Source organism: Atractosteus spatula, chromosome 12 (assembly GCF_055471065.1).
Source record: "Atractosteus spatula isolate fAtrSpa1 chromosome 12, fAtrSpa1.hap1, whole genome shotgun sequence".
Classification (NCBI taxonomy): domain Eukaryota; kingdom Metazoa; phylum Chordata; class Actinopteri; order Semionotiformes; family Lepisosteidae; genus Atractosteus; species Atractosteus spatula.
The window spans coordinates 1,510,324-1,573,430 of NC_142717.1; the positions used below are offsets into that span (position 1 = coordinate 1,510,324).

The 63,107-nt window shown below is 39.9% G+C and overlaps 4 protein-coding genes and 1 long non-coding RNA gene across 6 annotated transcripts; 2 read left to right on the plus strand and 3 right to left on the minus strand.

Annotated features, from left to right (window-relative positions):
* Positions 1–5,429: 5,429 nt before the first annotated feature.
* cmtm8b (CKLF-like MARVEL transmembrane domain containing 8b) lies at positions 5,430–14,186 on the plus strand. Its single transcript, XM_088928443.1, has 4 exons — positions 5,430–5,976; positions 10,617–10,790; positions 12,875–12,994; positions 13,657–14,186. Exons 1-4 carry the CDS (start codon positions 5,842–5,844, stop codon positions 13,741–13,743), a joined length of 516 nt encoding a protein of 171 aa, XP_088784569.1. The 5' UTR covers positions 5,430–5,841; the 3' UTR covers positions 13,744–14,186.
* Positions 14,178–17,068, minus strand: LOC148822508 (uncharacterized). Its single transcript, XR_016093815.1, has 2 exons — positions 16,624–17,068; positions 14,178–16,381 (listed from the first exon to the last, which is right to left on the minus strand). It is a non-coding gene; the product is annotated as an uncharacterized LOC148822508 (long non-coding RNA).
* On the plus strand, positions 16,376–24,995 carry cmtm7 (CKLF like MARVEL transmembrane domain containing 7). Its single transcript, XM_088928444.1, has 5 exons — positions 16,376–17,411; positions 20,124–20,300; positions 21,602–21,700; positions 22,420–22,501; positions 23,006–24,995. The coding sequence occupies exons 1-5, from the start codon at positions 17,292–17,294 to the stop codon at positions 23,017–23,019; spliced, it is 492 nt and encodes a 163-aa protein (XP_088784570.1). The 5' UTR covers positions 16,376–17,291; the 3' UTR covers positions 23,020–24,995.
* Positions 24,996–26,408: 1,413 nt separating this feature from the next.
* Positions 26,409–39,367, minus strand: cmtm6 (CKLF like MARVEL transmembrane domain containing 6). Its single transcript, XM_088928609.1, has 5 exons — positions 39,185–39,367; positions 38,645–38,768; positions 31,924–32,100; positions 31,128–31,226; positions 26,409–30,229 (listed from the first exon to the last, which is right to left on the minus strand). Exons 2-5 carry the CDS (start codon positions 38,765–38,767, stop codon positions 30,047–30,049), a joined length of 582 nt encoding a protein of 193 aa, XP_088784735.1. The 5' UTR covers position 38,768; positions 39,185–39,367; the 3' UTR covers positions 26,409–30,046.
* A 1,113-nt stretch (positions 39,368–40,480) lies between these two features.
* Positions 40,481–52,233, minus strand: dync1li1 (dynein, cytoplasmic 1, light intermediate chain 1). 2 transcript variants are annotated; one of them, XR_016093832.1, is made up of 13 exons: positions 52,102–52,233; positions 51,860–51,933; positions 50,973–51,089; positions 50,076–50,306; positions 49,521–49,690; positions 48,908–49,001; positions 48,078–48,213; positions 47,664–47,775; positions 46,899–46,958; positions 45,574–45,640; positions 43,875–43,995; positions 43,591–43,725; positions 40,481–41,523 (listed from the first exon to the last, which is right to left on the minus strand). XR_016093832.1 is itself a non-coding variant. In XM_088928611.1 (13 exons), exons 1-13 carry the CDS (start codon positions 52,203–52,205, stop codon positions 41,405–41,407), a joined length of 1,518 nt encoding a protein of 505 aa, XP_088784737.1. In that variant the 5' UTR covers positions 52,206–52,233; the 3' UTR covers positions 40,481–41,404. The 2 variants fall into 2 exon arrangements, 1 of the variants encoding a protein (XP_088784737.1); XM_088928611.1 differs by having other exon boundaries at positions 45,596–45,640.
* Between the last annotated feature and the right edge of the window lie 10,874 nt (positions 52,234–63,107).

Here is a 63,107-nt window from a genome sequence, read left to right on the forward strand (position 1 = left end):
GGTGGGACTGCACACTGGTGGTGGTGGAGGGGATCCCCATTACCTGTAAAGCGCTTTGAGTGGAGTGTCAAGAAAAGTGCTATATAAGTGTAAGCAATTATTATTATTATTAAGTAATAATAATAATTCCTTACACTTACATAGCGCTTTACAGGTATTGGGGACTCCCCTCCACCACCACCAATGTGCAGCCCCACCTGGATGATGTGACGGCAGCCGTAGTGCACCAGTATGCTTCCCACACACCAGCTCTCAGTGGGGAGGAGAGTGATGGGAAAAATGGGTAACACCAACCTGAAACTCATACCTTTCCTAGTTCCTTTCCGATACTCGGTGTTTCCTAGTCCTAGAGTTCTTAAACAGTAGAACAAGACTACAAATCAGCAGGAAACCAGGTTCAGATTCTGGGTTTCAGCTCTCCTTTTTCTTAGTTGACAAGTTCCAATTGATCCATTAACGTTGTCATTAATATTAACGACAGATGAGAAGCAATGTTAAATCAATTTGCAGCAGAGTTCTTCTTAAGAATTTTTTGGAAATTCTATACTTTACATGAGGAATGTGTACAAAAAAAGCATTGGATGTAAGCACTGCACTCAACTGCAGTACAGAAAGGCTAAAGACTGAAAAAAGAAACCGTTGTCACTTTGAAAATGTTTACTGCATTAAGGGTCTTATACATGATCCTGCACAAGTTTAGAATATCCAGTTATTCAACGAAAGACCACACTTTAATGTTGCTCCTCTGCTCTATCTGTAAGATGTAATTCCCCACTATAGTACTGACAGATAATCAGATTTCCTCTTGTTGAACCAGAGAACACAAAGGAAGACCATAGGGGAATGCATTCACAACAGAGGTCAGAAGGAACGTCTTTGCACACAGGATTGTGGGTGTCTGGAACAAGCTACCCAGGCTGTGGAAGACGATACCATTGCTTATTTCAGAGAGTAACTGGGGATGGATGATCCGTGGATGAATGAGCTACAACCAAAATAACTAGAATGTCCCAACGGCTTTTTTTGCATGCAAATTAATTTATGTTATTACATTGTCCATCTTGTGTAATGTCTTCTGTATTTTCACCCTTTGGCTCCTTTGTTCACTATCACTAAGTATTTGTTCCCATGGGGAAGCACCAAGGTGACACGGTTACAGTAAATACTTCCCCTTGACATGTCTGCAAGTTCAGCCTGCAGACGTGCGTCTGGGAGCTGCCCTTGTTGGTGTTGTTTGTTAAGAATAAAACACAGGTCAAGGAAGAGAGGAGACCAGTCAGGCGATCTCGACGGCCCAGTTACCAGTTGACTCAGAAGTCTTCAAGACATTCTTTGATGGCTCCCAGTGAAAGGACAACATTGCTTGGCAGTGTTTTTCCACACATCCATGCCTCTGTCTACACAGAGAGGCCTTCTCTCGGTCCTGAATGTTTATTTGTATACCCCGGCAGTCCCTTACAGGATCCTGAACAACGTGCATCGCGGCTCCCCAGACTCCGCTTTGTTACAATAAATCATGTGTTTAAATCTCCTCACGTGTGACATTCCTGTCAGTCCTGAGATTATTACGGTCCCTCTGTTTAGGGCTTCATTGGTTAGCATTTCGGAGGTGGGTTTAAACAGAAACCACAGTAAATGAAGCAGGACAAGGACGCCAGAGGTTGAAGAAAAATTCAAAGGCCATGTGCTATTTTTATATCCCACCTTCATGCTTTACAAAGAACTTATAGAAGTACTTAGGAATGCTGACATTCCAGAACTGCTCCACCAGCTTATCAATAGTTACTTACAGGTCTAAAAGCCAGCAGGGCAGATATTGAGATAGCCTGCACCACAGATAAATTAGAGAGATAAGGCTTAGCTGAAAGCTGTGCTCCTTGAAAGGTAAACAGATAAAAATAAGCAGCATACATCCTAAAGAGCATTTAACACAAAGGAACTAAATCTAACTGAATCAAGGGTTTTAGGATCACTTTGGGTCAGGTTGTACTAATTCAGATATTAACTACAATGCAGTCTTATTTCAGGAATTCGGGGATGAGTGCAAAGGAAAAAGTGGGTTTTTAATTGTATTTACATAGCATAGTATAAACGATGAGCAGTAATAGCAGCAGAAATTGAAATAGTAGATGTGGCTAATGACTGCTTTCAAATTCAGTTTATTACAGCGCCTAGAGGGCATATCTGTATTGATCTAGTCTTGCCAAACAATCAGGTCAGAGTGAGGAAAACAGAGGTGGGAGAATCATAATATGGTTTATTGTATCCTTCAAAGTCCAATATGGAGGTTCACACTTTCTGTAAATCTGGCTATGAAGGAAACGGAGCTTCAGAGGAATGCAGTTAGAGAACAGGGATCTAATGAATTGCAAGATCAGATAAAAGAGGATATGAGAAAGGCTTAAACTGAGACAAAAAGGAATATTGCAATAAAAGCTCAAATAAATAGATCATTTTCACTATTCAATCGGCATAAGACCAGTAAAGGATGATTAATGTTTCCCTTTTTATCTCTGAGATGCTTTCAGATGATGAAAGGAAAGTAGCGATGTACTAAATGAACGTTGTCTTTCACCGAACCCTTTGCTGAGGCAGAAACAAACAATGTGCCTCAGGCTGAGCAAACAAAGTTCTGTGCCGATGGTGTTTAATATACCGTAGAAGAGGGAGAAGTGTTACAGGTGCTGGAAGCAATTGAGCTAAACAAGCAAATCTCTTCCAGCGGTCTCTGGAGAGAGGAGCACACCCCCCTCTGAGAGAAGAGTGACAGAACTGAACAAAGTAATTTTACGCCAATAAGTCTTACTTATATTGGGAACAATACGTATATAATGGGAACAATTATTAGAGCTACACTGGAGGGTTGTCTGTATGGCAAAAGAATTCTAGGGCACATCCAGCACAGATCTGGGATTTGCCCAGCAATGGTTCAACTCGTTAGAGTTCTCCTTCAGTGACGAAGGGGCTTCATCACTCTGGCCCCACCAGGGCCTCCTGGGACCCTCCTTGCACGACTCCAGCAGCAGTGCGTCTCCAGCGTTCCCTCATGAGGGCCCCAGACCAGCCCACCTCCTTCCCCGTTCTCCGGGTTCTCCAGCCTAAACACACCGGAGGACACGCATACCTGGGGAAGCTGCCCCTGGCTGCAGCCTCCAGCCGGAGCTCAGCCTGGTGCCTCCAGCCCCATGGTATGGACAGCGCCGCGTACTGAAAGGCACAGCTGGACGATCTGCACGCCCTTGCTGAAAAGGGATGCAGTCAGTCTTAAATATCTTTCAGGTGCCTGCCCACCAGGATGTCATCAAGGAAAGAAGTCTCTGCCATTTCAAGAGGAGGCCTGGAGACCTGACTACTTCTTATGTCCTAGCCTCTTTATCCAATTCAGGGTCGGGCCGGGACAGGAGCCTGTTCCAGCAAGGAGGGGTACACCCCAGACGGGACGCCAGACGGGACGCCAGTCCATCGCAGGGCATGCACACGCCCACACCAGGGCCAGTTTCCCCAGAAAGGCTGGGTCCCTGCAGGCTAATTTGGTATAAGGTCTCAGTAGTGCCCCAGTGTCAAGACACCATGCCCTCTGGTGTATTGGCGACGGAATTCCTTTTCAGCAAACCAAAATCATGAGCACAATCCGCAATTTTAGCAATGGTTTCAGTGGTTTGGCACCTGATGCCAGTGACTTCCTCTCTGCCTGCTTGTTTGTGCTCCAGCTGAGGCGTGCTTGGCTGCAGCATCTTCGTCGCAGCTCCAGCTCCATGTTTACTGGAAGCTGTTGCTGGACTGACCGTTGGATTTAGGCCGTGGTGATGCGTGTTGAAAAAATAAACTACAGCTGAAAAGAAAGCAGTGTCTGTGCAAGCCGACTAGCTTAGTAAATTTTCCCTGTCCAAATAGTAATATCAACCTGAAAGTAATAGCTGCTGAGACAGTTCATTATAACAAGGTAGGGGGTGTTTCCAGCCTTTCAAACATCCCTCTCTGAGACAGGACATCCGTCATTCCTCATCCGCCCTCTGATTTCTTCGGGGAAGAGATAAACAGAATATCTGTTCCACCCCCGTCTGAAAAAAACAACCTCGTGTTGTCTTCTGATAGTTCCCCTGATTTGTTCGCCTACAAAATAACTTTTTTGCATTAATCTGGTGCTTTATGTTTAAAATATGTTTAAAATGCACACAGAGGATCTCCAATATGCCACGGCCAGTGAAAAGGCACGTCCAGGTCGCGCGACATCCAATGTCGTGTGTTTTTACAAAAAGATTTCAATTAAATTCATGGGGTACCTATATCCCCCACGTGACCGCATGAGTTTTACTTTTGTTGATGTTGATGACTCTTTTTGAAAGATTACTTTGTTTCACACTACTCCGTTTAGGATGTCCTTTTCTTTTCTCTGGGAAAGGGACAATTCTCTGTCAAGACACTGCAAACAAACCGGGTGAAAAGGCGTCTCAGAAACTACCTTAATCAGAGTCGAGGTGTTTTCTCAGGCGTCGGTTATCCTGTTTGCATAGAAAAGAGACAATAACTTTACCATTCGAATAAACAACTAACAACCTACAAGTTTAGATTGAATTAAACTGATTTAATTTAGTCTGTTGTCTGGTGTGTGAATACACAAAAAGATGCAGAATACACAAAACGAACCGACTGGCTAAAGACACAACCAAGTCATTGCCAGAAACCAAACACGGAAAAACCACAGTTAGCTTTTAACTGGGATAATGCAATCATATAAAGTGTTTGTTTTAGAAGCCATAAAATTCCAATACGAACTATATTTTGTACCGAAATATGAAATGTATGTCAGTTTAGTCAAGAAAGACTGGACGTGCATCTCAATAAACTCAATAGTTTTAAGTTTTTTTGGGGGTAATTTTACTTCTATTTCCAAGATATTTTAATTAGCAACACTATGATCTATGCATTCGATACTTTTGTATCTTTATTAAGCATTTTCAAAAAGCAAGCGTCAGGAGCATCCACAGCAACAGCATTTAGTGCTACATATGCGTGAAGTGTTTTTAATGTAGATAGATAAGACTTTATGAATCCCGTAGGGAAATTGATGTGTTACAGCAGTTCAGCCCAAGACAAGCAAAAACAGACATCAGAATAGTTATAAAAACAAAAGACAACAAAATACATATAAAATAAATAAAAAACAAATGTGTGATTTATTTGTATATATGTGATTGTATGCATGTGATTCAATAGTAAATGTGAAGCCTGGAAGAAAAAGGGATCTGGAAATTATTTATCAATTATGGAGTTCTAGTTATGAGGTTTGCCTAGCATAAAAATGTAATAAAGCGTCTCATCATTACAAGGAGGAAAAGGACATGTTCAAAGACAGGAAAAGTAAAAGCCCACACGTCACCTGCGAGCATACCCGCCTGTTACCTGGGGGCGTCTACTCGGAAGCTCTTTACAGGAGACGAGACAAGAAACTTAATGTTTCTCTCGGTTTCCACTTCATATTCGCATTTTGGCCGACTGCTATTCTCCTCGCACACCTCTGGAAAACTGTGGATCCTAAACCCTGTAACAGTAACATGGGGCTTGTAAAGTTATCCGACACGTAGAGTTTCTACTGCTATTAATATACGATTAGAGATCTGCGCTCTCTCCGAATTCCTCATGGAATCGGCTGTAGCGTCGGGATGCGAGACTTGAAGCATTTCTGATTAGATGGAGGGTTAGATCAGTATTCCCCGCATCCAGCTGATCTGTTTCAACAAGACGGTCATTGCTCTGAGAGAACAAGGCTATAACCTGATTGCGGTCTTCGCCTGGATTTCGTTTTCGCTGCGAGGTAAAGAAGCGGTCGAGCCAGCGAAGATGGAAGACGGTTCGAGGTCTCACACGGTCATCACCACCAGCAGCTCGTACTCTGAAAACTTCTCCACCTCGACGCTGGCATATGACAAACAGTTCATTCAGACTGCTCCGGGGATCCTCGTGTTCGCCGAAATCGTGAGTATGGCTTTGCAAAATAACCTCCAAAAAAAAAAGTAGTATTCGACCTGAAAAGGGGATGGAGAGAGCTCAGGTGTCAACAGCTTGTTACAAAACCGAAGAATGCCTGAACGCTTATGATCACGTTTTATCGATAAAGCACTGCTGAAGAAAGAAAAAAAACACAAAATACAAATGAGAGATCAAATGTTAAAACACGAGGAAACTGATTTTACCTTCGTATTTCACTCGTGGTACTCTTTAGATACTCTATGGTTATTTTTTACGATTCTTTTACTGGCAACCTAATTGGAAATTCACCCGTTAACACCGCTGTTTTTATTCTGTCAGGCAGAGTGTTCCTAAAATGCTTCACAAAGGGTGATTGCCCCTTTCCAAGTTTAGGGGGTGCCCTGGTTTTGCATTCATGTGCACGATCCCTGGAATTCGACAGGAATAATGGACCATTGTTAGAACCGAGTCTGAAGCTCTCTTAAAGGCTGGGAAATTGCCAGCAATACGATCAATTATTTATATCTGAGAATCAAGCATTACTTTTTAAGCATAGAATGAAACAAGAAAAATGTTTTTTTTGTTGAAAAGGAGCTTTTTAAATGACGAAATGACATGGCTTTATCAACAACTACGAGGTTACTGAGTTGTGTTTGTATTTGATGTATTTTTGTACTAAGAATGTTTTTTTCTCCGTTTGCAAATATCTAATATCTTATGCTCTCTTATATCTTATAGTAGCCTGCATCAGCTAGTTGTACGTCCAAACATGGCTGATTGGTTTTAATTGCATGTGTGAACGGAGGGATGAAACAATCATTCTCTTAAGTCTGTCAAAGTGAAAGTCGAGAAGTTGCGATGGATGAACTCAATTTAATGCCACATTCGTGCGATGGAAAAGAGATCCCCAAACTATTTAAAACTCATGTCTGATGCAACTGGATTAGGATAGAATGTGTATCTGCTCCGTGGTGAAACAGGGATGCTTTTCAGTGTTACATTAAATATTGTAGTTTTTTTTTAGTTAATCATTATTCAAGGGAAGTCTAAACTATGGTTAACCTGAAAGGAACTGATTGTGCTACCCGTTTAGACTGAAATACCTCCAACATTATCTGCCTCTGTATCTGTACATTGTCTTCTCTACTTGACAGGTCTTTCTTGGTCCCGCTGGAAATGTATTAAGTTGCAATGCTTGAATTTATTTCAAAAATGTTTTTTTTCCAACTAGGGCCATTTTCAATGATAATCACAGTTTAGCAAACATGCCAAGAAGGCAACTTACTGTACCCATCCTCTTTCAAAACATGGTTGAATGAAATCCTTGAAATTCTTGGATCAGTTAGCTGCTAATACCCAAATGAGCTAGATGGGCCTAATTGACCTTTTCTCATTTGTAACATTGTCATCATTAATGTCTAAGTACACAAAACAGCAGGACTCATTCAAGTCTAATGCCACCAGCGATGTGAGTCAGAGGTGTCCCGATATGTGGAAACCGATAAGGAAATTGGTGGATTAAGAATAAACAGTAAGATGTATTGTTTCAGGTGACATCGTGGAACCAATTTGTTCTAGTTTTGGGATAGAAAAGGGTAAGAAAATGAACACTTGTGCTATAAGTATAGTGTCCCTTCAAGTAGATACTTTGTTAGCCATTATAATATGATAAAGGATAGTAAGTGTGGAGTTAAATTGCTTGTAATGTACAATAAAAGCAGTTCACTCTGTGCAAACTCCAAGATAAATGGCAAAACACTGAAACGCAACAGCACAGAAGGTTCTCGAAAACGCAGAAAGAGGAATGTGCCCTTAAAATTGTAACTATATCCCCCAAAAATAAAGTGGACACCACTGCTTTTTTATTGGGGAGTGCTTAGGAAAATATCAAACACAGGGCAAAAAAAGTAGTTGAATTGTTTTCTGAAAACAAGTCATATGAAGAGAAGATATAAGTGTTACACGAATCACCACAAAGGAAATCAGTTCACAAATGTGGGAGATTTAAAAAAAAGAAAACAGATAAAATTATTTCTGTGCCCAACTCCATATGCCAAACATATGGTATGCTTCCCCATGGGTTATTTTCTGATTATGCTACACACACCATACAGTGTACGTTGTGGTTAAAGTACAGTAGTCCACAAAGGTCTGCTGAAGACTCACATACATTCTACAAGCTTTCAGCATCCTGAAAGTCCATCCCTTAGACACAATAACATGAGCCATCATAGTCTGCTAACGGCTACCGTAATAAGATCATAAGGTTATAAACGATAGGTATTTCGGCCCAGCAAGCTCTCGGAAGTCAGCAGTTAATTGCTCTGAGAAGAGGCTGAATATGAATAGAAGGTAAGATTACAGAAAATCACACACCTGGTGATATCAGGTCAGAAATCAGGAAATAAAAAGGTGCATAAGCAATTGAGAACTGTTGAATAACATCTGATTTACTCGATACTAGAGAGTACACAATTATCTGTTTGGGCTCTCTTTTTATTAGGAGTGTTTTTTTTGGTTTTGTTTTCCCATTGATGTCTGAATCTGACATTGATTTCCACAGCTTATACATTTTCTTTAACACTTGTCCAAAAAAAGCAGGAAAATTTCCAACACTGTCTGAACTGCAGTGCAGTTAATGACCATATTTTAAAACGGACATTACCTAATAAGGCTTTCCTGGTATAATCTATATGCAATCAGAAAATAGGTTTTAAGCATCAGTTAGGAGAATTAGAGTCTCTGCTAGTTCACAATAGGATTTCCTTTTTCCTGTTAGAAATACAGTTATTTCAATTTACAAAACAATTAAAAGTACCCCAGAGATGGCAATGTGGATGATTATGCTAGTACTCGATCTGTAAAATGAAATGCACAATTTCCCTGCAACTAAATTGCACAAGCACTTACAAAACCAATGCTAATGACACAATTATTAGTTCTCTTACTGAATATTTTTTAGAGGAAATGAATGATTCCGCTTTTGTAGAACTCTTCTCCTTTTTGGTTCCACACTTTGTTCTTTCAGCTATTTGTTGTTAAATGACTCAGATTGCATGATAAGTGGATAAAACCTTGTGAAACTCCCTGAAAATTGTCCCCTTGTTTATTCTAGTTATACAAGAAAGAAATATAAGGAAAATAGCAGGAAAAGACTGCAAATTCTCAGTGGAACCTTAAAAGTTTTTCAATCATCCAAAGAGATCAGCTTTATATAAAAAGGAATTTGATCTCAAAGTATACTCCTCCCATCATACAAATATTCTGCGATGTGAAAAAGATCTTATATAGACATGTCCGTTTTTATGAATGAAGCCCGATGTCAAAATCATTAAAGAAAACATTCATTTAAAAGGCACAGATTGTCAAAGATACACAACTGACTGCAATCTGACAAGATGATACTAAACACCCCCTAAGGTGTTCAACTGAAAATCCAACACCTAATAGCAACCAGCTGAAGGAACTGGCAGCTGGCCTCAGAGCTCGTGAGACAATGTGTGAAAGTTCAATAGTTCAGTTTTGTCTGATGCATTTTCAAGTTTTAAAGCAGATCTAAAATATTCTGGGGGAACAATGAGACATTCAGTTTTGCTAAGATAAAATATCGCGTTTCCATGCATGCTGGTGCCCGTTTTCTGCAGGTTTAACAGTTAGGTTAGTTTTGATCTGAAGAGGTGGAAGTACAATATAAAACAAGTCGAGCCAACAGTCCCTTCCTGTGTACTTGCATTGTCTCCCTTCCTTCCACGTCTTTGGTGGGAACTGCACAGAATGCAGTCTCAGCCTGTCCTTAAAATAATCTCTCACTTGGACACTCAGCTCAGCTGCCCTCCACCTCTCCCCCCACACACACACACACACACACACCACCCCCTGGAAGAAAAATGTGAGTTTTCCTCTTGAGCTTAAATTGAAATCAGGAAGGCAACTGAGGACTTCCCTAACATAAGAAAAGCAAAAACATCACACTGCACAGCAAAAATGGCACAAATTCATGCAGTGTTTTAGTTGCAGGCAAACAGCACTTGATAGGTTGAAATTATTCAGCTCATCCAGGGTGAAAATGAACATGTGAATTCCAGTGGGAAAGAATCTGTTTTACAGTGACTCAAAGTGTAAAACTAATTTGTCTGTCATTCCCATTTTATTCAGTTCATCATTGTCAACTTTTTCAGAAGAACTAAATGGGCACTCTAACACTAACCCCTCTCTTTTTGGCCTTTTTCACAAATGTTGGTAATCCTCCAGACTTCAGATTTCACACTCCTTAATGTCAAAGGTCATGCATGCTTGTAGCGTGTGTTATGTGTGAGCGCGAGAGAAAATGGTGTTCTTACTCGGATCTTTTGTCCAAATGGAGGTGAAAATGATTCAGTCTGACAAAGAGAGGAGAATGCCTACTTCCAAACGAACAAGCTGAACAAAATGTACCACAATCGGTTGCTTCTAAAATCAGATCACTTTATTGGCCGCATACAATTTCTTGGGGTCACAAACGTGACAGAGATAGTTTCAGTTTAAAAAAAGATGGTAGCTAATGAGTGATTAGGGACTGAGAAATACATTTATGTTATGATTTTGTGCACATTTCCCATCCCCCTGGCATTCCTGCAAATAATGTGTGTTTCTCTGCTTCCCTGCAGGTCCTTGGCCTGCTAGTTTGGACCCTGATTGCGGGGACGGAGTATTTCCGGGTGCCAGCATTCGGCTGGGTGATGTTTGTGGCGGTGTTCTACTGGGTGCTGACCGTGTTCCTTCTCATCATTTACCTGACCAGGGCTCACAGCAGGATTCCTCAGGTCCCGTGGGCAACAGTGGTATGTCACACCCCATTAACGTTTCCAGATTTCACCTCGACCGCGAATATGTTCTGGTTGTGGAAGAGCAGCCACCCGAGGAGAAATCTCCCGACATAATTTTGAGAAGGAAACAACAGCGAGGTCATCATTCATCAGGACAGGCCAGGGAAACGGTTTAAAGATTAAAAAGAAGCTTCGAAGGAGAGGAAAAACGTGCTGACCTCAGGCTTCTCAGTGTTGCAGCCGTTTTAGAAGCAGCAAGTGTGCTCAGTAATCTGCTAGCAGAGACATACTCGGAGAAAAGGAAAATACACATCTTTAAAAGTTCTACAGATTCACAGCAAATGTGTTAAGGTTCTAGTAGTAGATCAGCAAAGAGAGGAAGGGAAATGAAGGGGATACGTGGGATCACAGATGATTAGAGTATAAACACAGATGTCATACACTTCACATGGGAAAGAGTAAGGGTTTCTGGAGTCTGCTGGCTGTCCTTTACCGATTTAAATACTTGGAATCACGTATACTTTCCCTTTTCACGCATGTTGTTGTGAAAAACGTAAGGACCTCAAAGCCCGGGTGTTCATTCTCTGACATTGTAATTCGAGTCCTTTCAATTCATGCTTGTGTGCAAACCTCAGTTTAGGGAGCTGTTTGGCTGAGTCTCGGGTGACCCAACAGCGAAGAGTATTGAAATGGTTTGTGAATGATACACCACGACTCCACCTTAGGACAGCAGCTCTCAGCCCTGGTCTTGGAGCAACCTGTGTCCCCTGGTGTCCATTTGGGCTCCTAGTCCCCCTTCCCACTCCTGACTAAAAGAGCTCTGAATCGGTGATCAATTATCAACAGGCAGACACTGTTGGGAATGACGCTGCTTAGACATTACACATTAACAAGCAGATTATTTGTCAGCAGCAAGTAGCGCTGTTGTTTAAGGGCCCAGCTGGAACAAGCCCAGCAGACACGGAGGTATCCCAAGTCACTGTGCACCGTTATTCTCTGGTAGAAATATGAAAAGTCCTTTTAAATAAAGATCATTTACAAAGAAGCTTAATCATTTTTTGATGATTTTTGTATGAAATAGTGTTAAGGATAATGGAGCATGTTAAATATATTCATTATTTGCACAAAGTGAACTTATATTCATATTTCCAGTATATATTAACACAGTGGAGTTCTTTGTCTTCAGCCTCAGAAGAGGTGTGGGCAGAAATACACTCACTCTCCAGTCTGGGTTTTCCTTATGGAAAATTTAAGGCAAGTTACCCCTCTAAGTGTGGAGTGGGTAGTTTTTTCCATTAGAGTGGTCTCCTTTAAAGCTTACTCTCAAGAAAATATAAACTTTAAATTTGCAAGTTTATTTTAAAGTATATTTGTTGAATGTTATGGTTCTTTGCTTTTTTGAAGACATGGGCACGTGAAATTGACCTGAGTCACTTCTGGAGCCAAGACTCTTGTGAGGAAGAGCTGTAATTTAGGTTTTGTGCACCGCCTTCATAGAAATTGTATTTATAGAGTTATATATGAAATATGAGCTAGTATGCTATTCTAGTCTTCTTGAACAGAGCCAGTCAACTTTCATATCTGCATTCCATGCTGTTGGAAGTGTGTTCTGTTCCAATGAATCCTTAATTAGCTAAGTGATCTGCAACACCTGGATTTATTGAGCAATTAAGGATCCATTCAGCACATAACAGGAGTGGGTCAAAGGATTATGCAGTGGCATAGACTCCAGGTGCTCACAATGACTTCTCCTAGAGCAGTTGTTCCCAGTCCTGGGGCTGGTGACCCTCACACCTGCTGGTTTTCATTCCAGCCCACCTTCAGTAGAGAACTGAAGCCTTTGATTGAATATTCACATTTAGTTCTAATCACAAGTTTGGGATTTTATTTCACCTACACCATACAAAGGGTAAAGCTCCAGCATGTTTGAACAGTTCACAGTAATCCGATTATTCTTAAAGCAGAGAACGGTTGGATTGTGGAACCGAGGGCTGCGCTGGAACAGAAGCCAGCAGGTGTGGGAGTCACCAGGACTGGGCTGGGGAGGGCGGTCTGGTTGCTGATCTTGTCCCCTTTCCCCTCTCTCCCCCCCCCCCCAGGGCCTGTGCTTTAATGGCAGTGCCTTCGTCCTGTACTTTATCGCCGCGGTGGTGGATGCGGCGTCGGTCAAAGCAGCTCCACCCAGTGGGTACAACTTCAACAGCTGGGCTGCCTCCTCGGTGAGTCCAGTCGCGAGGGGCGCGACTCTTCTTAAAAAGTGAAAGAATTAAGAATCGCCTCCCTCCTCCACCGCTTTGCATTGCTGAGGTTCAGTCAACACAACGTCGTGCAGGAGTGGCTTTTTGAAGAGGTGCAGTGTACTCCCGATTTACCCACACGCCCCGTGAAATAGGAACAGAGACCAGCACAGTCCGGATAGATTTACAAACTGGAGAATGGGTCCAGCTTTAAAAATTGTTTTTTGTTCCCGTTTCACTGGGGATTTGATTCCATGTGAGGGACACTGCACATTTAACACGCAGGAACATCCCTAGGTGAGCTGTTAAACTCCCTTTCTGGCCCAGCTAGTGGCTGAGCTCTGTTGGGTCGTCTAATGGATTCATTTCATTGACCATATCTCACTGTTTCATTACCTCTGAAAACCATTAAGAAAATATTCTTACTTTTATACAGAAACGATAACTAGTTTAATTGGCAGCTCAGGTTAGAAAGAACAGCAGAAGACATTAGGCTCTCCAGGAAGTAAGTTTGAAACGCTGTTGTGTTAAAAAAAAAAAGTAAAGAACAGATATTTTTCCGGATTGCTTGTATGTGCAGTGAGTAACCATGTTCTTCCACTGCGTGTAAAAGTGTATGAATTCACTCTTCTCTTTTGTTTCAGTTCTTTGCATTTTTAGTAGCCCTGTGCTATGGAGGAAACACATACTTCAGTTTTAGATCCTGGAGATCAGGGGATGATGACAACTGACATCTTCATTTACATAGCACTTTAATACCTGAGGAAGGCACTTGGACACCTATGACCTGTTGGACAAAGAATATTTAAACAACTTCTTTCGGCATCAGACAGCATATTAAAGCAGAAAAAAAAACCTCAAGTGCTTTAACAATGTCTTTCCTCTGGAAAGATAGACAGTATCCTTTCCAAGACCTGAGGTGACTGTTTTTATAGTTTTGGAATGGTGCATTTTAATTTAACTTAAATCCTAACCATGGTTTAATTCCTTCCCCCCCCATTGAATACAACATTTAACCATTATCTGATAATATGTTGATTTCTTAACATCATGCAGTTTATTAAAAACCGAGCATTTTTCAATGCTATTACAAAAAGGTGGCTTTCCCCACTATTTTTTTTCTGAGTGTAATGTGTTTGTCTTCCATTTCTTTAAATAAAAAGACTTTTTGTTTGATCTTATTTTTATTTTACAGTTCACTGAAATAAAATACCATACAGGATAACGGTAAACCCCCAAACCAGAGTTTTCGCCTTTTAATGATTTTAGCATCTGTCCCCTAAAGGGCAACTATCAAATCCGTTTCCATAGTATTGCAATATCTATTCGTAAGTCAGAAGTAAGTCTTTATAGCTTAGGATGGAAATTAAAAGTATGGCAATGCTATACCCCAGCCTCTTCTTTTAAAAGAAGTCTTTAAAAACCACAGACAAGATACCCAAGGGGGAAATAAAAGATACAACACTATTGTACAAATACAAAATCAGTGTCTTTTAAAGTCTAATAAAGTTTGATACTAAGCAAGTGCCCAGTCAGATGCATGTTTGTTGCAATACAACCTCACCGAGCTGAGCAAGCCTGCCTCTGGAGTTGGAGGAACTGCGAGACCTCCCAAGAGCAGGAGGCATTGGCCACTAGGTGGCACGATTTCTGTACAATCCAGGTTCCTTAGAATTCCCTTCATCCAATTGGTGAAGCAACCTCTCACTTTTCTACCTAAACTGCTGTGTAAGGGGGCGTATATTTGTCTTAGAGTTTATTATGAGCGCCATTACTGCATAATCGCATGTGCAAGGCCGTGCTACAGGGACCTGTTGAGTCTATACTGAAAGGAATGTCAATACAAAAAAAAAAATCAACCTTTATTCTGTTTAAGCAAATTGCAAGAACTATTTCATTTAACACTTTGCAGCAGGAAAAGCATTTACATAATCAGAGATAAGGACAAAACACCAAGGGTTAAAAACCCCTTTCTGAGCCCTGCACAGTAGAAAAGCTGGGAAGTCTTAAACTGCAGTGTCTGCTCTTCTGATGAAGACATCCCCCTCCCCCAACACAGCTGCTGCCATACAATGGACTGTACACAACACTCAGGTGGGTCTGCACCTTGTCAACAGAAATGAATCCCTCCCTTTATGCAAAGAGCACAGATTCTTAGGGATAAGAAATGCAAGGAATTATTGAAAATATTCCTATTGTTTTTATGAAAGACTTCATAGGAGAAAAGAATTATGAAATTCTCCCTACCTACTACACATTTCTTAGATTCAGACCACATAAACCACAAATCAAGATGGTAAAGGGTCTAGATCAAAGTCATTGGGGGAAATTATTCACTCATAAGAGGTTCAGAAGTGTTAATATGTACAATAACAAAATGCAAGGGAAAAAACAATATGGAAATGAGTGCGTTTCTAACTCACCAACCTTATTTTATGGTGCATTTTGCTTGCATTTTGAATGTAAATGCTCGTGCAGGCTTGCGACAGAATTAGAACGCGAGATGGTTTTACAAGCCACTATGTGGAAGTGGCCGAAAGGGAGACGTCACCCCCACTCTTCCGCTCTCACTTCCCTTTTTTGGGGCGACAGCTGAGCGGCTGGCTACAGTGCATGTGGACTGTGCGACTCTGCTGCCCGTCACCTCCGGTCACTCCTCTGGGTTTCTTCCCCTCACTAGGGAAGTGTTTCCTAACCCCCCCCCCCCCCCCATGTACATATACCCACCCCACCCCTTTACAATGCAGAGTATTTCTGTAAATAAACAGACCTGCAGCCTTTTGTGCCTGTCTGGATCTTATTTACATGGCTGGAGATCACCTGGTAAACTGCTAGAAGTCACGCAGCAAGTCGGTACTGACTCGAGAGTGTAACCTCTGTTTTTGGTTTGAAACACTTCAATCAGATACTGCACCTTACTGTATTTCTGCTGTACATCCTAACTTTCTTTTTGTTCTGGGATTCTAGTTGCAGTTGAGTTTGGGAGTTACGCTTAAACAAGACAAAAATCATAGCATAGATCCATTACTTCCACTAACTGACAAAGCTGCCGATTTTTGTGGGATTCAAAAGCATACCATGGGCATTAGGGTTAAAGGTCTCTTTGACAGAAACTGGAGGTTCACGTTTAAATAGTGATCGCCAACTGCAGATACGACATACCAATACAGCAAGTACTTAACAGGTTCAGTTAAGGATCAGGGTAAAGTTGCCATGACATTTCTAAATCAAGTGTGAACAAAACGTAAACTTGCTTCTGCTGTGAAGTCATCTCGGAGTATCCGATTAAATGCTCCAGTCTGCAGTAGCTACAGGGTCCTCCAAGAGTGTCGGAAAAGCGGTCAAATCTTTTTTTCCCCGCCTCTTTTGCTTTAAAGAGAAAGAATCTGCGTTTGCGATCATGAAATGTTAATCAGTGTCAAACAATTTACTTTAAAAAAAAAAACTAAGGGGATTGATTTCAATATCATTATATTCCTTTGAGGCAATAACTGCATGATGCCTGCAACCTAAGTCAGCCATGATATTTAAAGCCATTTATAAACAATTACACAGAGTATTTTGAAGTGCAAGTAGTACCTTGTCTGCAGTAACAAACACACACTCCTTACCCTCAGCGACGTTACTTGTGTTTGCTTCTGGGAAATGATTCTCAACCCCGAGAGGAAGAAAGCTTGCCCAGACAGTAGCACCCAGTTATTTGCAGCTTATTCCTTGTCAGGTATAAACTGAAACCAAAGTACCAACCGCCGCTACTCCAAGGAATATTTGCAGTGGTTTAAACGCCGGAAGACAACTTCGAAATGTTTTTTTCTGCCCCTTAAGTTTAGATGAACAAGCAAAGCAGCCGAAGGGCAAACTGCAGAATGCATCTAGCTCATTTCTCGATCTCTGGACAAAGTAACCGCTCATAACTGTGCGGAGTACACGTAAATGTTACAGATGTTAAAGAAAGACCAAGACCAGCTACGATCTTCTCCCAAGTCTCGTCCCGCAGAAAGACAAACAGCCACGGCTCAGACTTCACAGCTGTCCCAGCTGTGTAAATACTTGTACAGCAGTCTGTTATTTGCTAGTGTGACCTCATTTAAGTCCCCGCCTCCGTAGTATGATGGATTTCACCAAAAAAAAAAACGAGCTTAGTCCGCGACGTCCGTTTCTCCAAACTGCTACGCCCTTTCTCTCTGCTTCATGAAGGCCTTGGAAAAAAAAGGAAGGAGGAATATATAGTTTTTAAGAGGTTCTTAAAGCATTATTAGTACTTTTTCCCTTAAGTAAGATGTCCCATACGATAGTAACGACAACCACCACCTCCACAACCTCTGGCAGCTCAGACGGCGGTGCAGTATACTTCGGCTATGCAAGGTCTCTCCCGGGGATACTGAAGATTGCACAAGTGGTAAGAATCGTCTTTTATTACACACATTGCCTTTAATGCAGAGCATTAAAAAGTAACATTTCAGAAGGCGCTATCGACCGCAAACGCCCCTTCGTATGCGAGATCTTCCGCTTTATGAAGAAGACAGGGCGTGTGGTCAGGCGTTAGGCGTGACTGTATAGAACAGCGACAGTTCTGTACTGTTTGGGTCACTCGGCAGCACCTGACTGACATTTGTCGCATGTCGGTTGTACACACCAGTCCAGAGACTACAGATGGTCTTCTACAACTAATGCAAAACCTGCCTTCATGCACAGAAACCGTGGACAGCAATGACTAATCCGAAACATTCGGTTATTGTAAAAAAAAAACAATGGTTAGGAATTAGTGAAGTACTGGAAAATGGTCCGATTATTTTGACAATTATTAAAGTATAACATTTTAACAGATTTAAAAGTCCGTCTTCTTCAGGCTTTTATCACACTGGTATGCATCCCACAGTTAATTTTCAATCTATTAGTTGTGCGGATTGGCTTTTAATAATCCTTTCACTGGTACGAGCGTTTTAATTCTGTATCAAAATTTAACTACATAGAATAAGTGTATTGAACCAGGGACCCTCTTATGCTTTGTACAGTACGTCAAAATGCATTCAGTACGTGCAACAGAAGCAGTTTCTTTCTTATATTAAATACTACTTTGTACTTTATTTTTTAAAGAAAGAAGAAAAAAATCTGTTATCGCACCTACTGTCCAGTTAAACCCTTGAATTAGTTTCTCATTCTGGACCAAAAAGAACAATTTGCAATTGTAATCAGTAGTTGTTCTCGAAGATATATCTCCTGTGTTGGCTATGTCATTTTGTGTGGTCGCCAGTGGCGCAGAACACAAAAATAGCATTTATAGAAAAAAAAATCTTGGAACTTACCAATTGTTTTGTATATTCACAATTTGGAATTGCCAGGATTATTCGTTGTTAACTACAGGCTTAGAACAGGACTGTGAAGACAAGCCATTTTAAATTATTTAAATAGTTTTCTCCTGTGTGCTCGAATTTTGCCCCAGCTGAGTTCTAGATCACTTGCTGATTGATTTAATTGTTTCCTGTTTCAGGCTTATTTTTAAATTTATGTTGAATTCCCCTTAAAAAAAGCTGAACGTGATTTCTATCTGATATCAAGGCTGGTACTAATAAGTGAGTTATGGAAATAAACCTCATTCTAGCGTTTTAGCTGAAAAAAAGACCAATTGGACATCAGCAGAAGGAAAAACTCCCCCATTGGAAGTGCCAGACAGTGTGCTTCCCACCTGTTTCTGTTCATCATTAATTGGTGACAAATGCTTTGTAGTCAAGTAGGGGAGGGGTGCAATTTTGCAATGAGTATCAATCAAACTGCATTAAGTTCTGTATGCTGCCATTTTTAGAAATAATGTACTTTAGCTAAAAATGTATTATTTTGAAACCAAGGCCTCTGTGCAAAAAAGACCAAGGAAGCAGATCAGCTAGAGGCTCCTTTTACTTGATTTTGAGCTTTTTGTGCCATTTCCAGTGTCGCCCAGTGCTTGGTAAACTGTCACACTGACCTTCATTCGCAAGCTAACTGCCTGCATTGGTTGTCAAATTAGATGCCTTAACAATGTGCGAACCTGGTGTTTATATTATAACAGAGATTCATTCACTAAGGTGACAATTGAGCAACATAGTGCTCTAATCAATTCTACCACAAGTAGAAACTAACAATGTGTCTCGTGGTTAAATTCAGTGGAATTAAATTCAAGTCACAACCACATATCTGGCACATAAACTTCACAGGCTGACTGCTGGTGTCTTCTGAATGTGTGCCTTGCAGTGGATACTGCAGACCTCTGTGTTTTACTGAACACTTTTAAAGTAAACATATTATGATGAAATGAAGTAACAAAACTGTTTCATTGGCCGATGGTGCCTTTTGGCATTTGCTCATCTTGTCTTTACAGTGGGCAAGCTACAGCACCTGAGCTATCAACAGTTCCCGTATTGTCATCGCTTATGCTTTACTGTTGCTAAGAATGGGACATGCACACTGTCTCAAAATGAAAAAAAGGCAACAGGAAGTTACAGATGTTTGCACCTCTTGAAGTGGAGCTATCAGCCTTGGTTCCTGGAAGACTACAAGGTTTTCTGATCTGTGTTTCAGCTCAAGTCATACAGGAACTTACAGTATCTGTTCTAATTAGTCACTGAAATGTACATATTTAAGAATTCAGTAGATGCTACTGATAGCTGAATATTTTCGTGTACAGTTTTAGTAGCAAAGGTTGTGAAAGGTATATAAGATGTTTTGCACTTCAACACTGAACTCTTTTCTGTTATATATTTTAAAGGACATGTGTAAGAGGATATCAGATTTAATACCATTCTGGAATTAATAAATATAACACTCACTGTATAGAAAATGTCACTTTTCAAAGTACTGCAAAACAGCTGTGTGAAATGGAATAGAAATGCACCTTTCATTATCAATAGAAGTTATCTGAAACTAATGCTTTTTGTCAAAACATTGAATTCTGTACCTTATCCCCCGGAAGTTGGCATAGAAGACCCATCACTGCATGTTTTGCGTGGATTGTGGTTTTTAAAACCAAGGTATTAACTTGCAGGTTTCCCTCAGTTTCCTTATATTTGAACACATGTGTGTTGTATTTGTGTCTCAGCAGTGTTGCTCTAACAGGTGTCCTGTTATTCCTCCTTAGCTGGTGCTGCTGGTTGCCTTCCTGTGTGTGCACTTATGTAGTCATTGGACCTCTTACGATGCGTACCGCTACTTTGAGGTGGTAACGGTCTGGTTTCTCATTGTCTTCCTGATATTCTTCATCATGCACGTTTTCAGGCTTCAGAGCAAACTGCCCTGCATTAACTGGACTTTTACTGTAAGTAACTTTTGCAATGTCACATTTTAAGGTTCAGTTTCCAGGTTGTATGTATCAGGAGGAATAGCTCAAAACGATCTGGTACACTCTGTAAAGTTGTACTGCTTTCAAAATTTCAAAGAGGGTCTTTTCCTGATGTCAGTTTCAAAATGCTGCACAAAGTCTTTTTGCAGTGAGGCATTAAAAAATCTCAAAATGTGCTCAAGCACCAAAATAAATTTTAAGAAATGAATAAGAACACTCCTTTTCCAAGGCTATATTATTCTTGAAACTTAGAGCATTATTAATGCAAATTACCACAAAGCTACACATGTAAAAAAACCTCTTTGGGGTTCATAAAAATAAAAATATATACTGATGGAAAAAAGAAACGCAACACCTCCTCCTCCACACTCTGGCCCTCCTGTCTGTGTGGAACAGGCTGAAGAGTGACTCATCCGCGAAGAGGACCTGATGCCACTGCTGACGAGTCCATCGCAGCCTCTGTCTGGCCCAAGCCAGTCGGGTGTGAAGTCTAGGAGGTGTGAGCAGAGGTCCCCTTGCTCTAAGGCCAGCAGCATGGAGCCTTGCAGTGACCTTAGCTTTGAATTAAGGGCTTTTTAAAGGTGACCTCATCAGGCATTGTTCCATCTGGCCCTCGTTGGGTAAAAGTGCACCTAATGAGCTTTCGTGTGATCGTCAAATTGCAATACCTCACTGCACAAGCTGTATTGCTGGTCAGAGGGCTTAAAAGAAATTGACAACTTTTTGTGAAAGTACATAAGCTGTAACTATAGTATTCTCATTCCAGAAAATGTTGCTTTTCTTTTTTCCATCATTATATATAGTTATGTTTATTTTTAAGACCCGATTTATAAGAAAGGATCTAATGGTCTTACTGAATAAGTATTAGTTCCCAGTCTATTGAGTGAGAGGCCCAAAGTATTTGATTGTTTTGCTAAGTTGTTGAACAAGAGCTGTTATGAATTTATATTTATAATGCTATACTAAATCAAGAAACTGTTTATCGCTTTTACAGCTTTTTGTATTTTAGGGTCCACAATAAAAATTATAGTTCAAGCAGGTAGCTATGTCAGCATGTGTGGGCTGTAACGGCTGTAAACCTTTACTTGTTCCAATAAAAATTAAATTCCATTGCATTTGAGCCAAATCAGAAGTTAGTTCTTCATTTTTTTAAAGCCCTAATTAAATCAGAAATAAAAGTAATTTAGAAACCATTTTTAACATGAGTTTAATAATTGAAGAATTTGCATGTGAGTGTTTACATGCGCCGAGGTAAGCTCTGTTTTGTGGCATTTCAGGAGTTTTTGCATTACGCCATCGGAACTATCCTGATCTTCATCGCGTCCATCGTCGCTGCAGTGAAGAGTCATGGGGTTTCTTGCCTTGTAGCTGGATCAGTACGTTTTGCATCTTCTGTATGTGTAACTGAGCCAGATTGTGATTTTGTTGTCACTTCCAAGAAGGAGACTTTCAGATGCCTTTCAAAGCATGTTTTTCCTGTACTTCAGCACGTTATACAGCGTGTGCTGTATGTCACGCCCTCTGTAGCCAGAGGGCGCTCCTTCTCTGTCCTGTCCCTAGTTTCCGGTCTGCTGTCCTTCCGGTCCCTCTCTTTCCCTTGGGCTATATATTTCCGGGTCTTGGACTCTGCCCTGGCTCAGCATTGACGTTCGGATGTCCTGAGACCCACCTAGCACCAGGTCGCCCCACGTCCGCTACCTGAGGGCATAGGTTTCTGCACGGCATTCCTGAACTCTTTGCACTATGAGCCCGGGCCTTTTTCCCGTTACCCGCTACGCATATGGGTCTTTTTCCGCTCTCCTGCTGCCCTCGGGTAGTCCCTCTGGACGTCCGTGACACTGTAATGCAGGATGAGATGACACTGTTGGTATATGAGTTAGATTGAGTTTTGTTTTATTAAATTAACAAGGTTTAATCCTTATTTTATCCTTAAGTTAAGGATAGTTAAGATTGGCTTTCTAATATTTGTTCAGTGCTTTCTGGCACAGTCAAAAAGGGATTTCTGTCTGCCTGTTTAGAAAAACTCACTTTTTGACACCTCCGGAGGTGGGAATGCAGAAGTCTAGGTACTGAACTGCTCCTTTAAATCTTGCAGGTTTTTGGATTTATAGCAACTTTTCTGCTTGCTGTAACTTTATGGATGTCGTACAAGGTCACATGTGGATCCCAGCCAACAGGTGAGCATGAGAAATCATTTCCTGCACCTGTACTTACTCAAATGGCTGACCCTGCGCTCTGACCCCAAGCTTCTCTCCCTGTCAGTGTGTGCAAGAAATGCAAGAAATTAAATCTTAAATAATAGAATTGTCATATTCAGAGAGACATGAAGCCAGGACGCATAGTTGAGAACAGCATACTGGTGACTAGACTGTAGACTGGTTTCTGACCAGGGCAGGCCAAGACTATGTTGGTGTTGTGGTTGTAGCTGGTAACATTGGTAAGTAAGGCAGTTTGCCTACCAAACAAGAGATTAAAAAGTGGCCTTTTTTAATTAATTTCCAGCGATGACGTTACTATGGCAAAGATTGGCATACAGTTTTGTCATCGGAGGTCCCAAAGTCACTGCGGGTCAGTTTTCTGAGATTCTTGACTGTCATGAAAACGTTGAGTAATGTTCACACGCGTATGACATCCCTGGAAGAGAAACGTGTTGAGTAACTGTTTTGTTTTGTTTCCTTTAGGCGCGGCTGTATAGAAGGAAGGCCGGGTCTTGTGTTTTCACACAAGGAGTCTGTGTGGTGGTTTTGGTGCTGTTTCCCGAATGGCAGACTCTCCACAAGGGCCTTAAAAATCAGTGTTACTTTTCAACCAAGGCTTTGTTTGTTCTGGTTAATGTGAATTCTGCACGAATGTTTTGTAATTGTTGCATAGAATTAGTGGCGTTTACATTAATATATTAAAAAGACAGGCCATCATACAACTGATTAACAGTATAATATTTATGATAACTTACTGGCAATCTTTTGTTCCAAAATGTGTTTTATAAACAGTTAAAATAACTGCCAGTTCATAGGAGCAGTCAGGTACAAGACCATACAGTTTTTATTTTATACTTCCTTCTATGTGTATTTAAACTGTCCCCCTACTTGAGTCATGATTTTCAGAAAAACATATTTTTCACTTTCTTATATATAAAACATTTTCACTGATGTGGACGGACTCTTCAGCTGCTGCTTTTTTTAAAAATGTCCGTTTCTTATGTTTGGTGGCTCCGTGAAGAGAATACAAAGCATTTCAGGCATCCTGAGACTATGTTTGGTCCATTTAAAAAAACAAACAAGGATAGTCAGTGCTTCGCAATCACAAGACAGATTGAGTTAAGAATATGCGTGGTATTTTACACAATGCTGGAGGAAGTCTTCTTTGGTCACATACCAGATCCTGAAAGTTATTTGGGAGGCTGAAGCAGTTCACAATGGCTAAGGAATGCTAAACACATTTGTGAGCTATATCAATCAGGAATCCCCTATAATATACAGTACGTGGTGATAACATCTTTTGCTTGGTACTGTATGTGCAGTTCACCAGGAAATTGTTTTCAGGCAGAACATTACAGCTCAGTTTGTTAGTGCAAGTTGTTAATAACATTTTTTTTAAAAGGTTCCAAACATTAGGAGACTTAAGTAGAAGTTAGATCTTTGCATCATTTTCAGTACTTTATGAATCCTTCCTCTGGGATTAACGTACAGTAAGTCTTTAGACAACACCCACTCTCAAATCCTGAATCATTCATAATGAGCTCTATTCCTGGGTTACTAGGTCATCATTCCTATAAACCCCTAAATCACAGCTCCTCAGTACATTTACTGCTTTCTAGGACACCTTTTAGGACTGATGAAACACATTTAAGAAGCTGTAGCCTTAAGATTTAGAAATGAATTGCAAGTAATATGCCTTAATTGTTAATTATCCATATCCATGTCTGTGTCTAGTTAATTTGTTGATCAACTAGTCAGCTTTCTGCTTTCACAGTGTGTGCAACGTTCCGAATGTGGATCAAGTGGTCCAGGAGGGTTGCTTGAACTTCCAGTCAATCGTGTACAGATTCTAGATTCTAGGAGAATGGCATGTGTGACAATGCCTTAGACTCTGATGTAAGCGCTATGGAACACAAGACCCATACCACGTGTCCTGGCCGCTATTGAAACACAAGGCAAATGTGAATTATTCCTTAAGGAAATGTAAATGTAAAAAGCAAATTAGACAAGCTTGGTGCCCATTCAAATAAGATAGTAAAAGGAGAAGATATTTGCAGCTGAACTGAAGAATATACATCCATCAGTCTATGCAATGTCCTGTGTTAGAAAAAGGTAATTCGTGTCATTATTGAATGCGATATTAATTTACTGTTTCTTTTCCCCTGTATTGTAGCACAAAAGATAAATACAGTGGTCATTCTTTGAATGTTGTTTGCAAGTCTAATTAAAAAAACCCCGCAGGTGACATAAAGGATGAGGATGGAGGAAGGCTTGGAGGATGAGGTTTTTGGAATAAATGTCCAAAATGGTGTGGACTACTAGCTTTGTGGCAGAATGCACAAAATATGTACAGCTCTTATTTTGTATTTTCACACATAAACTTCAGAAATAATTAAGGATATTAAAATCAATCTAGAAATGGTGAACTTTAGTCAAATCTCAAATTCTTGCAAAATAAAATCTGATAAACCTGTTCTTGATTATCCTTCGTGCACATTACATTTCTTCTGTGAAATAGGGAAATTAAGATATTTCCGGCTCCCTAAAATTATGGATTAAAGAATTTCCAAGCTGTAGAATAAACAGGAAACAGGGTGTAACTCTTGATGGCTGCTGTAGATTGGACTGCAACCAGAATAGTACCAGTGACTCCAATATTTTCATATTTTTGCATGACTTAAATCTGAAGTAGCAATCTGTTGCTGGTTCCATTTGGTGGGGCTTTACTGAGAAGTTTCTTTACTTCTCTCTCTGGATGGAAGTTATTTTGCTATTAAAAGAACACAAAAAAACCCAGTAAGAGGCTCCAGTCTTGCTCAGCTGCAGTCACTCCAGAATAGGAATCATCACAAAGTTTGTCCTGATCTGGATCCTGGATTCGTCAGAGGCGATTTGCTGAGGGGCTACAAAATCTGTGAACAGAGGGCAGCACAGTCACATCGCGGCTCGCAGCGCTGGGGTTCAGGGCTCAGTTCCTGGGGTGCCCTCAGCATGGAGCTCGTATGCTCTCCCCCTTCTCATGTGGGCTCCCTCCCACAGTCTAAACACACGCTGGTAGGTCAATTGGTTTCCGGGAAAACTGGCCCTGGTGCGAGTGTGTGCGTGCGTGCCCTGTGGGGGACTGGTGTCTCGTACAGAGCATAGCCTGCCTTGCTCTCAATGCTCAACAGACTCCTTGAGTGAGTGCTGCAGGTTACATTTACCTTATTGCGTTTTGTTCCTCCCTCTTGCATTAACTGGACCAATGTGCACACTGCCAGCTGCACCAAACAAGCTGCTGCCTGACCCCCTGTCTCAGAGACTGTAGGACTAGTAAGGGTCTCATACCTGAGCACTGAAGCCTCTTACAGCCCTCTTCCGCCCACCAGGAGGTCACGACTCGGAGCAGTCCTGCTTCGCTTCTTCAGTGATTTGTGCATGTGACACATTGGCTACTTCTCAGTTTTCTGCTGCTTAAATCTGTATTACACTTCTGTAAAAGCCTTAACAATATCAACATGTTGTAAGAGATGTCCAGTGCATAGTCCTGTTCAGGTTTTTCCAAGACAGAAACATGTTAATCACTTGAGCAAATTTTTGCCAAGTTCTGTGAAGCCCTTGGTAGTATAGTCCACGTCTGCCATCTGGTGGCAGTCCCAACTAATGACAACTTGTTAAAGAAATGTTTTCTGCCTGTACTGTAAGCAGGTACAGGACATTCCTATGGTTCTTGAAGTAATGTGAACGTATTTGAATAAAATCAGAGGAAAATGTCGCTGCAAGACCAAGCTTAAATGGCTACAACAAAACACTGAAACTGAACTATATCGGGACACGGCCCTTTCATTCCACATTTTTATATCTGGCTCATTACTTACATGAATTAAAACATCACTGATGCACAGGGTCAAATCAATTCAGTTTACTGTGAAAAACAGAAAGTGAAAATACAGTGGTACTGGGGATTTGTTTAAATAATGCTTAGATGATTTTAGTTATGTTGAGTAGCCAAAAAAACACTTTAAAACCATCTCTAAAAACAATTAGTCTTTTTCCTTTCGTATAAAAAAGCAGAGATTAGTAAATTAGCAATATATGATCTTATATTACATGGACATTCAGTCTTTATCAAACACAGACAAGAACTATATCAATATGACAATATGCATTTATGTCTTCTGCACTATTTAAGAAAACAATGAATACATACATGTAGGTAATAATAGACTGCAATTCATTTCAGGATTTTAAATCCTTTATAATTTTTCTAAAAATGACAGTTGTACTGTTTATGTATCTTTTGCTTTTGCTCCGTATCCAGATCTGTTACCACTTTTACACCATCAGTTTTGTTTGGCGTTTATTCAATTTGTACAAATATTAAAGCAATCTAACCGCAACATCACTCACGAATTAAAGAGGTGCTTCACAGGGTGGTTGTCATTAAAAAAAACCTTGATAGTGTTGCAATCTGTGTGTGGCTCATGTGTCAAATTGCATTTAACCATGATGCACTGCTGAGCGTACACGTCTGACCCTGCCTGCTGTCCCTTTCAGTGCTCAGTTCAAATATAACCAGCTGTAAGCACTGTTCAGATAACTGCACACTTGACACAGCCACAAGGGGTCGCCATTGAGCACAGCAGAGTATTAACCCCCTAAAGAAGGCACTAGACACTTTTCCTTTCTTGTTCTGTGGTATTACACTTAACACGGGGTGTCATGTGGACAGCCAGCTTACCAGTCTTACACAAGGGCTGAAAGCCAGGAGCAAAGCAGTGCTGATAAAAGCACAACTGTGAAGTCTAAACACAGGGTCCTCTTTAAAGATGCGCTTCATGGCCTGCCCCAGCGAGAGATGGCACTAATGTGGAATGACAGCAGTGCTTGATATTGCATTTGTTTTGGGGTTTTTTGGGTTTCCCATGGAGACAGTGATCGTGATCTCTCAAAAACATTAACTATTTTGGCCTATTAGTCACCATCGCACACTAGGGCTGTTGAAGGTCACACACAGATCTTAACCTTTAAATGTAAGAGTTGCTGGTTCATTCTCTCCATAATAGTTCCGATATTCAGTTCTTCAAACATTTACAACTAACAAAATAAACACTCTTGCAATAGTATAAGGCAGAGACCTAGTACAGATTTACTACTCATTTTAAAGTGGTTTACACAAGGTACACATGATAATTAAAATTCATGATTCAGTGCCTTACTCTTGCCTTTATTTGTCTGGACAATGAAGTCTCCTGAGAGGCCAAACATAAAGCTAAGAAAATCACAATTCAGACTGACAGAAAAATAAACCCTGTAAATAAAATACAAACGACATTAAACTAACTAAAAGCAAAATAATTTTGATTAATCTGTCTGATGTTAATGAATTAAGCTAATACCAATGATTGACACTTTCACCCTCACATAAACCCTACAGTTATGAAGAATCATCCTTTTTTTTCCCCACAGGTGATTTGGAGATTTTAGTAGACTGCGACAGAATTTGTACAGTATATGTTATCACCCTAATCCCTTTGGCTTTAAATAGATTTTTCCTGTCTACTGGAGATTTAGTGGCTTGATGTTTGATCCTTAAATCCAAGGTCAGACATCTAAGCAATTTTAAAAGAGAAAAGATATCAAGATTATTCACACTACAGCGGTAGATCGATTTAAGTTTCAAAACAAAATGAGTCAAAGTACTGCTAGAACAAACTGCAAAGGTAAGAGAAACTAAGGTGAATAAAACCTAATATACACACACACATATCTACAGTCTCACTCCAAGAATGAATCCACATTAACTCCAAACTGAAATTGCTAAGACCTTTCAATCTCAATCACAATTTAAAGGTGCTAGCTATTAACCATTTCATCATAAGATAGCCATCTTGTATTCCTGCTATTATTGAAATTCATTAGGAACACACAACCAGCTACAATGCAACACCAAATTCATTTGTGATAAAACCATCCAGGCCAGAAGAATTTATCCCTAACCAAACAAATTTTAGAATGTAGTCAGAACTAAAATGACTGCTTCCAAAAATTAAAAAACGTTGCACAGATGTTACATGAAGACTAGAGCCGATGACTGAAAGTCCCACGGATTTTCTAAATTAGATTATTTCCAATTTCTAATTCCAATTACTGTGCTCAGTAATCTATACCAAATAAGCAAGTGGACTACACATTTAAATATTTGTTCCACAGTTCATTATGATTGTGTTACACAGGTGAAAATGTTACAAAATAAAAACAAGAACTTGCTGTTTTTGTAACTCACGGCAATACCAAACAAATAGTTCACACAAGTGAACATACAGGGCCCCTTGACAAGTTATTCTAAAATTTTCTCCAACTGCTGTAATTTTATCGACAAGGGAAATTGGGGGAAGAATAGATCTAAAGTAATAAACCAATCATAAAAACTGAAAGAAGATTGCCTTTCATGGCACAGGCACAAGTACTCAAGAGTTCACAGTCTGGAATACACCACCTGCATCTATTTAAAATTTGCTGCATCAGGGATTCAGCTGAAGGAAAGGAATGTACCCAGATATCAGTTTGCAATAGCTATACAAAGCATTTTTAAGAAAAGCTCGGGACCAATAACAGCGGCCAGGGTCTTCCTCACCTTTTTTACTTTTGACTCCTAATCCTCCCAAAATGCCTGGACATAAAAACTACAGCTGTTTTTACTGCACCTCTCCTGCAGCTACCCCCCAGTGACCTCCTCATCCTGTCCCACCCTATGGGGAACTGGCTGCCCTCTGTCAAGCAGGTCCAGTCTTATGCCAACTTCTCCATCAATATTCCTAAAAGCATCATCTTATGGGGCGTTATTTCTCAGGAACCATTTTTCTAAAATTAGTTCTGAAAGTTTAAAAAAGCAAATCCACATGATTAAAAAGTTATCAAAGCTGCTAACTAGAATTTCATAGAACTGCTCTAATAAGCCAGAAAATCTCACCTTTCTAAACATAGTAGTGTATTTTGATATATTAAAATGAGTTAAGGTAAAACACCAGGTTTTAAAAAATACTACACCAAAATTAATTATGCACTGGACCTGCTCATTACTTCGCTGGTCATCGGACTAGAAACGGCTTTGACTAAACTGGGAATAGCTGTCTCAAGGCATTATAAAGGGCATGAGGGATGTTACAGCTCATTTTATCTTTTTTTTCTTGTATTGCCTGGAGAATTAAATTCCTACGAAGGGTAAAAGCAAACTCTTGCCTTTAAACTAGCTAGCAATGAGGACTGGAAACCCTTGAGAACGATACACAGCCGACGCCTGTCGAGTTTACACAGACACAACAGGCACGTCTGTCTGCCTACAGCAACACTGTGCTGCAAGTGGCATTCTGATTTAGACAAAATCAACCCAATCATGTAAGAGGGACACCAATCGTGTAAGAGGGTGATATTTTTTCTTCCCCGTTTTTCACCAATGAACTCTCCAGTAGGTCTCAGACTAAATGTGATTGTTTCTGTGGGGGAGGACATTCCTTGCACAAATGCGAAGACAGTTCCTGAGGCTTAATTCCCGGCGTTAGTTCCATTAGCGGAGCTCGGGTTACTGGTGGTCAGCTTCTCGGCTTCCGGCTGCGTGGTCTGAGCGTCGCCCGCTCCTCGCTGGCCACTCTTCCACGGCAGGCCCTGGGTCTTGAAAAACACCCCAAGGTCGAAGACGAACGCTAGAGTTGCCAGGAACCCAAAGGCCTGGAAAGAAAAAGAAACATTTTCTTTTACGTCCGCATAAGGAAATTCTAAAGAATTCTGAAGAGGTCAAATTACAATGGTGGACAAAGAAAAACACACGAAACTTTTAATCTCAATACGATAAATGAAAATATATGTATATTTTACGTAATAAATACAAACACACTACATGTGAAAACTATATACTGCACAAAGAAAGTGCATGTCTGGGGGTGAAGACAGTGCTGGTTACCCTAACTAGTTACTCAGATCCCCGACTAAGTTTAAAATAACCGACACTGAGCGGATGAGTAGGACTTGTAGTAGAACTTGCCTCCCAGGCACAACCGGATGCCAGAGCAAGCTTAAATATCTGTTCATTAATAAAGAACAGCAAATGTTCATTCTGTGGTTGACCTCTTTCTTTGTCATCTGTATAATTCTGTTTCTACTTGGAAAGAAACAATTCCAGCTAAAACAGACACTAAGGGGACACTAAGCTGACTGCTAAGATATGAGCTGCATGGTTCTCCAGGGTTCAGCAGAAAAAAGCGTTAGAGCACCACTAACAATCCAAATGAGTTCATTTCGATGCAGATCCTCCTTAGTACCATAAAATACTACATTTTATTAAACACGTACAAAAAAACATCAATGAATTCAATTGAATTCAAGCAAAACAAATGAATTTTACAAAGAGGATCATGTGCACTATTGCTTTAAAGTGTGCTGCCCCATTAGTAGCTAACTTCCCATTTCCTGTACATTTCAGCTGTTAATACACTAAGAAGAGGTAAAAGGTTCTGCTAATAAAGCACACAATTCAATCTGGTATCTTTTCCTCTCAGCTGAAGGTCTTTAAATATAAAAATAATTATAAAGAAAAACATTTTGCTTAAAAAGGACATGATGGTCATACCACAGAGGCTTTCTCCAATCCTGTCCCCTCGTTTGCGGCAGCAAATATAAATGAGGCCAGCAGGAACAAGACTGCCATGACAGCGGTGTACACAAAGTCCTGGGGAGAGAAGATATTTCAAAACAGCAGAACTGAAAGAAAAGGAAATGTTAGCCTGGAGATAAACCGCAGTCATCTGCTTAAAGCGGCTCGCCTTTCGGGGTGAGTGGAGTGTGTTCTTTAGTCAAAGTTAAAAACATTGTTTTTGGTTTGAAGCAAGTTGCGCTACAGACAGGTGTAGGCTGAGCAGTCTACAAATTAACACCAACCACTCCACTTTCTTCTACACAACAAGATAAGATCACTTTATTAGCCATATACAATATTTCTTGCATTAGGAATTTGTATTTTCACATACCCCAGCTTGCTCTCCATGAGACACACAGACAGGGAGAGAAGCTGGGGGTCAGATTGCAGGGTCAGCCATTTATGGTTGCAGAGTGCACTCTGAAACAATGCAGAACACTTCCCAAAAAACTTACTCACAGTAAGAGCAAGAGTGTCTCATATTCGAACTGACAGTCCGCTGAAGTCTGGGAAGATGTTCAGAGTTCCAGAGCCAAAAAGATCATGGTTATTCGGGCACTGTTCTGATGTTCAAAATTTAAACTTGGATCGCAAAAGTGAACTCCAGATGCAAAACACTTCTATAAAAAAAAACTCGGAACAATTTTAGAACCGTTTGCCAGGTAAGAGTCTTCACGGTTCACTTGCATGACAAGGCAGTTACACACAAGAGCGCTGCCAATCTCCTTACCAGGAAGGACCACTTTTTAATCCCGACCTTCTGGTACAGTGGGGTGGCGAGAAGGATGAGCAGCAGGGCTGTGAACAGGAAGGCCGTGCAGCTGACGAACTCGAAGAAGTAAAGCGGACCACAGGAATTGCAGTTGGTGACAACCTCTTCGAGGATGAAGGCGACGAAGGACAGAATCTGAGAAGATGGACAAAAATGTAGAAAAGCGGTCGAACTTTTAAAAACATTTTGGTACACACTGGGAAAAAAACCTTGAGAACTTCTTTCCATTTATCACTTATGTCTCATCAGTCCTTAGCACTCTCAGTTATAGTAATTGATTAATCGCTTACACTTATACAGCGCTTTTCTGGACACTCCACTCAAAGCGCTTTACAGGTAATGGGGATCCCCTCCACCACCGCCAGTGTGCAGCCCCACCTGGTGGTAAGACTTTCACTTTCACTCCTCTGCGTGTCCCACTCCCCCATAAAGTGATTCTATGCAATTAGTTAGGTTTTTCTGCAGATGCAGCTGAGGAGAAAGATATCTTCCTCTAGAAGCTGTGTAGTTATAAAATGGTATTGGCACATGGGAGAAATGCCCAGTGAAGTTAATCTAATATTTAAGAGGTTTTACTCAAGATGAGTCTTCTTTACGACTGTCTTTATTGTTAAGAGTGCTGTGAAGAATAAAACTACACGCTAAGTAAGAATTGGCCGATATTCTGATCACTTTTTTTAATGTAGCTTTCTGCAGCCCACACACACACCAAAGATCTCCTCCACCTAGTTTTTACAAGGAAACCTTCCGATCATTTACAGAAAGGTTACTCATTAACTTAAATTAGGCTAGAAACCGTCATACTCGTGTTTGCTAACCAGAGACAGATAAGGGCAAATATCATCCTCGTATTAATTTCACCCTGTTGTTTCACTTCATACCCACTTTGATACTGCAAGATCTTGCCCCAGTTTGGACCCGCAGGCTCACCACAGGTAAATTCATGATTGTTCCGCTAGAAACATAACTCATCCATTGTCTGTTTAAAAATATTTTGTTCTTTTTTTCATTCAAAATGACTTCAGGCCATTGCATGAAGGCTGTGTAGGTGGCGCTCTGCAGAGGAGCCGAGACAGCAGTGGAAAACTTGGCTCCAGGCCTCTCAAAGCCCTGGAGGTGTGGCTGTATCCAGCAAAACCCCACTTCCTGTCTAGAAACACCAGACCTCGAGACTCACTTAGAACCCGGATGCTGAAGACTTGCTCAATGCACCGCTTTCATTAACGAAACAGCATAATCTGTTGTGTAGTTACTGATGACCTTGTTTATCGTTTCAAGCCTCTCTGCTAAAATGATGACAACAAAGAAAGAAGTGTGTGTCTCACCCCCTCCATTGCGAACTCACACGTCCCCCATCTGGGAGGCACCTCTGTGCCCCCAGGTGTAAAACCAACAGACTCTTTCATCCCCACTGCAATCACACTCTTAAACAATGCCAAGTCACTACCTTGTCTCTTGTTTCTTATCTCCTGTAACTACAGTATTCTCTTCCCTTTTGGTGATGTTTATTTGTCATTGTGTTATGTTTGACTGTGCCGTAAAAGAAAATTTCCCCTAGGGGACAAAAAAGCTTGAACTGAATTGAAATGGCAGAAACGCTGCAATGAGGTGCTCCTGTGATTTGTGTGACAGGCAAGAGGAACACAACGAGTTTTGGAGTTATTAGTCTACTGCAGATTACCAGCTGAGCAAAAATCACCCCTCAGGCGAATGCACAAGTGTCACAAACCGTGTAGACTGGGCTAAAGACTGCACCAGAACCTCATCATACCTCTTTCTTTACAGAGCAAGCATAACAAGCTACAGGCTTTTCGGCAAAACTATTAAGGTGGAAAATTATATTTTACTATTCATTAACTCTTATTAACTCTAACAGCAGAACATGGCGAACTTTTGCAGTTCCAATGCCGTGCGATCTTTTTGTTAAAAACTTATTTTATATTACTGTGTCCATCGTGTAATGTTATGGAGATGCCTTAAACATTTCCTATAAAAGAAATGCTTATTTTGAGATTTACATTGGCCAAAGGCAACTATAAAACTCTAGTGGACCAGCCACCCCAGAATGCCCTGATTCAGTCAGCAGCAGATCACTGCAGTTTCAAGATCAGACTGATACTTCACACTTCAGACAGCACCTGTCTTTGCACTGTATTAAACTTTCTAATCCCAAAGAGACGTTACAAGTCCAATAGTTACTGAGCCCCAGAGCGTTCTCACTCCTACTTTTCTGTATTGTCTGTATGCGTGATTTTCTTAAAACAATGAAGCAAGAACAGCAGACTGCCTATATAGTGTGTTAACGTCTTGGCCTCAGAATCACGGATGGGCTCTACCCACTTTTCACTGCAGGTTTTATTTCCAACTATGTGCAAATGAAAGGAATTATCTTCCACTTCAGCAGAGCACAATAAAGAGCTAAGACTCACAGTCATACTGTAAGTAATGAAAAAAGGAGACGGAATATCAGAAATAAACAGTTACTCACATTATAAAATTCATTTAACATTTTTCTATGATGATGAAAAATGCAGATACTGAATGTGGTGAAACATGCTTGGAACAGATTCAACTGATGAAACAAACTCGGTTATACAGTCATGTTGATGCTACTGTTGATGATGACTTCATCATATTCTGACAGTGGCCTGCAACTACTTTGCCACTGAATGATCGCACTGTGGACTGCGATCCACAGTGCGATCCAAATTTAAATTCCTAAATTAACTTAAGAATTTAAATTCTTAAATTAAAAAACATAGATAATGGGATGTTATTAAAAGTAAATCATGAAGGCCGTGCCAGCTGAACTTTGCCAAGGAAGTGGTTTATCAGGTCAATGCATTTAACTATTTATTTTTATACATTTAACACTAAATGGTCTACCCACCTTTCCTGTTAGTCCCTTTGCACTCAAAATTGCTAAAATGTTATGACAGAAAATAATAAAACTAATATAATATAACAAATAAAAGATGGCTGTAGATTAGTATATACTGTGGTTTGAGGAAACAGAAGACAACTGGGCCTAATTTCTTTACTTCTGTCCCCTTGAGTGTATCAGTGAAGTATATGGATGGCCTCACCCAGTTGACACACAAAAAATCCCTGTAGATAACAGAGATGCTGGTACTGTAGAGGGCAGGACCTTCCTCTTTCATGAACATGTATAACAACATCCAGCAAACCTCTGGAAGGAAGCCCAACGAACTTGGTTTCCTTAACACCTCAGTTTTAGAGGCTTACAATCATAAACATGGACTATAAACATGAGGCGACATTACCTGTATGGTGTAAAAGGTGTATCGTGCATATGGAGTAATTTGCACTTGGTGGGACAGAAAATTACACCTTGCAGGATACCACACATTTCAAGTGCCTCTCTAAACAGTACATGCGCACTGAATATTAGCCTGTGCAATAATGCTTGGACCACAGAAGAAAACGAAAAGGGCTTGTGGTCTTACATGTCTCACATGACATAAGACACACACCAGAACGTGGCAGAAGATCTCTTTACTCGCTTAGGAGCCTTCAAGGCTAACAGGACTGACTTCTGGGACTAGCTGTGTGGTATTAGGAAGATATGCTGCTGCACACGATTAACGTACAATCAAGCAACAGGTTCCAGCCTGCTGTCCATTGAGGTTTCCAAGCAGTGACTGGAAGCCTCCTTAAAATTCTTAGGTTGTTTCTTCCCTTTTCTGCAGGCTGGAGAGGCAAGCATGTCCCACAGACGTTCAAATGCATCATCGGCCAAAATGGCAGCCTGACCTTGCACCTTCCAAAACCTTACAAACCACCACACTGACCGAACTGAAATGTGGAGGACACCTGTCATCGACGGCTTGCATGTGAAGAGTGGCCCCTGGTCTTCCTGCACCTGCAGCGCCTCGGGGACAGCGTCCAGAAACACAGCCCCGCACGCTGACCGCTCCAGCTCAGACACCGCTTGGAGGATTGCTTTTTAGAGATGACAGCCGTAACTAAAGCCTGAACATGTGTGAAGGTAGGATTCCTGTGTAAAATAATAGGGTCACCACAGCAACACCAATTCCTGCTGTTCAGAAACCCCCCACACCTCACCCGGAGTTCTGCCACCTGCTGCTGGCTGAGACTCAGCGTTGCCTCTCACACAGCCTGCTCCTCTTCGAGGAAACAGAGTGCAGGGACTTGCCTGGAAGGCTGCCTGCAGTTTTTTTTCAATCTAGATTTACCCTTCAGCTTCAAGTTTACTGTCATACGCACCCAAGTACAATGAAATGCTTACTTGCTGATTTTCATCACATGACAAATGACGTACAAGATGACACAACGTTGATCTAAAAAATGACATCACAGTTCTTAGAGAATTACCCTTTTCTGCACAACCAATGTGAATTGTTGCTTTTACTTCAGCAATATTTCCAGAAAACTTGATAAAGTCCAGAGATGACCCATATTAGTAGCAAGTTGTAGAAGTGTCAAATTACATTGCCCGGTGACAAAATAAAATGCTATATGTGCACCTATTAACTATATATATATGAAATAATTACTCAGAATAAATGTGCCCGAATGCAATTAAAACCTCCAGCTTCTACACCCACAGAATGAGAAATGTTAATATTTTACAAATCATCTGATCATACAAATATTCTACCTCATTTGTTTACATGCAAACCAGAAAGGTGTAATTTTGACAGCTGTAATGTAAAAAGACAAAAAATAAAACTAACAGACACACTGTCTGCTATACAGAACACGCCTTGTAACCATGTCCTGAAGACACCATTCCTCTGTGGTTTAGTAATATAGTTTGCATTGAAGGCTCAGAATTATCACCTAATTTGAGTTTGCTCAAGTAGGCGTCAGGTGATCTTTATAATTATATTAAGCATACCGTCGGTTACACCATGTCTACATGTTTACTGCTGGAAGCACTAACAGAATGTCAAAACTTTTTCTGGCTCCGACACTAAATCAGATTATTTATAGCGTAAAGATGCTGGACTAACTTCTTTTTTTTTAATAAAAGTTTCACTACCTTATGACAATTTTATAAGATCAACTCGTGCTGTAATCTTTGGTTACTTCATTGCCGAGCAGTTTTTTTAATCTTTGCATTTTCCTGGACACTTTTGGCATCCAGTATGAAATACTATTTTTAACATTGTCAGTCCTTCCTGTTTCCCTGTGCACAAAGCACTGTGATACAGTCTCTCAGCATGTGCTTAATTAAAAAGACCACATAATATAAACATTTTATTAGTAATAAAAACTACTGTCCCTGATATCTGCACTGACTATACAAGTGCCTGTACTTGTATGTACAGCCTGATCCCATCTTGCATGGTTCCTTTACTGTTCTTGAAAACAATTTTCACTTACAGTACAGCATCGGTTAGGCATCGTTTACCAAATAAATAGTCTGCAAAAGGCCCTACTAATGATATACTGGCATTAGAAAACAACTGACTTCTTTATGGCATGGGGATGGACCACTGGAGCTTTCAAAAGCTGCCAAATGCCCTCAGGAGCCCCTGCTGTAAAGATCTGATTGCAGCAGAATTTAATCAAGTAGCCAAGCATTCAGCACAATTTCCAATGCGGCGCTTAAATGCTTGTTTACTGCAAAGGAACCAGTTATTTGATTTAAAAGTCTGAAACAGGTTCATGTTTTTTGGGGGAAAGGTTCTGTTGTCCTCTTCTCACAAGAGGTTTTTACAGCACTGGAAAATATCGGTAGCCAAGAAGCGTAATTCTTTCAAATGTTCAGGAATGTGATATTGACTCAAATGCTCTGACTGAAATATTTATCTATCCAGTTCTGTATCCAGGGATTGTGCTGCAGGACTGCAGGGGTACAAGTGTAGTACAATTTCACAAGCCTACTACGGCAGCGTTGCAAATTTAAACAAAGCGAAGAAATTTGTTGTACTTATTTTTCCTGCAAAAAGATCTGAATAATATTGCTTCCAGCAGTTGTGAATGTGGCAGTCTGCTCAACTCTAAACTTAACTTAAATATATATAAAACTAAAGATTTCAAAGATTTTCTCCAATTTATAAGGATTTCTGTATTGATAGTTCTCTGAGGCTTAATTACATATTGTTTGTTGTGGTGAACGGTTTGAGAAATATTCCATAAATATAAAATTACTGCCTTAATTAGTGCATGCCGACAGTTAACAACATCACTCCATTCGTGAAATCAGATATGTTAAGAGCACAAATGTCCTTGTTGGCAAATGCTCACCTTCCACTTAAAACTACCGCAACAGACATTTTAAAATACAGTGCTTGACTTTGCTGTGTATTTGATGTATATTTTTTTTTTGGGGGGGGGACAGTAAAAGATATATAACAAATATACACACAGCTTCTGAAGGAACAGTTCAAGCAGCAAAGGAACAAGTAATAAGTTTATTCCATGCTGAAAAAAAAGAAGAAAGAGAACACAACGTTTCAGCCGTGGAGCCTTCTTCAGGTGTCACACCTGAAGAAGGCTCCACGGCCGAAACGTTGTGTTTTCTTTCTTCTTTTTTTCAGCATGGAATAAACCTATCACTTGTTCCTTTACAGCCTACGCATGCTGACGCAGCTCCCCACCTGAACTACTACAGTTCAAGCAGACCACTTGTACATGAAGAATTACGGAAAGGAGATTTCAAAGTAAAAAGCTTGAGAAAAGGACTTACCACTTCAGCACATTTGATAAAAAACCGAAACTTGTCCAGGTGTTCCGTCGGCACCACGAACTTTTTGTTGGGTTTGTCTTCCCGCGCAGTCGTTGCGTTATATACTGGTTCCTCGCTAGCCATCCTGGTCAAATACCAAACACAAGGACATGTTTATAAAAAAAATAATTTAAGATTTTATTATAGGTTTATGTGTGTGATTTTTTACATGAGAATCACCTTAACTGAAATGCAACGCAATCGACACGAATGTGAAACCGAAAGTGTTCTATAAGACGCCTACCACCAAACAAAACGTGTTTTACGAAAAAAAAAATATTACGACCATTTATTTCCAATTAAGCACAACAGTCGGCAACGCCACTCTCTCGCCTAGAGTTAATCCATTCAGCGCACCACACAAAACAACAAGGGAAAACAACAAAAAAAAAACTGCTTCACGCCCATATCTAGTATTACTACGGATCGCAAAAACATGAAGATACCAAGAATCGCGTTCTCACTCCTCAATATCTAAGAAGAAAACATACAATTACGTACCTGAATCTCAATGGTGCAAAACAGTGAGACGTACTTTTTTTTTACAATAAAATGTATTTAGCGCTTGTTGCTCCCAGCAAAATTTCGAGAGACTTGTATCCTAAACGTAATTCCCCTGGCCCTTGATCGCTTCCGCAAAGAGAACTAAGTTTCGATTTCGCACTTCCGACTCGGAACCGTATTGGGGACGGAACACCGCCACGCTTCCGGCTGCTGTGGAGCAGCCTGGCTGACACTTGTTCGTTGACAAGCCCAGTGATTTCACTTTCAGGCTTTTGTAATGCTCCCTTTCCTCTGCCCGGTAGTCTTTGTGCCGTTGTGTGTTCTGGGGGTCGTTTAATCGTCCATTTTTAATTTTCTTCATGTTAGGCTCACTTTCTGACGGTGCTCCGGATGGCTCCCCCAGTCCAAAGACGTAATGGTAGATTAACCTGGGAAGGTTAACTTTCATTTTGGCAGCCCTGAGGAAAAGAAGCATACTAAGCAGTAACACTCTGAAAGGCATCCGTGTAAGACCAGTAACAGCATAAAATGAAAGAGATTTTCCACATTCAAACACCGTGAACGAGAAATGGCTGATGTATTAAAGTGATTTTTTAACCCAGGTGTTAATCGCCGAAGAAATCTCAACATGGTCCGGTCTAAGGAAGGATAAAGTTTTATATTAAACAGTATTGTTAGACAAGGCATCAGTGTTTCAGGTACTAGAAACACTATTTGTACTTCAGAGGAGATATTCATAGGCCATTAACAAAATTCTTCTATCGGTTTTCTTTTTTGGCAGAGGGTTAACACCCAAGGACTGGAAAATTGCCAGTGCTGTGCCCAGCCATAAAAAGGCTGACAAAACCAGAGTATACATCAAGAGGTCCTACATTAGATCTATTACATGGAAGGTTTGGGAAACAGAATCAATCATCTAGATGGAAACGAGTCTTGCTTGACTAACTTGACCAACACCAGTAATAGATACAAACATGCTATAAAACTGATATACAGTACCCTCAGGATTTATTCACATACCCAATGAAAGTATATAAAATGCTATCATTTTAATAGGACTGCAAAGTGATATTTGTCATGGATAATTGATGAACATGAGCACCATTTGTTCCCATTCCTGTAGTTAGTATTTTGTAAATCCTCCTCTGGCAGGGATTACACTGAAGTGCGCCATGAGGTTCTGACACGTTCTACAGGGGGATGATGGACCATTCCTGCAGGCAGAATTTCACCAGGTCCTCCAGACCCTTTGGTGTCAGGTTGTGGGAAAAAAAAGTGAATTAATCCAGTGCTGAGAATAAATACAACTTTATTACAGGATTACATACCTGATGAATAGAAACATCACTACATTATCTGAAATAACAGGACCAACCATTTTGCAGGTTGCGAAGTATACATTCTTCAGATGAGGCTGACCTCTGCCCCTTTCTTCCCGTTATACAGCAGCTAAGCAGTCTCGGACTGTACAAATGTATAGTATCTTTTTGTCAATTCAGTGCCAAAGAACAAGAGGTAATTAGTTCTAGCAAAAAAAACCCACAAATGTAGTGCATTACTTTGTTACTTCCCAAGTTCAAATAACTTTAACAAGGTACCTCAGAAGTGCAAGGGCAAAATAGCTGAATTTTCACTTATAGTGCTTAATACACTTTACAGTTTCCGGTTTCTGGAATTCATTTTTCTTCCAATCACCTTTTAAAACATTCCAAATTGTATTATCTACAATACAATGTGTCTACTCAACACTTAGTGTTCTTTGAGATTTTAAGTAACCTTTCCTGAAAAATATTTTCCCATTTCTGCCTTTGGCCAACTGGAGTATATCCAGTTAGGTCCACCTAAATCTATTTCTCTTGTCTGTTAAAGTACTATTCGAATTTGGACTCCTTGGTCTTCAATCAACAAGAGTAAGAAAAAAAAAATCCAGTGATTACCATCAGATTCATAGTAATAAATAACACTCTGTAAACCAGACACAGAAGGCATTAGTGGGCCAGTGTTCACATTTCCATATGCAATCCTTCATCTTTAACCTTGCTGCTAGTTATTCAGAATTCCCTTACAGACAGGACATTAATGAGTCAAGCACACAATGGTACACCTGTCCTTTAAAGATAGTCTGTGTAATTGGTTGTACTCAGTGGCCCGCAGTAACGCGTCGAGGAAAAAGGAAGACAGACTCGGATAGTAAGTGAGGAGGCTCTGCTGCTGTCTTCAGGATTCATCGTCTTCTGCTGGAGATGTTGGAGTTGCTGGAGAAGACGCTTCAATTTCCGGTTTACTTGAAATTCGATCAAGCTCTGCCTGCACATCTGTCAAGCCAAGCTTTTGCACTGGAATAGAACAAGTCACAGTTAGTATACAATCATGCACCTAATGCCCCAGAATGTAGTCAGAAACAGTCTACAGGGAGGTAGGCTATTCCATGCATTCCTTCATTCACAAAAGCATCCCAGAGTTAAAACCTTCCTAAACCAAGAATAAAAACAGGAAAATCTCATTGTGCTACACCAAAAAAAAATAAGATGTAATTAAAAATTTCCTCATATTGTTTTAGTTCTGATGAGGCAAGTTCAGATTAAGTTCTGTACTTCTGTTCATGTTCCAGGAAAACCCTCTTCTATAAAGGAAAAGTTCATCTTTCTTTTTAAAAGCTTGGCACTTTCAATGTTTAATATGAAGCACTCAGAAACAAAACTACTACAAAAACTAATCTGTTTGTATTCAAAGAAAGACAAAAATCAAACATTGTATGCTTGGGTGTTAAAAACAACAGCATTATCTAGCCATAATAGGAAGTAGAGCAAAGCGTTTTCACCAGTAAATCCTAACAGGATAGGGAAGACCCGATGGTTAATCCCGGCTGTGAAATGCACACAACAACAAGCACCGATGCCAAACTACTCAGTTAAATGTGCATGAAACAGCTACAGATGCAACAGAAGAAGCAAAGGCAAATGCAGCTCAAAAGAACAAAAATGATCATCAAAGACAAGAAAATGGAGACACAGATGTACAGAACACAAGGAGTCAAGATGCAATAAGCCCTGGAACAGTTTAAGATAACAGAAAATACTTTTGCAAAGGAAGACAAACGTGATGCTTATGAAGGCAGGGAAGTCACACATGCCTGCAGTAACACTAAGGAGTCAAAGATGTGTATGACAAGGATATGATAAGGAACATGCAGATGTATTGCCAAGCAGCAGTATGAACAAATTATATGATGAGGGGAACAAATGAAGGATTCTGCTTGCATGATAATGGTCAGTGGCTCTTTAAATGTATTTAGTGCAAGCAAGAACGTTACTCAAACACTGACCTTAACGGGGCCAGCATCCTGTAACTGTGACAGAGGGTGAGGCTACATTAACACAATGAATTTTAACATGACAGGCTGTAACACACTGCACATAAACCCAGCGTACTCATGGCTGAATGGCAGAATAGACAGGAAATGTTTATCTAAACTCATGCTATTAAAATCTAAATTAAAAATGAATGCTTAATCCAACACAATTTTTAAAGTGCATTAAGCACATGCATTGTAGACACTGTGCCTAAAATGAGCTAATCTGGAGTAAAAGAGTTCTGAGTTGGAAGAAATAAAAGAAATTAAAACAAATCAGACTTTGACTAAAAATATAAAAGTATGATAGTTACAACAAAATGTAACAGGAAAAAAAGGTTTCATTCAATTTCATGAACTACCCTTTAAATATCTTGCTGAAAGGGTGTTGCAATGAGCTAAATTGCTGCATATGAGAAATGTTTTTTCCCTCTACAATAGGGCAATTTGCTTTTTGCCTGAAAAATGTTCATTTTTTCTGAAAAAAAAAAGTAAACCTAGTTTACATTGCTTTTAAAATTACAGTGAAAGTTTAAAGGTTCTAATATAGCAGAACAACATGGCCTTGAAGAAAGGAAAAGATTCAGCTGGAGATGATGGAAGTGGAGCCGAGTCCTGCAGTCCAACAAAAGGCTCCAAAGCCTTCCTTACAGAACGCCCCGACATTGGCTCTAATCGTGCAGTCCTCAGTGTATGTACTAAGGGAGCAGGGGACTCTAATTATAACTTCAAGACAAATTAAACCAAAAAAAGGTGAAAGAAAGTTAACTAAAAGCCACAGACTAATCACAACACAGACCCCTGCCCTGTTACTTCCCTATGAACAGAAGCTTATAAATGTCCATTATGGTATTGTCGGCAAGTATTCCTATGTTGGCCACTGAAGAGGAGGTGGGTTCCTGTTTTGAGGTCAGTCAACCTTTAGGAAGCAAACCTTATAAACAAGAAAGTTTAAACATTTTTTCACTCCTATTCTTCTACATCATTTGTCCCGTCTAGCTTGATTTTTAGCCTACGTGCAAAAAACACGCCGAGCCGTCACGTGCAGTACCTGATTTCTTGGCTGATCCAGGGACACAGCTACCACCCCCTGCTGGACTGCCGCCTCCAGCCCCCGGAGAGCCGGTCTTTTTACTCAACAGGCTGTTGAAGAAGTTTGCCAAGACGCCCTCGCTTGTGGTTCCAGCTATAATCCATCAAAAAAAAAACAAACATTTCAAATCATACAGACGTTCATGTGTAAACTGGCATTTAAAATGAATTTCTACATGTTTCAACAGATCTGAAAGGATGTCACTTGTTCTCATGCATCCACCACATATTTCATTTCCACACCTTTCATGTTGGGGTCGATCTTCTTGGCGTTAGCTGGAACTGGCATGACGCTGGCCACGTTACTGGATCCAGAACGAACTGGTGTTCGTGGAGAACCTCCAGGGCCTCTGTTGGTGGCATCCTAAACAAAAATTTTAAAGAAGAGTTCCATTCTTAAAAAAAACCCACAAGAACGCTGTTGAGATCTGCCTAATATGGATATAGTTGGTCACACATCTCTCTTGATATGAAACCCATTACAAACGTTTTCCATACAGGTGGCTTTAATTTAGTCATGCCCTCAACAGAGATCAACTGGTCTTTGATAAAAAGTCAAGTGTACTTTCAGTTACAGAACAGCTGAAACTTTAATTAATCTCTGAAATGCAGAAAGAAAAAATGCAAACTTTACTTATTTCTTTGCAGCCAAGGTACATTGGCGCAGCTCTTCATTCCAAATACTTCCAGTAACGGCAAAAATACATAAAAGCACGAAAAACTGTACGACTATCTGCACTGGACACCACAAGTTTTATCTGTGTTTAACAACTCTCTGTTTTCAAATGTATCCACATTTGTTGGAAAATGCCTCCTTAGTTGTCTGGGGGAGTTTCACAAAAAAAAAGAAACCAAGAATGTTTGTAGAAACTTTTGGAAGGTCCCAAGATTGCCACTGGGTATTCAAGAAAGATGACCACAGAAGCAAAACACTCAAAACTACTTCGTCACAGAGCAGGTCAGAGACTTGAACAAATATCTAAGGAGCTCTAGACTACAAGTGATCACAGCAAACCCAGTGACAGCTATAAAAAAAACAGTGTATGAGATCTCAGTTTTGACTGAGGTGCCGATCACCTAAATCTCGATGTTAGCACACTTGTTGTTACCCCACCATCAAAACCCAAGAAGGTGGTCTGTGAAGATAATTCACCCCCAAGGACATCTTAACAAGTCTTCAAATAAAAAAAAAAAAACTCTGGCATCTCAGAAATCTGTTTTTTGTAGCATAGCTCCACAGAAGAATAAAGCCAGAAGAAATCTGCACAACAGAAACCAGAGGACTCCCAAATCCTACAGGACCAAAAGACACAGTAGTAGATGAAAGCTTTTGGGCAATTTCATTTACAGAATGATTTCTAGAGGAAGGTAAAGATCATGCTGCAGAATGACATGCCTCATATGAAGTATAGGCACGGATCCATCTAACTCTGGGGCTTTTTTCCCCTCTAAGGTATTTCAAGTGTAACACCTGATTACTGCTGCAATGAAGCTCCCTTCGGGCTTCAAACAGACTCCCGAGCAGGATAACAGCTCAAAACACACTAACATCACTACTTCCAAATGGCTAATGGGGCATATAATCAATGTTCATGATTGGCCAACACTCTACACCTCTGGCCAACTGGATATTCGTGGTAAGAATTCAGAAAAACAGTCCCAAGTGCAAACCAGGTAAACTGAAGGAGCAAGAAGCTACTGGGTGGAATGGTTGAAAGTCCAGACCTTGAGATGTTCTCAGACCTTTCAAGAGACCACAGGAAGCACCTTCTCCGTCACCAAAGACAAAGGGGATCAGTAAAATACTGCACGCTGATGTGTGAATAGTTTTAAAACTAAAAACATACAATTATTTTGAAAAGATCTGAGATAGACAATACTGTTCGACTTACACCGTTTAATGTTTGCATTAATTTAAAAAGGGAAAGATGCGCTCGATTACCCTTAAAGGAAAACATACTGACCACTGGTCTTCCAGAAGCGACAGGAGGTTGCTTTGCAAGTAGGGACTGAAAAGAAAGATACCACATTAATGCAAGTACATTTCACGCATTCAGAATCTGTCAATACAGGAGGCAATCCAAAATCAATACGCAATGTAGCACTTCCATTCTTTTTGGCAGACAAGGTGGCAGGATACGAAATCACTGGAAGGTCTTGAATTACGATACAACAGGCTACCTAACCTGCATCTCCTGTAATCCTCAGTATTACAGAAATTTTGCCACTAGATCCTAAATTTCGTTAATTGGTCATTAGCATATCATTTTCGAGATCAAGGAGCTGGTTATATCCCAGTATTGTAAAGTAGTGGATGGTACGGGCCAGAGGTTGCACAGCTCTTCCTACAGTGACGATGTATAGCAGAGAACTGGAGCAACTCATTGGAAATAAGAAGATAAAGCCATTGTCATGTTACTTCTAAGCATGCCATGATAAATGATGCTAACCTTGTTCTATCCATGAAAGGCAAAAAAGGGCTTTCATACAACATTTTCATTTCATATTACTGGATATAAAATGATATTGCACTGTTTTGGAATGCTCTCTTCTTTTTCTTCCCAGATTTTTTCAGAGACATACAAGTGAACTGGTGAGTCACCATTTACCATGGCCACTCAATATTACCACTTCTTTAAATTGTTCGTGCTCCCCACACATTAGACCTTAAACTACACATCAAGCTTAATTAAAAAATAAACAAGTAACCTTAAAAAACGTAGGTCTACACTAGAGAAATATCAGACTGTCCTTCTTATAAAATAAATTTCAGAGTTGAGCGCTATTCATTTCAGAGTTCATGAACACGATGCGGTTTTCTATAGATACAGACGTCAAGGTGTGTATTGCCTTAAAGACCACTTTTACCATAATAATAATAATACAACGCTTAAGACAGTACTTCCCAAACTGTTATGCTGTGGAAGGGTCTCAGTAGAGCCGCCGAGTCGGAAAAGACTGGGCTTAGGATTGAGATCACTGCGTGGACCGTTAGATTCGCGCAGTCCCAATGAACCGAAGTTCCATTCACAAAAACAAGCTCACGCTTCACACTGCAGTTCTACTCCAAAAGGTGAAGTTGAATATTTCACATCAAAATCATAATCCTTTTCAGTTCAAAATAAAATTTGCTTCCTGCAATATTAATGCTAATTATTTTAAAATCATTTAGGGTTCTGTGAAAGGTTTGGCATTTACATACAGTACTGGTAGCCTCAATGTGAAACAGAAATCTGAAGAAGGTCATGCACACTACACTTTTCTTACCTGCAGCTTTATGAGAAACACTTGATCATCTTCTGCTGCGATTTCTTTTTCATGAACAAACTGGAAAATAAAAACAAATCACAGCGACAAGATTGCCTAAATCATCTGTTTTAAAGATTATCAAGTCCCACCTCCAATAACACTTGGAAGTTATCAACTAAGTATTTCATGTATTCAGTTCAAGTTAATTGCTCAATTAAGAGCAATCTGATGGGTATTATGATTTTAGAAATGACCTCTAAATTAATTTGACAAATCAGCAGTTTGACTGATCATAAAGTGTTCCATGTTTCTAGGAATTGATGGTATAATGGTCACCTATAAAAAAAAGTGCCAGACTCAGGATCTCCAGGCTCAGGCTTGGAGACCCCTGGAGTAGAAGAGAATGTTCTGCGGATGGGATGTTAAATGGCCATGTTAACAGTAGGGGTGTTAACCCCCCATGCACCATGGGCTTGCACAAGCTGGCCTCCAGAATAGTTGGCCCTTACCTCAGTGAATGACTTTCACTCACTTTCACTACCTGCTGTGTAATGGGGACACTGGCACAATGGCTGCTGTGAGTCACCCAGGTGGGGTCTACTGTGGTAGACCAAGTGGGTCACTGTCTATATGTAAAGTGCTTTAATATCCTCCAGAATGAAAAGTACTATTTAAGTGCAATGTATTATTATCATCATCATCATCTAATGCAGACATATTCTGAAGCATTTAGAAAAGCCTGATGCATAACTAACGTATTGTAGATCTGAAATTGTATTTTACCTTTCTAACAGGTGGCTTAACTATTATATCTTCATAGTTGTCTTCTGCTTTTAAAGACTGAAAGTTCTCATGGAGGATGGCAATCTTTTTTTCATTGTCCCACCCTGCTGGACTAAAAAAACAAAACAAGTAAACATCTGACCAATACAGCAAATGTTTTATATAGCAAAGCTTTTTTAAAATCTCTCTTCAACCTGAGCACTATGGGTACAAATAAGTCCCACTTTGAATGCACATTCAACAATCTAACTTTGAACATGCTCACAATTTAAATTATCTCAAATGTTAAGATGTATTTTAATTAAGCAGTGATTTTCTTTTTAGTAACCTTCGTTAAATTCCATCCTTTTTAGTGTCCCCGATAAAACAAAATGTAACAGAGAAAATCTTGACATTTTTTTAGATGACACTTACATAAACACCGCATCCTTTTCCACAATTTGAGCGGGTAAGTTGAAAGGAAACCCATACAATCTATGGACAATATATTTATATAATAAATCTAGATTTTTATTTTCCTTCATTGAAGTGTATATTAGCGCTGCGCCATCTGGTGAGCCGGTGTGAAGGAAAACATTTTCATAACGAACCCCTCCTGAACCCCTGCTATCCCCCGCAGAAGGGTTCCTAAAACAATGATGCCATTTCACACCAGCTGTATGACCGATCCCAGGTCATGTCTTGAAAGAAGCCAGGGTCCCAACTTCTTTCACACTCCCCACCCTGGCTTCCACAGCAAACTGATCATGTGCGACAGGTTATTAAACTACACCTATGCGACACAATATTAAAGCTCAATAACCTGAGCAAGTGGTAATGTGTCAATACTTTAACAATATAATACAATTAACAACACCATAAATAACTTCACTGGAGACTGAGGGTGCTTGTACGGGTTGGCCACTGTCGTGTGCCGTCATAAGATCCTGCACAGACACTGGCCGTTGCAATCACTCAGGTGTTATAAAAGCAAAAATTATTGAAATGTGAAACTTATAAAACTGGGAACTACACCTTTTAAACTCACCAGGCTTCTCTTTACTTCTCTTGTATAAAAACTAAAATGCTTTTCTGTTCAGGAAGTGTTCCCTCACGTGTTCAATCAGCATATTAAAATCCATTCTAAAAGTGTAACATCCTTACATTTTCAACAGACTGGGAACCGGTATTCTTGATATAATAAGTAGCTTCCTGCTACATACATGTCATTGGAATCTATGAAAGCCAGATTTCTGAAAGGATACATTGCAAGCAAAACCGACGAATATGCGACTGAATGAAGTCGAAATGTTCATCTTTGTAGTCGTGTTCCTTTTCCAAGCTACTAATGGCATCGCACTGCAAGGGAGAGAAAATCCAAATTCCAGTTAGTCGCAAGTAAGCGGTGAAAACCATCACTAACGAATAGCTCTAAGACTGAGTGCACTCAACCATAATGCGGCTGTTTCTCAATATGTCAGACTCCATTTTGATTCTTCAAAGTGATGCTGCAGTTTATAAATAAAATGTTTTAATACAAAATGTAAACCACTGAACTCCTTGACTTTGCTTTGTGCATATCTGTGTTACTTATAACGCTGAAAACTAGACACACAGGATTTTGTGTATACTGAATTAAAAATTTCATTCACCTGACAAAGATTAATATACAGTATGATGTAGAAAATAACGATACTTAAAGATATCTATCGTAAAACTTTGTAAAATATTAATTACAGCTTTAAATAATAAATAGGTTATGGTAAGAACATAAAATATGTTTTTCTGCTTTTTCAGTCACCCCAAAAGCAAATAAGTTGTCACATAAAACATTGTCTACTATGATAAAGCTCTTTAAGAGCTGTTATGTGGTCTCACCTTTGTGCAAACTACTATAACTGGTACACCGAGATTATGTGTAAGTGTATTTTCACCAAGAGGCAAGACAATGCTTTCATCATCTCCATCGGGCATAGATGGGTTTCTTCTCTGGGGAGAAACAGTGAGGTCAGCTCCTGGATCTGCATATTCTTGAAACTGTTTCACCACTGCATCAACAGGAAATCAGATTGAGTTAGCACATGACGGACACACCTGCTTCAGACAGACGAGTAACTACAGTGACTACGGGCAATGGGACCAGAATAATATTTTTAGAAAAAAATAAAATACTTCCAAGAATATTCAAAGAAAATTAAAAGTTATTTACTATGACCACAAAATAAAAAGTCTCAGGTGGAACAGTCAATAGTTGATTGATTTCCTGCAGTAATTAAATGTGCATGGAGATGTTGTGGTGAGCGTTTTGCTGACTTTGGATTTAAAAAGGCGACGTTAACAAGTACGCAGACTAACAGACTATTACCAAGCAGCAGATCTGAAGGAAATACTACACTACAAACTGTCAGCAGAAGGAATATTTTGCAGACTTACATTTTTGCTCCATTTCCTTCATCACTTCAGGTGGGATCTTCAGTTTGTCAATGTACTCTCTAATTACACTGGCCCATTTCTGCAAAGAGTCCAGGGATGTCCAAGGTCTCGACATGTCTACAACAAACAGTACTAGAGTATCTGATAAATTGTCAGCAGACACTGCAAATTTCTGGAGGCCTTTATGATACAGGTCACCATCCAAGATCCACGCATTACATCTGGTAAGATCTGAAAACGAAAATCAGGGGGGGAAAAAAGTAACTTTTGTAGATCAAAAAACTTTTTGTCTGCAATCAGTTTAGTTACAATTATTTGTGCAAATGTTTTGACTCACCTGTCAGATATATCAAAGACCAAGATAAAATACATGACCGAGGCACAGTCAAAAAGGAAAGTGTTGCCTTTCAAAGTAATAATAGAAAAGGTAGGATGACTGCAGGGCCGTGGTATGTGTAAGAACGGGGAATGTAAGTATTGTTTAAAGGGTTCAATAATTTAAAGTGGACATTGGGAAACTTATTTTTCCACAGAGAGCGGTTACTGCACAGTCTCTACTCTGCACTAAGCTGAGCTGTTGTAAGTGACAATGCGACAAAAGGCTCATTTATTTTTAAGTAACACAGAAGACATGCCTGTCTATGCATCTGTTATTCTGTCAAGGATATTTTTCACCTGAAACAGAAATAATGTAGTTTTACAGGGCCAAGGGCTAATGAAGAATTTCAGTTACTGTACTCGTAGCCTTGAACACAAAGTCTATAAATGGATTATTCTGAACACCCAAGCTCAGCATTTACCCAACTCTATGCTAAGAAATACTTTCATCCCATGAACCAACCACATAGTACTCTGAGCACTGACATGCCAAGTGAAACACAGGTAATTCATACTTACCATCGATGTCATCATCATGCACACTGAAGTATAAGTACTCCAGACCTCTTCCCTTCATGTACTCTTCTATACCCTGAAGTTTCGCAATCAAAGTGGTTTTACCAGCCCCATCTTCACCTGAAGAAATGTACAACCAAGAAACATGCTGAGCAGTCACTGCCTTTACTCCGAATAGACAAGCATGACTTTACAGCTGTGCTTCACAAAACAGCCTTACTTTTCACTGCATAAGATTAATGAAACTAATTAGCATTTATAATACAATTAAACCTGACTCAACTGGCTTATAAAATTCTACAGGCAGGGACAATTAATTATTTTAAGCGATTTCATTAAATTACCATTACTAATTTAATTGTGGCTGCATTGCAATATCGTCCAAAACAAAAAAAAACAAGTCATATAACTCTTATGTACCGCAAAACATAAGATACATCGATGTATACTTCATAGAGTAATGAATGAGAGGCTTAGATGAAGCGATGCCCACTATTAATACACTGGCAGATGATCATACATCCTCTAAAAACAGCAGAGGGGTGAACGTGCTACCTTGGAAGGGATATTTAACGAGCTGACTCTTCAGTATTACAGACAAAAATAGAGGACGTTTCTATTTAACGGTCATAAAAAACACAAGTCACATATCAGTCTTGCAGGTAGAAAGTAAAAGGTTTTTGATCCGTGCACAAACTGTCCACGAACATGCCAAGTCTCTTTTTATGTTATCACAAAGAAAAAAGAGCACAAGAACCGTACAGTAGCGGATGCATCATCCTTAAGAGGGGATGAGACAACAGACTCAAGCCACGCCAGCGAAAAGATAACAGACACCAGACACTCGTATTTGAAACAGCATCCCCTTAGCAGGTAAAAACGACACCTACCCATAACAAGGACGTTTTTCCCCGATGGCAATTTGGACCGGGAGTGCGTTGAAACCTCGCTCAGGATAGACGACCTGCACACAAACGGACAGCGATGAGGGCGAACTGCCATCCAAACTGATGGGGCTCATCACTGCAACTGACCCACTCGCCTTCAGACTTTCCTGCCCCGCAAAAGAAAAACAAGAAGGAGGAGGAGGAGGAGAGGCTGCCCCGGCGCCCCGAGTATGTGCACTACTCACCACAGGTTCTGCCCGTCCTCTTGCTCGCCGTTGTGGGTCTCCGACCCGGCGTTGTTGACGGCCGGGTTGCTGGACGTGGAAGCCGATCTCGCCACGGCGGCCATGTTCACAGGCGGTCTGCGGCGCTGCAGCCTCCCACCGCGGTGCCCGGATGTGAGGCCTAGTCAAATAGGGGCGGTACGCGGGGCCTGTGAGCGCTAAGGGTGTGAAAGCAACCCTAAAACTATTCGACATTTATTTTGGTTGTGTCCTATGGTAGAAACCTTCTGGATTGATTGGCAAATGTATATTAAAAAGGAGGCCAATGTTGATGTTAGTTTTAAAGGAATAGATGTTATGTTAAATTTCAATCCCATAGGAAATACAGTAATACAAGAATATCGTTTGTAATGGACTTAATTATTATACGGGCACGTTATTATACACGCAGAGTGAAATGGTCTGGGAAGAGTCCGACGTCTGAACGTTTTAAAATAGGTGTAAAGGCGTATTTGCAGACTGTTTCGAAATGTAAAAACATGAAAGCGGTGCGCACTTCATCTTTGTTTACTCTGTTTAATCCTTCTTCATAATGTGTATTTATATTGTGTAGCGCTTTCAGGTTCATTCGGTATGCACCCTCACCGCTTGACCCTCAGGTCAGCCCTCCAACCCTTGGGGCTCAAACCCGGGCTTCCAGTGTCACTCAACAGGGAACCAGCCGGCTGAGCTAAAGGGAAATCTCCCCTCGACCCGCCGGCTGAGGTCCCTGCTATTCACAGGGAAGGGCAGTGATGTCACCGCGCTGGCAAGCTGGCTCGCACAACCTGTAATGGCGGCCGTATGCGTTACACTCTCCCCCGCTTAATTCGCCGTCCTCAGCGAAGGGCTATCCCATCCCACTACTGACACCAATCACAGATTCCCATCACAGATTGTTTCATAAACCAGCTCTAAATACAGCATATGGCAGCACTCGTGGTGGTCCTCTTCCTAATTTCCATGATGCTACGGTATATGCACAGCAACTACACAATTTCTGCTACAATTGTGGTCTCTGTGACCTCTTTGCTTAATATAGTCCACTTTAAATGAGCAAAAAAGGGCCGGATGGTGTTGTCTCTTTTGTACCCTGATGTTTTTGCAATACATTACAACTGCCATTTTAATGTATTTTTTACCACTGGGCTGTTAGTTGTCTAGTCTAAATACTGTATATATAGGGTATACAGTATAACTGGGGCTATCCATGAGCAAATCAGTCGTTTATTCAAATGTAGTGCCTGTAATTTGGTATGATTAACAATTGAGATAGGTGGAAATAAGAATAAATATTTTCCTTCAGTGAATAAAAGTCTTGCACTATGTAGTTAGATACAGGGTTCCAACTGTTGCTTCTTATGGATCAACTGTCCACAGCAGTTGCTCTGCATGACTGAACCGGTATCGATTTGTTGGATCCGAGTGCTATCCTAAATCATTGCAAACAATTCCGTTATTGACAAATTGGAAAAAAAAACTTTGAAAACTATTTGTGAGAACCCAAACCAGTCTTCAAAAAACCCAAGAGAGGAAGTTTAACAGAATCAGTTTTTATTCAGTCTGCAGATAGCGAGACTGCACGGCGACAGCACCCTCCATCACAGGAGCAATTCTCACAAAGCAAAAGCAGACAAACAGCTAATGGCTTACGTACAACCCATTTGCTTCACAGAGCTTGATCATTTTAGAAAAGGCCATTCATCCTAACAGTTGTTTTTACTATTACTATTACTGTCAGCGTCAGTGGTAAAATTATTTTTAGACATACAGTATATAGTAAAATAACCTTGGTCTCAATTTAAAAAAAAACCCAAACAATTGAATCACAATATTGAGCAGGGGGCACATGATAAGACGCATGTGTTGTGATATGTGCCCTGTGCACATTTTTAAATTCAGTTCTAAAAGCGGCTCGGTTCTCAAGGGGAGTTTGTAACAAACCCACAAGCCTGGGCGGAGGTACCCACTGCAGTGCTGGTAATGAACACAATGAACCTTCCCAAATGGGTCAGGCACTTTCTAAAACACATTCTAGTGCTTTTCTGATTAATTCAGGTTAATCATTGCTTCTCACTATCCCAGGCCACTGGGAGGTATACACTTCATTTCCTCCACACTAGACTTACCACAGCATGGACAGCTCATTTAGGTACCCAATTTCTGGCCCCTAATGGACCTAATGCTACTGACTTAGACCATAAATTAACTACATGTGTAATTAACTGGTTTCACTTACCATCTGTGTGTTGTTTTTAATGCTTTTGATTTATAAAACTTGTGAGGACTATAAACATACAGTCTGCTGCATGACATCAAGCATTTACTGTTATTATCCCAATTCACAGTTATGATGTCCACACAATATAACATCCAGAAATCCATTTTTTTATTGAATAAAGTTATTACACTTGAATTATCCGAAACTTCAAAAATAAGTTTATCCTTTGCAAACAATTTTGAAGAAAGGCCCGAGTCAAATACAGGAACAGTAATAATATTGCAGCAGCGCTTTCTAGTGGTGAAATCAGCACATGGCACCTGGCTGTTCGCTCTTTTTAAGGCCGTGAGCCGTATCAAGCACCCCGGGCACAATAGCACAATGATAAGTGATCGTTTTTCTTTCACATTACTTGTACATTTGCATCTTTATTTTTGTTTTTTGCTTTGGATGTGTGGAACAGGTTGTGTATATAACGAATATTGTTGAATGTTTAACCTGCACAAGTGCTTGAATACCTTTGCTAGACACTGTGTTCTTTCAAATATTATTATTTAATTTGGATTGAAATATCACGGTAGAATCCTAAGTAGTGAGTGCATAAAGATCCCTGAACATGTTTACATTTGTAAAATATATTTTGTAAATACATTAGCAGTAATCATTGAGTATGGCTGTGAAAAAGAACTCAGAAGCCGTTCTTCTCCCTTTTGGAAGTCTAACCAGCTATTAACTTTAGTCCACACCATAGTAAATTAATTAGACATGTTTACTCTCAGGAAAAGCTATATCCGAATGTTGTGATGAAACACAAAATGACAAAATACATCCAGGAGATGTAGTGAAAAATGTGTAGATTTGTATGTGAGCAGAAGGATTTTCCATCCCAACCTTTTCTTTGCGAGAAAAATGACTATTTCACACAAGTTTCTCGAAAGAGGAAGACTCCTGTTTTTTCTTTGTATTATTATTTTGTATATGTGACAGTCTTAGTATCGCCAATAAAGAAACAGAGCACATTTTCTTGAATTCTGACACAAGGACAAAGGGATTCCTCGCACTCCCAAGGTCTTTTTACTTAATATACAGTATCTCTCCAGGGAATGTCACTGATGTTCAGAGGGAGTGTGCTTTCAAGATCCCTTTACCATCTGTATCTCATATTCTGAGAAATGGGCCCAGAGAGTACCTCTTTAAATTTCTGTGAAACATGCTGGCACATCTACAGAAATATGAAATGCTTAGAGACTGAATGTATAAAAGTCAAGTAACTGACTCTAAACTGTTGCTATCAAGCATTCCAAATGAAATACATTCCTCCCTTGTTGTAGAAAATAAACTGGATCTTTATCACTCAAGTGTTTATTTAATTGTCCAGCTATCTCATTGGAAAGGTGGTGGGTTCAAATCCCGTGTGGAGCTGTTACTCTTGAGCTGGTCCAGTACTTCATCCAGAATGCTCCGCTAAAGTTCCCAAGAACCTACGCTTACAAAACGCCAAGATTTCTGTGAGTTGTTTTCCCTAAAAGCATCAGCCACATCAATTAATAACAGCCATTTAGAATGTGTCAAAGAGCTGTTGTACACGTGAGGTGAAGGGAAGTGTGGAATTAAACTCTGAATTATGACACTTGACTGTTTTCTCAGCAAAACGCGCGCCTCATAACATCGTTATCTTTAAACAAGCAGGGCAAAAGTCGCACATTATCTGTCTTTCTTTCACATCCTGGAGAGGTGAATTATTTTCTTGAATCCAGTCATGAGGCTAGAGTTGCTCACCCTCTTAAAAAAAATCTGGCATGCTTTTTGAAAAATATCTTTAATCATCTATAAAACATTAATGCTCGTTTTCCTTTCAATTTCACTTCAGCATACTACTACAGCTGCCAATATACATTATATCATTGTAAATAAAATTGATTCTATTTCAATGACATACGATAATGTCATATTTCTGCAGACTTAAAAGTTTACATTTTATTGAACTTAAATGAGCCTGTACAATAACTAACCTTGGTAAAGTCCTGACGTTTTAGAACATTTAGGATCCTGTCTGCTTGCAGGATGGTCAGCCCTGTGAAAGGGGAAAAGGAAATGTTGTTTATACTGGCATTCAGGGCAGCTGAACCTGCTGCTGTGTCTCAGATTGTAACAATTTCAATCTGCTAATTACTTGCTCGTATGAACCAATATAAGAGCTTCTCCCAGCTGCTGGTGTTTGTGCTTTAAAGAGAGACACCAGCCTCTGAGGCCCGGGACGTGCCTGAAACCAGCCTTGTTCATGTTCCTGATTCTGCTCAGCTGTATTCATCTAGTAAGAGAAGGAGGCAAGTTGTTTAATAATAACTAATGACATGCTGTCATAATTCTGTGAAATAAAACATGATTAAGTCAAACGCAAGTTGAAATTAGCAACTCTGTAACATCCATGTTGAAAGATGTGTGTGTGCAGAACGTAATTAGCATCTTTTTTTTTCCACTTGGATCCAGAAATGTGTAAAATAATCTCTTCCGAATTGGCTGCATTTTCTTCCAGAGGAACTGAAGCTACAACCACTGAATTTCATTATTTATATGCATCAATGCTATTTTAGGCTAAATAAAACTGTTACCATGCTTAAGTGATTTTTTTTCCATTAAATTGAAGGACAGGCTCACACAACTGAAAATAATGCTAATCTTGTTAGCCCATTTCATTCAAAACCCTAGTAATACTTACAGTTCATCTGGCAGAAACAATTTTCTTATAAGGTAATATGCATATAGATAAACTATTTAGTTCAATAGCTTTGGGGAAAAAAAGACCTCAAATAACTATGCTTCTAGAAATAATTCTTAAATTGATTATCTTCTTACTAATACAAATAATTTACTCTGACAAAATGAAAGATATTCACAAAACATAAAAGTGTTTTATTTTATTTAACATTTAATTATAAACTAGCACACATATTTTTCAATGTCTTAACCCATCCATCCATCAACTATTTTTTCCAATTCAGCGTTGCTGGGGAGCAAGAGTCCATCCCAGCAAGCAACAGGCACCAGGCAGGATTCACCCAGGACAGGACGCCAGCCCAGTGCAGGGCAGGCACACAGTAATGCACACACTCACCACAGGGCCAGTTTTCCCAGGAGCCAATTAACATACCAGTATGTTTCTGGACTGTGGGAGGAAACCCACACAAACAAGGGGAGAACATACAGACAGCACCCCAGGAATTCAACCCAGGGCCCCAGCCCTGCGAGGGAGCAATGCTGACCGCTGTGCCATCATGCCACCCTGAATGTCTTCATACATTAAATCATTACTAGTAAGTAGACATAATGGAAACACCAAGAGTACTCATACAAAATGCCAAAACAATTGAAACTGTTCTTAGTAATAAAGGCACTTCCAGTTTTTAAAGATATTACATGGAAATGAGGCCCAGTAGATACAATAAAAAAATACATTACAAATAATATTCCATTTGTGGGAATTCAATTTCATATTAAGGTCTAGGTTACATAGATCTAATAATGGGTAATTCTGAAAACATACAGTAAGTGGCTTGGAACTTCTTCCAGGAGCTTACAGTGGGTTATGATGATGATGTATTCCCAGCCTGATGTTCTTAGAATAGATTACTGAACAACACATTACCAGTGATTTATGTCCAGAATAAAAAAAAAAAAGAACATGTGTAGTAATAGTTGGTTTATTGTCATTTTTCCTATTATTTTTTCCTGCTTGACTCTGTTAATTCTATTCTTTGTCTTGTCTAACACTTCAGATATCATCAATAAAAGTGAGGAACAAAAGACATTACAGCTGTTGTCATTCCACATACCATTTGTCTAAACTCTTTCATGAAGCCACACCACACGGAGTTATGCTACCCTAAAGTGTAAATTTATTCAGAAGTGATTGTCTAACTCTGTCACTGTAAGCCAGAAAAAAAAAAAACATGTAATAAAGGTCTTCTGAGAAATTTGTTTCCAGGCACAAATTGAGAAAACAAAGACAGGAAGTGTGTTTGTGTTGCACAGGCTTTAGGTTCAAAACACAAAGCTGGGCTCGTCCGAGTCCCTCACCTCACTCTGATGCTGTCAATCTGGAAAGACACATGATATCTACTCCTTCGTTAAGACTGTAGAGACTTCTAACTACTTTTGGCACTGAAAACTAATGCTGAATAATGGTTCATAGAAGCGCTTGTATTCAACTATCTAGCCTATATCAGACTGTTCTCAATTACAGTATTGAATAGGGTGTAACAGAGAAGAACAAGCTTTAATGTGACTTACACTAAGCTTTGGCATTACTCCAAGCCAAGCCGTTTAAGGGCTGATATCTGGTGAATGGGTGTAGACCACGTGTGTCTCATTCTGCAGTCTTCTTCTCCCTTTAATAGGCGGATTTCTGTCAATGCCACCTCTGGCTATCTCACGCGGTGGAATTCTGAAGCAGAAGACTACCATCCTAGGAACATGTTGAGGAGTTTCTCGACAAAGGTAAAGCTCCAGTATTAAACTTCGAGTCTAAGCCGGGATCTTATTGTGTTAACAGTACTGTCGTGCTTATGCTTGACCATTTCCTCTAGATGCAAGAGCAGCAGTGGGGTTATTGAGACACTGTTACAGTAAATGATCCTTCAGACCAATCTAATTAAGTTCAAGTGAATCAAATTAGACATTGTAGAGAACATTAAATGATAGAATAAAAAAAAAACAATTCTGTGTTCACATCTCACATCAAGACTTGGAAAGAATCACAATGTTATATATCATAAAAAGACTATTCACATTACAAAAAAAAAACACACAGCAAGCCTGAGAGAAATGTTCCACTTGGCTGATTGTAATATAGCCCCAGGAGGAGAGATTGAAAAGCATGCATGTTTGCGAGCTGAGCTTCAGAAATGTTGATCTGGCCGAATTCTCCAGCTCCATCAATGTGCTCATCTCAAGCATAACAGGTGACAACCCATGCTTTTAGCCCCCCGAGAGCAAAAAAAAGTTAGACTTCTGCATTTGAGGGGCTGGATATCTCTTGCATTGAAGTGTGTGAGCATTTAAAAACTTTGGATAAGATATATCTGATATATTTTATATATCATAAAGGGTTAATAAGACTAAACAGTACATTGCAACAATTTGTATTTTGTAAAACTAAACTTAGTGAACCCTATATAGACACAAGAGAAAGCAATTATAATGTATTTGTTATTGTTATATTATAGTTCGATTGCTATGATTAATAAAGTACATAGTAGTAATACTGCAGTCACAGACATTTTACAATAAGGGCCAATATTTCCCTTTATGTGAATTAAAGCGATAAATACACCAAAGACTATAGGTCAAGCTGGCTTCATTTCTTATATTCAGTTTTGATCAATAGTATTTATTTGGACTAATGAAATCATCCTTCAAGATGAGGGGGAAAAAAGCAAACCACTTCTCTGCCGAGTTGAGATTCGGAACCCTCAGTGTGTCTGTCCGCAATTAAACGGTGCGCCTCCAGAGGGCACTGTTGGTAAAAGGCACGAATGTGCAAATTCTCCTCTTCTATGCTAAACAGCACCAGAAAGTCAGGCAGTGGAAGAATCCGAGAGACTATTCTCTTAACCATTCTTTCATTGAGGAGAGCGGCAGCTGAGCGCACTGTAAACCACACTCTATTTACCGTGAAGTGGGTTGGTTCTCACGTCGCCAGTGATATAAACACAATGGACTGAGGATGGAGTTAGTTCTGCATGGATCATTCCGCTTCCAAACCCAAGCGCACTCAAATCCTGATCTATAAACTGGAAGTGACTGGGAATAATTTTTGCGCTCGCTGAAGGTGAGTTATGTACTGTCCGTTCATTTTTCAGCGTCTGCGGTCATGCCGAGATGCGCTTTACTCCTTCAGAGGGAAATTGTCATTCTTAAGGTTCATGTCTCATTTTTATACAGTCTATATGCATTTATGTGCCGGTAGCTGAATATCATTTTTATGTTATAAACAGTTTATATAACGATGCACATGAATTGCCGGGGTGATTTGTGAAAGTATGAACTTTTAATACTTTAATCATTCATATTCATGTATTCTCTCTGTTTCAGTCAAAGGGTGATGGATTAATTGGACATATCTTGGACATTTGAATACACAAACAATAAATACCATACTTAATATTTAACACATAAGGCGTTAGTGAAGGATTTAGTAAGATTTTTTAGAGTTAAATGCTCCTATTAGTCGAAAGTTATTTGTTGGTTAAGGTGTAATGTAAGAGATGTTTAAGAAACGCGATCTCTCTGATACTCGCAGAATGGATGTATCTATAAATTATTGCAGTACAATTCTGCTGTAAAATTAATCACTGATAGTTGACAACAATACAAGACGAGCTCATTATCACGCCTCAAAAGATTTGTGAGATCGGTATAACAACAAACCTTAGGCTGTTATTTACCACTTAAGTATCATAGCAGATGTTTTGCTATGCGTACGTACACAATTCGCATTTATTTAAATTATTTTTTAGGGAAGCTGAAACTATGAACTGTGCCTATTGCATTATAAGAAGTGCCTATTAGTACCGCAAGGTGACACCGAATTGCATAGGTTGTCTTTTAAAAAGATTTTGCGCAGTAAAATGTGCTACTGCCAAGCCAGGAAATATGCCGTATGATATACCGTATTATTTTTTAAGTTAAACTAAAATGTTAAGACAAAGAAGCACACGTTCTTTTATTCTTAGAAAAGTATTTGAAAGGTTGTACACGAAGTTATTAGCTCTGTACAACTTACATATTTAACCTCGTATCGATTTCTACAAGTAAAAAACAATTCTGTTTTTTTTTACTTGTAGAAATGGATATGAGGTTAAATATATAACACTAGTTTGGGATCCCCGAATGAGGTTTCAGCGGTTATTAATGTAACTACCCGGGGGGAAAACGCAATGGTAAATGTTTGAAAGATTTTCCAAGTTTTTTTTTTCTCCTAATGCACATTCACAAAAGTGGATGAGAAAGAAGACCGTCCACACGCTGATACAGTATCTACTGTATGTACTTGCTACAGAGGAAACTGTACCCGTACTGTGCTGGAGCCCTACGTTTAGCTGCAGTGTGTATATGAAATGCATCAGTCCGATTACACTTTTTATTCTTTCACAATTACCTGTACGGGTTTGTCTTTGGTATTGGTCTGAGGTATTGCTTGCTTTGATGAAGTCAAATTTGAAAGAACCTTCCAGGCTATTTACATATGCTACTGTATGCCAGTCTGTATACTCTGTTAAAAGCGCCTTGGGGCAACCTTGTTGTGAAAGGCGCTATATAAAAATAAATTGAATTGAATTGAATCAAAATAACGAAATTGTGTCCTTTTTGGTACAATCTAGAAAAACTTTACTGTAAAAGCTGTAAACTGTTTTTATATGTACCGATGCCATCGGGGCCCTGCAACACAATTAGAAATATCAGACTACTTAAAGGTTTAAACCCCATTTTGTTCTCGGAAACGTTTGCTCTGAAGAACATTCAAACTTGTATAGCTTCACCGCGGAGAAAACAAAAAAAACTTCATGTGCATGAATGTTAATATCGGCAGCTTCTGGACAAAATCGCACCCGGCTGACACACCGCGCTGTGTGTTTGAAAATGTGTCTATTGAGGAGGAAAAAATCTTTCTGAAATGACCAACAGGGGGCAAGCAAGCAGCGCAAAACAAATCTATGGATACAAAACTGTCTTTTAAAAGTTTATTTGGATTCTTGAATAATAGTGCATTTTTAAATTTAAATGTTTTTAATTGAAAATAGGTGTTTTATGTTTTGTTTATTGGATAAATTATTTGCATGAAGCATTAAGGAAAGCAAATGTGAAACTCAGATTTAGATGAGGCCTGTATAACTTCAGCCATACATTTCTGTCTGATGGAAAAACAATCATTCTCTGGAGGCCTCTGAAATGTCTACAGTATGTACCCTTCTTCAATTAATTCAGAACATTTTTGATGTGCACACATATTAAATGAATGCACACATACCTGTGAATGACAACATCAATGCACAGGATAATACAAGCAACGTACCGCAACACTGACACAGCAGTAGTCCTTCTTAAAATCATTATGATTTTATGTACTGGATATTATTAGCCAGTATAGCAAAGCCATTAAGGTTTCTGCTATTTTCTGCTTCCTGTCTGATAATGGAGTTGGTCAGAGTGATAATGGTTCGTTTTGGGACAGTGCTCTATCACACTATCCAAGCGCTGAGGGGCTCAAGTCGCAGTGGTGAGCATGGGATCATTGCAGGCTCCTGGCCACACTCTTCTGCCGGATGCAGAAACGTTTCCTAGTTTGCCCTTCTGGCTGTAGTTTCCAGGTTTGTGGTGTGCAACAGCTGCCCCTGAGCTGAGGGCCGGGCTTGAGCTGAGGGTTCGAGAGGGGAAGCAGGACTGACACGGGAAGCTAGAGTCAGCATGTTAAACTCTTCTGTTCCTCGCAGAGCAGGAGCTGCCCTGCCAGTCCCACAGCTGTACGGCTTTCTTGTGCGAGAGCGTGGATTGGCTGTATGTATAGTATACACCAGGATCTTTGTTATTCATATTTATTTTCTTCTATCTTTTTGCCTTTTGTGCTCTGTAGGTTTGGCTGTTCGAACATGATACTATGGTTTCCCTTTGGTTTCACCAGCCCTCCAGTTTGGTTTCAGTCTGTTTTTTCAATTCATTCAGTCTCACAAAGCGGGATTTTCGGGCAACGTTTACACCTTGTCAGACA

What these genes read in the sequence shown, in the direction of transcription:
- dync1li1 (XM_088928611.1), bottom strand. Translation starts at nt 52,205, where the DNA reads ATGGCCGCCGTGGCGAGATCGGCTTCCACGTCCAGCAACCCGGCCGTC. An exon ending in GAGGACGGGCAGAACCTGTG is followed by an intron (nt 51,934 to 52,101) that starts GTGAGTAGTGCA and finishes GTTTGTGTGCAG; the next exon opens with GTCGTCTATCCTGAGCGAGG. An exon ending in GAAAAACGTCCTTGTTATGG is followed by an intron (nt 51,090 to 51,859) that starts GTAGGTGTCGTT and finishes ACATTTCTTCAG; the next exon opens with GTGAAGATGGGGCTGGTAAA.
- cmtm7 (XM_088928444.1), top strand. Translation starts at nt 17,292, where the DNA reads ATGTCCCATACGATAGTAACGACAACCACCACCTCCACAACCTCTGGC. An exon ending in GCATTAACTGGACTTTTACT is followed by an intron (nt 20,301 to 21,601) that starts GTAAGTAACTTT and finishes GTGGCATTTCAG; the next exon opens with GAGTTTTTGCATTACGCCAT. An exon ending in CTTGCCTTGTAGCTGGATCA is followed by an intron (nt 21,701 to 22,419) that starts GTACGTTTTGCA and finishes TAAATCTTGCAG; the next exon opens with GTTTTTGGATTTATAGCAAC.
- cmtm8b (XM_088928443.1), top strand. Translation starts at nt 5,842, where the DNA reads ATGGAAGACGGTTCGAGGTCTCACACGGTCATCACCACCAGCAGCTCG. An exon ending in TCCTCGTGTTCGCCGAAATC is followed by an intron (nt 5,977 to 10,616) that starts GTGAGTATGGCT and finishes GCTTCCCTGCAG; the next exon opens with GTCCTTGGCCTGCTAGTTTG. An exon ending in ACAGCTGGGCTGCCTCCTCG is followed by an intron (nt 12,995 to 13,656) that starts GTGAGTCCAGTC and finishes CTTTTGTTTCAG; the next exon opens with TTCTTTGCATTTTTAGTAGC.
- cmtm6 (XM_088928609.1), bottom strand. Translation starts at nt 38,767, where the DNA reads ATGGCTAGCGAGGAACCAGTATATAACGCAACGACTGCGCGGGAAGAC. An exon ending in TTATCAAATGTGCTGAAGTG is followed by an intron (nt 32,101 to 38,644) that starts GTAAGTCCTTTT and finishes CCATCTTCTCAG; the next exon opens with ATTCTGTCCTTCGTCGCCTT. An exon ending in TTAAAAAGTGGTCCTTCCTG is followed by an intron (nt 31,227 to 31,923) that starts GTAAGGAGATTG and finishes TTCTCTCCCCAG; the next exon opens with GACTTTGTGTACACCGCTGT.